Source organism: Mauremys mutica, chromosome 20, assembly GCF_020497125.1.
Source record: "Mauremys mutica isolate MM-2020 ecotype Southern chromosome 20, ASM2049712v1, whole genome shotgun sequence".
In the NCBI taxonomy this organism is placed as follows: domain Eukaryota; kingdom Metazoa; phylum Chordata; order Testudines; family Geoemydidae; genus Mauremys; species Mauremys mutica.
Window position 1 is genome coordinate 10,759,976 of NC_059091.1, and position 65,754 is coordinate 10,825,729.

Sequence of the window (65,754 nt, forward strand, 5' to 3'; positions counted from 1 at the left end):
TCTGCCTCCGTCCGTGATGCCCCCCCCCCCGGAGCAAAGGGCTCTGCCCTTTGTAGTCCCTGCTCTGCCCCGCCCATAGCTGGGGACGGGGCGAACGCGCCCTGGCCCCGCCTCCTCCGGCGGGGAGCGTGGCGCGACCCGGGCTGCTCCGCCGCTCCCACTGCCGGGGTCGGAGCGAACGCGCCCTGGCCCCGCCCTTTCGGGCGGCGAGCGCGGCGTCTCCGGGTCCGGCTCGGTAGGGGGCCAGCCCGGCTCCCAACAGATCATTAATAGGTTTAGTTTTTATTATGTGGTGAAACTCTTTTTAAAGAGAAACTACCTTTTTGTGGGTAGGAAACAGAAAAACAATACTAATTGTGATTTATAAAATGTTTATGTTAAAACTTTTACTATATGTTGCATTCTTAACACCTTACAACATGAATTCTTATATTCTTCCTAGCTATTGAACAAAGTTTTGATCAAGATGGGAATGCTAATCGAACATCAGTTGAAGTCAGGATACAAAAAACACAGGTATGATCATCAAGTACGCATGGGGAAATCTGTTGATTTTAACAAAATCAACTAAGCTCCAGAAGACACACAATATTGTGGGGTGGGGAAAGGAAAGGGTTGGACTTTGCTGGAGCCTACATACTATTTTATACTTTGGCGGGGGGGGGGGAGGGAAGGGGAAGGGCAAGTGCATTTTGTTGTAAAATAATGTACTATATACTTTTACTCCTCAAAACTAGCACTCGGTATTGTCCTGGAAGCTTGTGGAGGTCATGACAGAATACAATAAGATCCAGACTCAGTTTCCAGAACGCAGCAAAGGACGGATACAGCGACAGTTAGAAATAAGTAAGTGACCTGAATTTTCTTCTGATATAGGTGGCTGAATTAACTTTTTTAATGGTCTTTGTTTGGTTTTTTTTACATCTTTTTGTTGCTTTGGTTTATACAGAATTGAAATAATACCCCCAGTCTTCTAGTTTTATTTTCCTCTATTCCAGTTTTTACTTTGTACCACCAGACAAGGTTTTTTTCAATAAAATGGCAGTGTAGTCCTGCATACTTCTCTGTAACTGTTCCTTTGGAACTTAACTCTTTAGATGATGAACACAAATAAGCTTCACTTGTTTGTTTTATGTTACAATTTAACCAGCTATTTATATTATGTGTAACTGTCTAATAGCTTCCGATATGGAAGAACTGATCATTCTGCAGATTAAGGTTAGTTTAAACATTGATTTTGTTCTCAGTAGATACTTCTAGACATCATCATTCTTTTACTAAAGTTACCGTCATGGTTTCTGAACATAGTCAAATCAGTGGCAAAAAATCCCATTGACTTCAATGAGCCAGAATTTCACTCACTATAGTATTGCCAGATTATCACCCAGAAAGATTGTTGACCTGTGCTGTTGAATGTTCTTATGCCTCTCCTGCTTCTTAGAATTGTAGCCTGTATTGTACAGCTATACCGAAAGAAGGACAGGAGACACTTGGTATGGTTTTAATCAGGCCACAACTTTATTATTAGATGTAGGGAACAACCGGGCAGATAAGTGTACGTGCAGGAAACTTCATGTTCATTCAATAGCTACCTGGCGGGCTTGTGCCAGCCCTGCTTTTTTTTCCATCCAGGTCCACCAGCCAACCCAATCCTGCGACTTTACTATTCCCCCCACTCTCAAATGAGGATTAAGGTGGCCTATAAGAAAGTGGGGTTGGCTCCTTGCCATACCAGTCATAGGCGCCCCGATTTCTCCCCCCCTCCCCCAATTCCATTCCTTTAACCAACACCTCCCTTTTAAGTCCTTTACCAAGCCATTTATCCAGTCACTGTATACCTTCCCCCTGTAGTACTAGCCCTGGACATCCACCCCCACTTACATGATGAGTTGTGACATAATAGCCTAACACCCTTCCTTCTTCACCATAACAAAGCCCTTCCTGAACCTGCTGTGGGGAAGGTGGGGAAAACCCCCACTCCACCTAGGCCAATCTGGTGGTGAGGGAAAAATTCCTTCCCAGCCCCCCTAGAAAGAAGTGGCTAGTGTGATGCCCACAGGAGGTCCTTCCGAACCTGGTATTTTGCCACCTCAGTGGGAGGAAGGGTGAGTTGTGCTCCGCCTGGTCTGGGGAAAAGAGGCTTCCTCTGCCAGGCTTGCCCCTTTTGAATTCCCCAGCCTTTCTAGTCCCTGAGTGTGTCAGTTTTGCAAAGCTGACTCACTCCCCCTTTTGCAGTAGCTTCTAAGCCTTGTTCCCCTTCCCTCCCTGGCCCATAAAGCACTATTCCCTCTCCCCCAGCAAGCCAGACACTCCCCACTGAAAGAAGGTGGTCATTTGTGTAAAACAGAAGATACTGGATATCCTGTTTGGGGGGGGGGGGTGGAAGGGGCTAAAACTTGGTTTGTCTTCTCTTGAACTTTTTCCACTATTTAACAATTAGTGTAATTCATAAAACCATCCATGAATATCTCTGGAGGAAGTGAAATATCACTATTTTGGTAACACCATTTCACTACTAACTTTCCCTTCCTCACTAGTTAGGTACATCTCTTATAATCTAAGGCAGGGATTTTCAAAGAAGCCTAAGGGAATCAGATTACTGAAAGTCAGTGGGTTGTGGACATCCCCTTAAGCTTCTTTAAAAATCCCAGCATTAAATGATTCACCCACACAGAGTGTGGCTATGTTGGTAGGGATGCTGCCCAAGTCATTGTATATTTGATCTAAAAGAGCATGAATTGGATAAAACAAGCTTCACTGTGTTGTATCCAAACTTATAAATTGAAATGACAGGTTCATGGGAAGTGTAAATCACATCTGAGGTTTTGTTTTGTTCTGGTTTGTTCAACTTTGTTTATCATTGCCTGGCTACAATATCGGTTGCTGTAAGTGCTTTATACAGAATGATTAAACTTGTGGGGGATCACTTCTTTCTGTTACCTTCACCTAAGTTAATGGAGGAGCAAAGTTTTCCACATTAGAAAGTTGTGAAATATGTTTCTAGCTGCTTTTTTCTCTGCATTCTTAACCAGAATCATGTCAAGTTATAACAAAAATCAACAACTTATTCTTCAAAGAAATTACTGAATAAACTTTTTGAGCAGGAATTAACACACACTCTGATATTTTTGGACATCATCTTAATACAGAGGTTCTTGTGGACTTCCTGCCCATCCATTCATGATTTTATAGACCATCACCTCTCTAGTTTTTGATTGTTACATTCCCTATGGCAATTGCTTATATGAAAAAGTAATATTAGGAAATTATTTAATGCATTGGTAGCAGTCTGGCTGTATTTGCCTGACCACCCCACCATTTAGCAGGAAATTAAGTCACTGGCTTTCTGGAGCACATGTATGGTGTAGCTGAACAGTCCTTACAGAGAGGAGCTTAGGAGAGGAGAAGCCAAGCCTTGAAGCATAGCTTGGGCAGGATTTTGTGGAGGTCCTTTTGTGACTAAAGCCAAATCCAGTAATGGGGTCAGGAAGTTTTGATGCACCACAACTTGTTTGGACTCTGGAGTAAGGCGGAAGAAGCCAGCACCATATGACTGGCCAGCTATTAGCAAACCACCAAAGTTTGACAAACCAGTCTGTAAATTTCTGTATCCAGGATTAGATCTTTGTGCTATGTGAAATTCCTGTTACATTCAATCTGGTAATATATAGATCTAAAAACCAAGAGTCTCTTTTGTCTGTTAAGTGCTATTTAGAACTTGAATTTCACTCTCGTTCATGATCTGTTCTTATTACCACTAAGAGCATTTATTACACTTCAACCTGCCTCTGCCACTGAATGATCATAAATGACTACCTCATCCTGCACTGAACCTGTAAAACATCTCCAGATACTATACAGAAATTGAGAATGATTGTCATTTGGTTTTGCTGCAGTATCCTAAATCATTGAAATCTTTTTCTTGTGAGTTTAACAGGCTGCCACCAATGCATTACTTCATTGTAACTTGTTGCTCTCCACTCAGTGTTTCATACTTGTATTCTTTTAAGTAAAATATTTGTTTATTAGTGATGAATGAAGAAATAATTCAAGGATGAACCAGCCAACAAATGACAATCATTTGTGGCCAAAATGTAATATGACTGGTGTAGTAATAGAAATGAAAACAATTGATGGTCTTTAAACTAAATAAATATCCCTTACGTTTCTCCCTGGCTTTTATTTGTATGTTAACTTTTAACATTTAAGATCTCTGGGAAACTTTGTACTTGTATAACCAGAAGAGATAAATATACTCAAATGATGCCAAATTAAAACTAGGCCTTGCTTGAGCACTAGCTAAGCAAGGTCTTCTGGGGGTCCTGTGTCCCGTGCAAGTTCTGCATTTCACAGGATGGTCCTGTATCCCTCTCAGGAATGGTATTCAGTGGGGGAAAGAAAAGATGAACTTCTCAACCCAGTCTTCCTTGCACCAGTGAAACCAGAGAGTGAGGAAACAATTTACTACTAGAAATCCTACCCCAAACCTCTTCTGGCAGTGGTACTGCTAAAGAGGGAAACTCAGGCCTTTGTTTTTGGGGGTGTTTTTCCTTGCCAATCTCCTTCCATTAGCTTGGGGTCCTCCTTGTTATGATGCCAACACTGATTAGGAGGTGTTGCAAAGAGCAGTGGGTCTAGAGGAACAAAACAGAGACTTGTATGTAGAATTAGAAATATATGCAGGAAGCAATATAAATAAACACAAGTTAATACATCTGAGTGGAAGGTCTGCAACCCAACTGTTCAGTGGGAGGAGCTATGTGGAAAGCAGTAAAACCAAAGAGATCTAAAGTGAATCTAGGACAGCAAATCTGATAAGCTCTCTACCATATTAAGGGAAAGAGGGAAGATCTCATGAGGCAGTGGAGAATTAAAACTCTTTGTTGCTGCTCCTTTTGTCGTTGTAGTAACAGAGTCCTTTTGTAACTGAGTTGCTGCTTTCCATTGGCTTCTCCTGCCAAGGTAATGGCACTTGATTAATTTTTTTGGCAGTTTGGCAATATCACGAATTATGGCTACTTTTATTTAAAGTTGTTTAAATTATTGTTTCTGACTAAAGTTAAGTCTTGTGTGCACTAAAGACTTAAATGAAGCCCTTGGGTTTAAGATTTGGGGCACCCTATTGTTTGTTGCCCCACCCTGACCTAGGGCTGGGGCTTACTGACTATTGTTGCTCAGCTCCTGGGACAAGGACCTGAGCCCTGAACTATTATCGTAGCTCAGCTCCTGATACAAGGACCTGAGCCCTGAACTATTATTGCTGCTCAGCCCCTGCTGTAAGGACCTGAGCCTAGAACTGCTGTGTTGCTGCCCCGCCCTGACTAAGGGCCTGGGCTTCCTGACTTTGTTAGTGCTCAGCTCCTGCTGCAAGGACCTGAGCCCCCCCTGGACTCTTGTGTGTTGCCCCTCCCTGACTAAGGGCCTGGGCTTCCTGACTTTGGGCTTGGCTACACTTACAAATTTGCAGCGCTGCAGCAGGGTGTGAAAACACACCCTCTGCAGCGCTGCAAATTGCGGCGCTACAAAGCGCCAGTGTAGTCAGAGCCCCAGCGCTGGGAGCCGCGCTCCCAGCGCTGTCCGTTATTCCCCACAGGGATGTGGAGTACGGACAGCGCTGGGAGAGTTTTCTCCCAGCGCTGGTGCTTTGACTACACTTAGCGCTTCAAAGCGCTGCCGCGGCAGCGCTTTGAAGTGTAAGTGTAGCCAAAGCCTTTGTTATTACTGCTCAGCTCCTAAGGTAAGGACCTGAGCTCTGAGACTAGTGCTACTGCCCCGCCCCGGGGCAAGGACCGGAGCCCTAAACCTAGCACTAAGTGTTTGGTGCCCCGCCCTGACTGCGGGCCTGGGCTTACAAGTGGCCCTGGGGGTTCAGCTCCTGCTGAGAGGAGCTGAGCTCAGGACTGCTGTGTCACTGACCCGCCCTGATTGAGGGCCGGGGCTTAGCGTATTGACTTTATTGGTGCTCAGCCTGCAGAAAGGATCTGAGCCCCTGGACTCTGGTGTGCTGCCCCGCCCTGAGCTAGGGTTAGGGCTTCTTGACTTTGTGTTTGCTCAGCTCCGGCTGCAAGAACCGGAGCTTAGAACTGGCTTGCTGCCCAGCCCTGACTGAGGGCTGGGGCATTGCAGTGACCGTGTGCCTTTGGTTTAGCGCCTGCCTGATGGGCAGAACCCCGACACCTTCAGAGCCCGAGGACTGATTTGGGGCCATGTAGTGAGGCTCCCGACGGCCCCTGAGAGGGCACGGTCCCCAACACCAGACTATTACATATGCTTTCTTCCTAGCTGGGAAAAACACCACTGATGAAGAACTGGAAGAAATGTTAAAAAGTGGTAATCCTTCTATTTTCACTTGTGATGTATGTATTCACAGCCCACTTTATGGCTATCACATATTCTATTTCTTCTATTCAGGAATACGTCAATCACATACTTATTAGTTATTTCCTATTTTCCTCCTTCAAAGATTATATCGGACTCCCAAATTACTAGACAAGCTCTGAATGAAATTGAGTCATGACACAAAGATATTATGAAACTGGAATCCAATATGCGGGCGCTACATGACATGTTTACGGACATGGCTATGTTTGTTGAGACTCAGGTAACTGAACCAATTCAAATATTGTCTTAGTAATGAAGTGCTTTGCATGTTTTGTAGTTTTCCTGTGAAAACAATACAGGACATTGACATATACTCAAATATCTAGCAATCTTGATAACTGCAACATTTTTAGATACCATTTTTTGTTTAAACACTATAATCATAACCCTGTACAAGTAAAGGCAAACTATTGAAGATTACACATCAAAGATGTTTTTTTTAAAAGGCCAGAAGGCATCATGTAGTCTGAGCTCCATGTCTGATCACATCTGCTAGGGATAATGAATAACTGCCATTGTAATCCATAAGATATACAAAAATGTATCAGATTCTAAAGGATGAGATTTTTGCAGTATATATTTAAGTACAAGTGTAAAACTATTTTTAGTGCTATAGTGTAATTTCCTGATCAGGGCTAGATAGTATTGTGGGTGAATACACTGACCTGAATTCAAATCTATATTTAGATCATAGAGTAAATTTGGCCTAACTAGGCCATAACAGGCAGTTAATATATTGAAAACTAACAGAATTTGTTAGCTATTGCAGAAGACTAACGTGGTGGTGGGTTAAATGTTGGGTGAGAAGTGTATTGGCAGTGATATAGAAAGAAAATTGGCATGCTACATACCCATACTTTGTTCCCATTAACAAATGGAAATTATAACTAAGTCCATAAGTGGGAGGGTGATAGCCAGTGTCCCCACCTCTCAATTTCATAAATGTTATCTTAATAAGGAGATGGGAAGAATAGATCATTTAGGGTTAAAAACAATTAACTCTATTTGCAGTATTTATAAAAATATGAAAAAATGTATTCAGTTGAACTGTATAAACTCTGTTCTTTGGATTCACTGACTTTTTTTTTTTAATATCATGAAATTAAACTGTGTTAGATCCACTGTGAAAGAATTCAGTGGGTAGTATTGTGAATAATCAGCCTATATTTAGCATATCCCTTTTTGGAGGATTTCACATTCTATACATCTGATATGTTGCCTTGATACAAAATGAATAAGTGTGAAAATTACTGGCATATTGTAAACTTGTACAGAAATGAACAAGTTATTTGTGCATCATTTTTAATGCTTTGCTGTTCACTGCTGCTGATTTTCTTCTGATGGACAAAAACATAGGTGACAGATCTACTGTAATATTTTCCAGATCTTGCATTTCATTCCCAAAGTTCTCATCATAACTGAGCTAAAATTCATTATATACTGGCATTTTAAGTAGTTAGTTTGGAGGAATCCACCTCCTGAAAACCTGTGAATAATTTTGAATGAATATTTTGTAGGTACCCTTGCCGTTTCCATATGTTTCTTCAGATACTGCTGAACTCTTTAGTATGCCAGTTGTAGATGAGCTATTAAAGCATACCTTTCACTTAGGAATATGCTTTAAATTATCAGTATTTTGTCCTTACCTGCCCTTACCAATATTTTTTTTTAGGTTAAAATATTTTTCCTATGAGACCTTGCTTCCCATTCCTTTTTTCCATCACATGTGGATGCAAAAATAAAAAGTTCAGCCATTAATACATAATTCTTTTCCATGTTTAAAATCATTTTGATATATTGTTTACTTAGGTTCATTATGCAGGGCTCCAGAAAATTCCAGTAGTGGTGTAAAATTTTTTTCTTAATTTTATTTTAAGGGTGAAATGATCAACAGTATAGAAAAGAATGTGGTGAATGCATCAGATGATATAGAACATGCTAAAGAGAACACAAAAGAGGCAGTTAAATATCAAAGTAAAGCACGAAGGGTAAGGTTTTTTTCTGGATTTTCAATAACTCAATTAATATGGCATAACATAAAGGTAGTTTTTACTGTAGTTAATTTCACATGCTGTAACTTGATGGTTTTTGAGTGCTTGCATAGGTCCATTCTGCTGTGGGTGTGCATGTGTCCCATGCACCAGTGCTGGAGAGTTTTCCCTAGCAATACCCAGGGGCAGCCCCAACCATTCCCAACCTCCTTGTGCATCGAAGAAAGAGGTATAAATGATAGAGCCACCTCTCCCTGAGTTCTTTCTTGCCATCCATGTCAGTGGTCAGAGCATTTGTGTTCTATGGCAAGTTTACAGCTCTGTGTTGCCAATCTGTATGCAGTGTTGGTGAGTGTGGCTGTTCTAACTGGGAGGCAATCTGTTTGCCAATAATGTGACAGCGGGTTTGAGAGAACAGGGTTCTTCAGTCCTTTGCTGCTGAGGACTGCCTTGTCTCTCTATCAGCTCTTCAGGCCTCCTTGGACGTGGCAGATTCTGTAGTGAGAGCTATGGTGATGTTGCTCCTGGTTGCAGTCCTCTGGGATCCCTGTGGAGGTGCAGCAGACAATTGAGGACCGTCCATTCAAGAAATGCCTTTTTCCTACCTAAAACAAAGTATTGCACTCAAGGACTTGGGTGGTTTTGTGGTCCTTGGGTCTCTACAGTTTGGCTGCAAAGCAGACAAAATTACCATCCTCAGTTCCAGCGTAGACAGCAGTATTATCCCTTCCATCAGGCTGACTGCTCTAAGGGAAGGCAAAGAAAGTCACAGAGGAGAAGGCTGTTGCCCTCTGTTTTCCTGGTCTCTTAATCTAGACATCCCCAGGCCTCAAGGCATTGGTTTGACTCTTATGTCAAGGACAGCATACTACCAGACCTGGGCCAAACTGATCCTTCTCCTCCCATATCCATACCCCCAGACAGAATATCCCATTTCCTACATGCTTGGCAGTCAGTCCATCACCTCAGACAAATGTGTGCGCACAAAGCATGATGGAATCAGGATTATACTCTGCATTTTCTTTCTGTCCACACCACCTTACCCTCCAGTCCCTCTTCAGGAACGCCCTCTCGAGTCTGTACTGAGGCAAGAAGTGCAGACTCTGTGTTCTTTGGGAACCATAGAAAAGGTTCCCCTTCAATATTTTCTAATACCCATGGCTAGAGGGTGTCTGAGACCCATTCGGAACCTGAACAAATATATCAAGAACATGAAGTTCTGCATGGCATTTCCTAGATCCAGGAGAGAGAGTATGCTGCCTTCGATTTACAAGATGCCTACTTTCATGTGATGATCCATCCTGGCCACAAGAAGTTCTGAGGTTTGTGGCAGGGGATGATCATTACCAGTTTCACCAAGCTGCCATTTGGTCTATCATTGGCACAGAGGATCTTTATCTAAGTGCATGACAATGGTGGCAGCCTACCTCCACCAGAGAGACATCCATGTTTATGCTTACCTGGAAGGTTGGTTATTTCGGGGTTGCTCTGGACACCAGGTGCAGGCTATGGTGAATCAAACTCTGTTCAATACTCTGGGTCTGAAACTAAGTGAAGAAATGTCCGTGGTATTGCCTCTGCAGAGAATAGAGTTTAGAGGAGTGGTCCTGGACTCTGCTTCTGCCAGGGCATTTCTGCTTCTTTCCAGATTTCAGACTCTACAAGACCTCTGTGTCCCCCTCAAGGATCATCCACAGACCACTGAGAGAAATCGTTTAAGGCTCCTAGGTCACATGACCAAATGTACGTATATTATTCCTAATGCCAGGCTGCATCTCTGAGCACTGTGAGATGGATCTGATCAGTCTATCACCCTCAGAGTTATCTAGACAAGCTAGTATGCATTCTGGACATGATAGCATCATCTCTTAGCTGGTGGATGAGTCAAAACAATGTGGGCTCCCTTGCACTGCTTGACTTTGGTAATGGAAACTTCAGTCATGGGGTGAGAAGCACATCTGGGTGACCTTCAGACTCGGGGTTTGTGGACTATACAGGTTACATATCCTCCTTAAGTTGCAAGCAATGTTCTCTATGCACCAGCATTTCCTGCCTCACGTCAGGGCAAGACTATCCAGGTGCTCACCACCACCACCACAGTGGCATTTTTTGTGAACAAATGGGTGGTACTAGGTCAGACAGCCTGTGCCAAGAGGCAGTCAAGCTGTGGAATTTCTGCATACAGAGCTCCGTCACTCTCAGGGCATGTTGCCTGACGGAGATTCAAAATAGCTTGGCAGGTTGTCTGAGCAGATCCTTCAACATAGACCATAAATGATCTCTCAACCCAGCTGTTCTAGTTTGTGTTCTGCATAGAAGGGTTTCTGTTGGCCAATCAGTTTGCAACCTGGCAAAGCAGAAAATGTCCCTGATTCTGCTTCAGGGTTGGTCAGAGCCCAGAATCAATATCCAACACTTTTCTGTTTTTTCATGGGACAAGGGCCATCTGTATGCATATGATAAGGTCATGGCAGAATGATCCTCATAGCTCCAGTCTGTCTGAGACAGCCACGGTATTCAGACCTACACAACCCATTCACCAATAATCCTGCCCATTACCAATAACCAGAGACCTTGTCACACAGAACCATGGTTTGGTGTTCGATCAAATCCTAGTGCCACACCTCATGGCATGGTTCATCAATGAATGCACAAGATATTTATTGCTCAGTGGCTGTCCAGAATGTTCTCCTTAACATCAGGAAACCTTCCACATGAGCGACTTACCTGAGTAAGTGGCACCAGTTCTCTATCTGGGTGGCCTCCCATAATGCCATCTACACAGAAAATGATTCAATCGATTCTAGACTACCTCTCACTTCTTAAGGAGTCAGATCTAGCACTCACTCCATTAGGGTGCACATGGCAGCCATCTCAGCATTTCATGCTCAAATTGATGGTAAGACTGTGTTTACTCCCTCTATCACAACAGGTTCCTGAAAGGTTTAGATAATTTCTGCCTGTGGAGATGCAGCAGTATCTTGAGATTTGAATTTAGTGTTGTCTACTCTTGTGAACCCTTCTGTTGAACCTTTCACATCATGCTTACTTCTGCACCTTTCACCAGCAGTAGCTTTCTTAATGGCTATTATCTCCATTAGGAGGATGAGGAACAGAATGCATTGGTCACTGATCAGTAATATACAGTTGTCTACAAAGACAAAGTTCAGCTACGTTTCTCTCCAAAGTAGTGTGTGATTTCCACCTGAATCAGTCTACATATACTTGACAGTTTTCTTCCCAAAGCTGCATACTCACAGGGACAAATGAAGACCCACTCTCCTTTCCTAGTGCAGTGAAGTCTACTATTGCACTGTTCCGCTGTGAAGGAACTGAGGGAAGCACTGGGCAGTTCTTCCTTTTATACTTCCCACTTAGGAGCAAGAGCAGCTTGGGCATGGGTGTGGCTGTCCCCAGTAGTACATCTAAATCCTCAGCACCAGAGCGTGGAGGACATACACCCCCGCCCCTTGCTGTAATGGACATATGCCGCGCATCTCGAAGAACAACATTTATGCAACTTTTTTTGTTTTACTTGTATTTCTATACTGTAAGCATGTGAACATACAAGAAATAATGCTTAGCTTTTTTAGAGTTACTATGTATGGGTCAAATGAAATTGGATTTGAAAATTTATATTCAAATTGTCCATGGTCTCTACATCCTTAAAAAGTGAAATCAGTTTCTTTACTAAATTTCCTCTTCCCATCTGTTTTAAACTCCATTTGTTATTACAGGATATAGCTTACCAAATTTGTTCTGAATAGACTTTAATGTGAATTAGAATATTACTTCTGAAGGGTAGAAATTTGTGGAGGGGAAATTCCACCATTCACATGCAGTAAAGATTGACTTTTTTTCTTTAAAGCAAATTATTTCTGAATGCATAAAAACCGTACACCCAAAAGAAGTGTTTAAAATGTGTCACTGGTAAGTAACTTCTATGGCACAAAGTTATTCAGGAGTGAAATATGTTTATAAAGACTTAGAACCTCTCTAATTGAAAGACTTATCTGGACATGTGGTTGTAATAATATATTTAAAATTAATTTGATTTTTCTGCTAACGTAAATCTCCTTCAGCAAAGTGGAAATTCCATTCATACTATATTATTTTCAAGATTCAGTGGCCATAGTTTATCATTGACATGCACTTCTATAAATGTAGGAATCATCATAATTTGATGGGCATCATACATGGTTCAAAGAAATGAAATGGTGTGATGTCATTGGAAAGGTTTATTTTTAAAAGCCGCATTTAATTCACTTGCATTGACACTGAAAATGCTTCAGTGTTTGAATATGCTTCTTCCCTTCAGCCCCCAAGATGAGTCATTATGAAGTCAATAATCTACTAAAACAATTGCTTTTTGACCTCTGAACACTAATGGTTTTGCAATCTAGCATCTGCATTATATTAATATTCTTTTAAAACTGCAATGGAATTTTCTGAGTTATGTAATACAGTGTGTGGGGTGGAGGTGGCAAGGGAGACTACAGCAAGAATTTTCTTTGTTCTTGGCATGTTAAGTAACTTCAGAGCAGGCAAGTCATATGGAAAGACCTGACTGTAGAATTGTACTTAGATTATTTTATAGATAAATAATCTTTGGTTTCAAGAGCAAATTATACACAGTCTGTTTGAGGTGTATATATATTCTCTGTCCCAGTACCCTCTACGTAAACATATAATTTTTTTCTGTATTGGGAACTGTTAATATGTTTAAAATGAAGTAGATATGGGAGCCCAAATGTTTTCTTGTAAATCCTGGCAAAAAAGCTAATAAACTCTAGCCTCACTAGATTAGAGATCCTTTTAAGAAACCAAGTGGCAGTCAAAAATGGTAGTCAGGACCATTTCAGGCTTCAAAAATTAAGGTGGTTCTAAAAAGATTGAATTTCTTTTCTAAAGATCGAGAATAAATCCAGATCCTGTTTAACACTGTGTTCTGAAACTAATCACCTTGCTTTTCTTTGACAGAAAAAGTGGATAATTGTCATTATATCCCTGGTGTTGGTTGCCTTAATTGCTCTAATTGTTGGTCTGTCAGTTGGTATTCGATGATGCTTGGATAACTTCAGCATGCGTGTATCTGCCAATGCGGCAGTAAGTAACTAATAAACTAATTTGCTTCATTGTTGTTGTTTAGTTTTGAGAACTCACTACGCAAACCCCCAGTACCTTTGGCCCACTGCTAGGCCGCAGCCTGGGCTTTCTAGGCCGGAGCTCCCCGGCTCCTCAGCCTTCCCCAGCCCTGCTGCACTCAGGTATCTAGTCTCAAGCCCTAAGCAGCCAGGCCCATCTCTCTCTATTGCCAGAGAGAGACTGTCTGGGCTCCTGGCTTCCCTGCCTTCTTATAAGGCCCTGTTCCTCAGTTTGGGGCGTGGCCCCCAGCTGCAGCCACTTCCCCAATCAGCCCAGCTTTTTAGAGCAGGGCTCTCAAGCCCTGCCAGGCCACTTTTTAAACCCCTTCGGGCAGGAGCAGGGTAGGAGCAGAATCCACCCTGCTACAGTTGCCTTAATTGCTCTAATTGTTGGTCTGTCAGTTGGTATTCGATGATGCTTGGATACAGTGGTTTCCCCAGGAATTGAAATTAGGGGGGGTGTTCGAATTTACAGGGGGGGTGTCAGGACCAATGAGATATGTAAAAGAGATATGAATAAAGTAAATGTTTTGTTAGGATTATGCAAATTTAACATAAGAATAATGCAAGTTACACCAAAACACATAACAGGTCTAGATTTCTAAAAAAAATATACATTTAAAAAAAAAGTATTTAATTTAAATTGACTTTTGAAAAGTAAGCCATCATAGGGTAAGAGGGAAGATCCTCTCATGGATCAGTAACTGGTTAAAAGAAGGGAAACAAAGTGTAGGAATAAATTATCAGTTTTCAGAATGGAGAGAGATAAATAGTGGTATCCTTGAGGGGTCAGTACTGGGACCATCCTATTCAACATATTCATCTGGAAAAATGGGTAAACAGTGAGGTGGCAAAATTTGCAGATGATACAAAATTATTCAAGATAGTTAAGTCCCAGGCAGACTGCGAAGATCTACAAAGGGATCTCACAAAACTGGGTGACTGGGCAACAAAATGGCAAATTAAAGTCAATGCTGATAAATGCAAAGTAATGCACATTGGAAAGCAATCTCAACTATACATACAAAATGATGGCATCTGAATTAGCTGTTAACACTCAAGGAAGAGATCTTGGAGTCATTGTGGATAGATCTCTGAAAACATCCACTCCATGTGCAGCAATAGTCACAAAAGCAAACAATGTTGGGAATCATTAAGAAAGGGATAGATAATAAGACAGAAAATATCATATTGCCTCTATATAAATCCATGGTACGTGCACACCTTGAATAGTGTGTGTAGATCTGGTCACACATCCTAAAATATATATATTGGAATTGGAAAAGGTACAGAGATGGGCAACTAAAATGATGAGGGGTATGAAACAGGAGGAGAGATTAAAGTGACTGGGAATTTTCAGCTTAGAAAAGAGATGACTAATGGGGATATGATAGAGGTCGACAAAATCTTGACTGGTGTGAAGAAAGTGAATAAGGAAATTTTATTTAATCCTTCACATAACACAAGAACTAGCAGTCACCCAATGAAATTAATAGGCAGCAGATTTTAAAAAAACAAAAGGAAGTATTTCTTCACACAATATAAAGTCAACCCAGGGAACTCTTTGCCAGGGGATGCTGTGAAGACCAAAACTATAACAGGATTTTAAAAAGAACTAGATAAATTCCTGGAGAACAGGTCCATCTGTGGCTATTAGCCAGGATGAGAGGGATGCAACGCCATGCTCTGAGTGTCCCTAGCCTGTTTTCCAGAAGCTGGGAATGGGCAACAGGGGATGGATCACTTGATGATTCCCTGTTCTATTAATTCCCTCTGAAGCACCTGGCCTTGACCACTGTTGTAAGACAGGGTACTGGGCTATATGGACCATGGGTCTGACCCAGTATGACCATTCTTATGTAAAAATTAATTATAATAAAAATGTTTAGTACAGAAACTCCCCAACATAATGACCTCTCAAGATAGCAACAATGTGAGATAACAACCTTGGCAAATACTGCATTTTAAAAATCTTGGCCTACTGGGAAACATATTTATATAAGTTTCCATTCCCAGTCACAAATCTAGCATTCTGGAGCAAAGTGACTAAAATATAGTCCAACAAACAAATGTTTATTTAACATGCCCCTCACTTTTCCCTCCACCGCACTCCACTCACCGGTGTTGTCCTTGGTCAGTGGAGACTCAGAGTTCAGAGGTGCTTTCACGTGAGTACACCTTCCAGGTGGGGGACAAAAAGGCACAGTTTGCTCTGGCCACGGCTGTTCGTTGTGCCATGGTTCACTTTACCACTCTGTTGCCAATGGCCCTGCACAGTCACCTTCTGCTGTCACCTACCACTGTGACCTCTGCGAGTTGGTCTCTTGAGGTTCCACCAGCTCTCAGTGATTTCAGCTGAGCTCTCAGTGTGGGAACCTTGCTGCTAGTGCAGTCTGGGCTGTCTCTTACACAAAAACACTGTACCCACAGGAACACTGTCCCCACAACAGGACTAAGCAGATTGTCAGTGATTTCAGCTGCAGTGGTCACTTAACAGAACAAAAGACTATCTATAGAGCCTAATCAGCTCTGTCTTTAAACAGTGGAGAGGGACAGGTCCCCACCCTCTCTCTTGATGCCTTAAAATCATCACAGACTAAGTACAGTTCTACTGCCCTTTACTCATACAATAAGAACAACATTTCATCCCCCCTTCCCCCCACATTCAAGTGGTTTGTAACCCAACCCCAGCCAAAATCTATCACTTGGACACACAGCTCTGTTTGCTGGATACCTAGGTAGATTAGGTGTGAATGTAAATATAATCTGGCCCTGAAGCCTTAGCCCCCAGCTCATCACTAGCTGTCAGGGAGAACTCATTTAGACTTTGCTTACAAATCATCATTTGAAATTATTAGGTTGGCCAACATCAACTAAATGAATGTACTGACATCATACAAAACAGCTGTATAAGGAAGCAAGGAAGCTAGTCTATGTTCATACTTTTCAAATATATTATACTTTTTCAGATACACATATTTTATCAGCAAAGAATCCTGTGGCACCTTATAGACTAACAGACGTTTTGCAGCATGAGCTTTCGTGGGTGAATACCCACTTCTTCGGATGCAAGTAGTGGAAATTTCCAGGGGCAGGTATATATATGCAAGCAAGAAGCAAGCTAGAGATAACAAGGTTAGTTCAATCAGGGAGGATGAGGCTGTGAATGGCTTGCCAACTACAGAACCAGTTTCTCCTCCCTTGGTTTTCACACCTCTACTGGTAGAACAGGGCCTCATCCTCCCTGATTGAACTAACCTCGTTATCTCTAGCTTGCTTCTTGCTTGCATATATATACCTGCCCCTGGAAATTTCCACTACTTTCATCCGAAGAAGTGGGTATTCACCCACGAAAGCTCATGCTGCAAAACGTCTGTTAGTCTATAAGGTGCCACAGGATTCTTTGCTGCTTTTACAGATCCAGATTAACACGGCTACCTCTCTGATACTTGACATATTTTACCATACACTGTATAAGCTTTTAAAGTGTGTATTAATGTTTCAGTTTAAATTCAGATTTCCAAACAGTCACTAAATTGGTATGTAACTAGCTCACAAAACTTGGGGGGGTGTTGGGAAAATTCAGGGGGGGTGTACACCCCCCCTGGGGGGGGTGTAGGGAAATCACTGCTTGGATAACTGCAGCATGCGTGTATCTGCCAATGCGGCAGTAAGTAACTAATAAACTAATTTGCTTCATTGTTGTTGTTTAGTTTTGAGAACTCACTACGCAAACAAGCTATCTTGTACAAACGTTTAACGCATATACAGTGTAATACTAATGACCAGGCATGGGGGAAGGACATGACCAAGTAGTGAATATTGTCAGTCTCTAGTTGCTGTAAAAGCCCTTATGTTCAAAAATAATTCAAAAGATATCTACGAAAACTGAGATTTAGTGGTAATTTTATGTAATTTTACAGAGTTCAACCTCATTATGTAAGAGGTTGACAGTGGGACAGATCCTCAGCTGGTGTAAATTGTCACAAGCCTGTTAACTTTTACATGGAAAATGCACACCAGCTGAGGATCTGCCCAAGGTGAGAAATCATTTTCACTTGGAGTTTAACTTTTATCACATAGTGTGTTTACAATTATAAAGAGCTTTCAAGACACCCATATTACATATGCCAGTCTGAAGCCAGAGTGTGTTTTGCAACACAAGTGCATTAAGATTTCCCAGTTAGAAACCAGACTTTTTAAATCGTACGCTTTCTAATCAGCTCTTTTATGAGATGGCAATATTTAGAAGTGGGAATCTGCACAAGATACTAACTCTAAAATAACAATGCAAATTTGTGTTTTTGAGACTTCTCAGCCTTTTTCTATATTAGCGGAACAAGTTATTGTCATCTACGTAGCAACATTTTCTTCAGTCACAATCTACGCTGATGATCTGCAAGGATGAAAAGGTCAATGATTCAGAACTTGAAAGGGAAACTCTGTTGTACTTATGATCTTAGATACTCTGTATACTAAAAGGATGGTCATACTGGGTCAGAACAATAGTCCATCTAGCCGGGTATCCTGTCTTCAGACAGTGACCATTGCCAGATGCTTCAGAGAGAATGAACAGAACAGGGCAATTGAGTGATCCATCCTCTGCTTTTGGCAGTTGGAGGTTGATACACCCATAGTGCGGGGCTGTGTCCCTGACCATCTTGGCTTATAGCCATTGACCAGCCTATCCTTCATGGATTTACCTATTCTTTTGTGAACCCAGTTACACTTTTGGCCTTCACAACAGCCAATGGCTACTTCTGTATCTTTAAAACCTGGAAATATTGACATAATTAGAAGCAGCATTCTCTTTCATACAGCTCATCAGGAATAGTTATTCCTGATACTGCCCAATTCTCAGTTCTGCATTCCCACTTCATCACATCTCTCCCCCCTTCGAAACCAAATTGAGCAGGGTCACTTCAGCCAGTGACTTGGGGAAGTTTGAACCTACCTACATTCCCATGGATGCCCCATCATCCCTCCCCCTTCCTGGGGGAGAATTACACCGGGCCCTTCCAGTTTCACGCCCCCCTTTAAGTTGGGTGTGCTCGAGGGCACTCGTAGTCTGCAGGTGGGAAGGCTTATGCAGCCTGTGTCCTTTCCACCCCTCCCCCCAATACTCCTGGGGTTCAAACTGGGATGGGGTCTTTTCCCAGTGGTCCAGTCTGGAGGACTGAGATTCAGGTTCTCTTGGTTAAGAGCCCCCCTTTTGACTTGGCCACTCTCTGGAAAGGTTCCTCTGTGCTGGGCAAGGGTCCTAAAGCCGTTTTCCCCTTGTCTCAGGCCTTCCTCACCCTCTGGCAGGGGTCACAGGATCGGCAGTACTGTCGGACAGTAGTAAAGACCCCAGGCCAGTAAAAGCTCCATAGCAGCCTCTGCTGGGTACGTCAGACTCCCTGGTGCCCTGAGAGGGGAATGTCATGGGCCTGGCACAGCAGCTGGCAGCGATACTGCCGGGGTACCACCAGCTGCCTCCTGATTTCCCATGACTCCATTTCTCCTGGGGAAGCCCATTCTCGGTACAGGAACCCCTGCTCCCACAGGAACCTTTTCCAGCAACCTCCCCCCATGGTCTGTACCACACTGAGGTCAGCCAAGTCCGTTATCTTCCGCAAGGAGGGATTTTTCTGCAACTCGGCCTGGAACTCAGCCATTCCGACAGGGATGGAGACCTGCTCTCTCTCACCGTCTGGCTCTGAAGTCACAGCCTCCTTGAGCTGTGTCTCTGGGTATTCCCTCCCCATCAGAGTAGGGTCCTGCTCCCCGAGGTCTGGGCACAGTGTCCCTTGCAGGCTCGGGCTATGGCTCACGACCAGGGCACGCTAGGGGTTGCTTGGCCAGTTCTCCATGTCCCCCCCCCATTAACACCTCAGTGGGTAAATGGTGGTGCACCCCCACTTCTTTGGGGCCCTCCTTGTCCCCTCATTTCAAGTGTACCTTTGCCATGGGCACCTTGAATGGGGTCCCACACACCCCTGTCAGGGTCAGATAGGTGTTGGGCATCACCTGATCTGGAGCTACCACCTCGGACTGGGCCAGCGTCACCTCAGCGCCCGTGTCCCAGTATCCATAGACTTTCCTCCCATCCAGGGTCGCCCAGAGGGCCTGGGGCAAAGCAATTTCAGGGGCCCCTTCAATAAAAAAAAGTTGCAATACTGTAGAATACTATATTCTCATGGGGCCTCCTGCAGGGCCTGGGGCAAATTGCCCCACTTGCCCCCGCCCCCACCCGCTCTGGGTGGCCCTGGAAATGGGTGACATGGGATAGATCACTTGACGATTACCTGTTCTGTTCATTTCCTCTGAAGCGCCTGGTATTGGCCCCTGTCAGAAGACAGGATACTGGGCTAGATGGACCATTGTTCTGACCCAGTATGACCATTCTTGTGTTCTGATTGCTCATAATCTTAATCAGTTACTACTGTGCCAACTAAGTGCATGTCATTTAAATTGACCCGCAGAACAGTTATTACAGGCAATAATGCATGAGGACAAAAGCCCTTTGATCCTGGCATTAGTTTGCAGGGTGAGTAGAAGAAAACCTCTGCTTGCTTGCAAAGTGAGCACATTTACTATGGCGGCTCAGAGAGATGATGGACATGGGCCCCGTGATGGAGTCTCTTTTCAGAGTCAAAAGCACTTTGAAGACAATAGTTCTTGCAGTTTGGTTCATCTGATGCAAATTAGTTGCTTTCTGCTGGCTCTGCTCCTGTAGCTTTGTTTAAAGTTGCTATGGAAAATGTAAAGTTCCCAGACTGCTGTTTGCTGGCTTATTACAACCCCTTCCATGCAGGCTGTGCATGGAGCATCTTCCCCATGTCTCCCTCAGATGCACTGTGACAAAATTCCTCCTCTACCTTGCGCTTATTGGCGGATTTGCTCGCCTTACAGATTTACCCTGTGGATCAGGAAACAGCCCAGCCCAGTCCAGGTCAATTCCTCCTGTGTTTGATCAGGAGTTGGGAGGTTTGGGGGGAACCCGGGCCCGCCCTCTACTCCGGGTTCCAGCCCAGGGCCCTGTGGACTGCAGCTATCTAGAGTGCCTCCTGGGACAGTTGTACAACAGCTACAACTCCCTGGGCTACTTCCCCATGGCCTCCTCCCAACACCTTCTTTATCCTCACCACAGGACCTTCCTCCTGATGTCTGATAACGCTTGTACTTCTCAGTCCTCCAGCAGTGTGCCTGCTCCCTCTCGGCTTCTTGTACACCTCTTGCTCCCAGTTCCTCGCACGCACTTCCTCTCCTCTGGTTCCCCAGCTCCCCCTTTAGCCTGACTGGAGTGAGCCCTTTTATAGCATCAGAGGGGCCTTAATTAAAGTCAAGTGCTTAACAGCCTCACCTGACTCTTAGCAGGTTAATTGGAGCCAGGTGTTCTCATTAGCCTGGAGCAGCCCCTGCTCTGGTCACTCAGGGAACAGAAAACTGCTTATCCAGGGGCCAGTATATCTCCCTTCGACTACTCTGCTGTTCCCAACTGGCCTGGGTCTATCTCAGCATCTAAATACCGACATTCCATCTTCAGTCTTGTCAAGGTTCCTTCCCCACGCTGGACTTTAGAGTACAGATATGAGGACCTGCATATGAACCTCTAAACTGAATTACTAGCTTAGATCTGGTTTTGCTGCCACCACTCCCAAGTACTAACTCCCTTCCCTGGATAGTCTTGAGAGACTTCTTCACCAAGTTCCTGGTGAACACCGATCCAACCTCTTGGATCTTAACACAAGGAGAATTTAAAATTTTTTATTGTTTTGTTTTTGAGTGCAGTTATGCAAGAACCCCCCCCCCCACTACATTTGTAAGTTGCACTTTCATGATAAAGAGATTGCAGTATAGTACCTCTAAGAGGTGAATTGAAAAATACTATTTTTTCCAATCGTTTTTACAGTGCAAATATTTGTAATAAAAAATAGAGCGCTGTTTGCTTTGTATTATGTTGTAATTGATATATTTGAAAGTGTAGGAAAACATCCAAAATATTTAATACATTTCAATTGGTATTCTATTGTTTAACAGTGCACTTAATTACAATTAATTGTTTTGAGTTAATTGCGGGAGTTAACCGCAATAAACCAAGAGCCCTAATTTAAAGAAGTGTTGAAAAATTAAGGCAGGTGCAGAAGAGGGCTACAGAAATGGTTCAAGGGGTGGAGAATGCCTCCAATGCCCTCCAGTGAGACCCAGGGGGCTCAGGCTGTTCAGCTTCTAAACACGACTGAGAGGTCTCGGAGAACCTCCCTTGGGAGAAACAGTGGGATCTAAAAGGCTCTTCAGTCTAGATGAGAAAGTTAGAGCAAGAAGCTGTAGCTGAAGGTGAAAGCGGACAGAAACATTCAAATTAGAAACCGGGCACATTTTTCCATGGTGGTGATGGTTAACCCTTGGAATAAACTCCTAGGGGAAGGGGATGGATTCTCCTTCCCTTGGGCTGGCTCTTCAAATCCAGGCTGGAGCCCTTTTGGAAGATGCTTTAGTCAAACAGGTTACTAGGCTTGATATGGGGGTAACGGTGAAATTCCTGACCTGTGATAACTGGGTCAGGCTATAAGGCGCCACTAGATCTTACGAGGCGTAAGAACGGCCATACTGGGTCAGACTAATGGTCCATCTGTCAGTGGCCAATGTCAAGTGTCCCAGAGGGAATGAACAGAACCGGTAATCATCAAGTGATCAATCTCTTGTCGCTCATTCCCAGCTTCTGGCAATGAAAGGCTAGGGATGCCATCCCTGCCCATCCTGGCTAATAGTTGTTGGAGAATCTACCCTCCATGAACTTATCTAGTTCTTTTGATCCCCATTATAGTCTTGGTCTTCACAACATCCTCTGGCAAGGAGTTCCACAGGTTGACTGTTGTGTGAAGAAAGACTTCCTTTTGTTTGTTTTAAAACTGCTGCCTAGTAATTTCACTTGGTGACCCTTAGTTTTTGTGTTGTGAAAATGAGTAAACAACACTTCCTTATTCCCTATCTCCTCACTAGTCATGATTTGATAGAGGTCTATCATATCCCCCCTGCGTTGTCTCTTTTCCAAGCTGAAGAGTCCCAGTCTTATGAAAATCACTCCTCAAAGGCAATGAAGGGTGCATTCCATCCAAGCCATCTCTGCTGGGAAGGAAGAGTAGATGGGAAATGCACTTTTCAGAAGTGCACTGGGGCACTTGTCAGGCCATCAACATGCTCTCTTCTGGAAGCAGAGAACACACCACCACAGTTTACACAAAGGGAGATTTTATTTCTCAATCTGCAGTAAGAACATGTCTAAAACAGCCATTGGGGAATCTACAAGTTTAAAAATATTGACCAAATTTAAAAGCTTCAACTCTCTTCCAGGCTGCTCCTTCCCATAGCAAGAGCCTCACAGAGAGCCTGGAGAGAGAGAGAGAGAGAGAGAGAGTCAGGAATGATGACAATGCAAGCGGGGGAAGGTACTACATTTATAAACAGCAGGTCCTGCGCTAATGTCACATGCCATCATTGAGGCCTGGTCTACACGGGGGGGGGGGGGGGGTGATGTAAGATACGTCGACCTTCAGCTACGGGAATAGCGTAGCTGAAGTCGACGTATCTTATTTCGACTTCCCTCCCGTCCTCACGGCACAGGATCAACAGCTGCAGCTCTCTCATCGACTCCGCTTCCACCTCTTGCCCTGGTGGAGTTCCAGAGTCGACGGGAGCACGTTCGGGGAAATCGATATATCGCGTCTAGACGAGACACAATATATCGATCCCCGATAAATTGATCGCTACCTGCAGATCCAGCGGGTAGTCTGGACATACCCTGAGTTATGCCAAGGTGACAGAAGCTGAAGACCATGTTTCCAGAGTCAGAAGCCAAGGCATTGAATCGAAGGGTTGAGCCACCAATACAGTTAAAATGATGCACCCTCGTGTTGAGGCAGTTATGCTGGTATAGGAGTGCTAGTCCTGGGATAGCGATTCCTATAGGAGAAGCGGAATAAACTCTACTGGTATAAAGATGCAGAACTGCATCCATGCTAGGGGTGGTACTGGGGACTACAGTGCTAACAAGTCACACCCCTCACTGACCTAACTGCCCCAGTACAAGATCTGTACACAGACCAGGCCTTAGGGTCACATGTTACTTATACAATTTGGTGTGCGCTATATAGCCCCCGTCCCCCGAGAGCTTCTGACTCAAAAGCAACATCAGCCTGTTTCTAGCTGTGGAGGAAAGTCCTCTAGGACACCGAGCTTTGAGGAAGTGACACTAGTTCAGTAACATTCACTTTGGGCAGGGAGCAGCTTTGCTGGCATCCTCCACCCTCCTTTGCTTCCTCATTCCATGGGATTGTTGGCTCCCAGCTACAGGACATGTTCTGCTCATGAAAGCAGTGTGCCTTGAGCAAGTACCTTAGTAACTAGAAATAAAGGGGTTTCTTCCCTTCAGAGACCAGACAGCAAATGTCCTAGAGATGAGTACAAGACACGAGTACAGTAAGACCCAGGGCTGACCCAGTGCAGCTGGGCTCTTGTGATAACTTGATGTTTCGGAAGCTGGTCACCACCCTTCCCCACCTCCCAGACAGAACAGTTTAGTGCCCCCACCCCGTACCATTTCTCCAGGAGAGACCCTTCGGAGTCCACGCTGCTGTGGTGCTCATGGCCTGCATTGGCTGGTTTCTATCCCGGCCTGTCTCACCAACACTGATCAATGAGATGAAAACGGAGAGGAGTTAGTACACATACACCAGGGTGAGCAGCCAGCATGGCCCGTGTCAGGCTGCCAGATAGTCCATAGGACATGCCTGCATCTCAGGACCTGCCTCCATAAGCCCCACCCCACATGCAGCTAGATGAGACTTGTCAGCATGTCCCCACCTTAGTCCAGGTTACCCAGCTCTGAAAGCAGCTCTAAATAGGACCCCCATGGCATCCCCTGGGATCTGCCACTGTCATGTGCTTGATGGGCCTTAGGGATTCTATGCTGTTCCATGCCAGCGAGCACTGGATTGTTCCCCACAACACCCCTGGTAACATGTAAGTCTTGTCCCCAGGGCAGGGGCAATGCCTTGGTTGTAAGCTGCCATGGGCCTTCCCAGGGCAGCTCACACGTGAGCTTGGACCTTCAGCCCAGGTGAACGATGGCCCCCTCCCACCTTGGCAAACAGCAGCTGTTCAGGCACCTGCATGGATTTTACTCCTGGCCAGGAGGGTTTGTGCAGAATGTGCCCACAGTGGCTGGACCACGAGCTCTCTGGGGCATGAACAGTCTGGCTTGTTTGCCCACCCCCTAGCACAGCGGGGTCCTGCTCCCCATTTGAGGTCCCCAGGTGCTACCACCACTCAGACCCTGCTTAGAAAGCACATTTGCATTAACTGGGTTAACTTGGCATTTCCTGCTGCCATGGGGTACCAGCCATGTGTTAAACAGGAGAAGGAGTGAGACATGTTACACTCACAAACAAGGATTTCAGAGTGAAGCAGCCAACAGCTGACTGCTCCTGCATAGCCAGTCTTGCCTTGGAACTGAGCCTGCGTTCCCTTAGGGAACGTTTCACTTCCAGTAAGACACCCCTCCCCCCCGCCGCATCTCTGGTGTTCAGCTGTTTGTCCCCCAAAGCTACCATGTGGCTGCGTACCCATGCAATCTGCAGCCCTTAGTTAGGCTGTACAGGTGTAATGTGAGCAGAAGCAGGCCCATTACAGCCCTGGGCACTGCAGGGGTGTGTCTAGGGAAGTTCCGTTAGATTTCTGGCCGCCCAACTAGAACAGCAGCATCCAAGAGTGACTATTGCAGGAGTGCACAGAACTGTTGGAGGGGCAAGAGCCCAGCTGGCCAGATGGTGAGGCCAGCCCCAAGTCTTAAACACAAACCAGCCTAAGAGTCAGGCCCCAAAACCCCATGACATCTTAGGAGTTGGTTTAGTTTTGCCTGCTGGTTACAGAGCACATAGGCTCACACAGTCCATGTTTTCAACCTTTCCTCTCAGCCAGGGGAGGGCACATCTAGACACGTGTTTGAAATCATTCTTAGCTTCCCAGCTGCTGGGGCTTTACAAAAAAAGCCACCAAGGATCATGAGACTTGCAATAAGTTACCAGTGCCATAGCTCTTGACACTAGCACGGCTACCCCTCTGATAGTAGAGCTGGGACATTCACACCAGTGGGGGACCCGGCCTAATCTGTGGCCCTCTTTTCCCAAAGGGGTGCAAAGTGGCTGCTAGAAGAGGAGAGTTAGCTCTTATCTTTGACTTGTGCTTAAGGTGCGATTTGCCTTGAAGCCAAGAACAAAAGGAGAAGTGGCAGCAGGCTCATCTGCATCTGAGGAGGAAAAGCCTAGTGTGAGTGCACAATGAAAGGCTTCTGGACAGGTTTGAACACACCACCACTCTACACTCTCAGATCACATGAACAGGAGACCATTGGCCCTGCTCTCTCCCCAGCCTGCTTACTTGGAACAGATCCTGTTCCAGAGTTCTCCTGAGCTGTGCTTTAGAAGGAAGATGCAACTCCATGCTCTGGGTGTCCTAATCCTCTTAACTGCTAGAAGCTGGGAGTGGACCACTTGGAAGTTGACCTGTTCTGTGCACTCCCTCTGAAGCAGCTGGTGCTGGCCACTGTCAGAAGACCAGATACTGGACTAGACTGACCATTGGTCTGACCCAGTATGGCCATTCTTATGGGTGCCCACTATGCTAGACCTGATCCTGCTGCCCTCCTGAGTTATAAGGGGCATGGGCATGCAGAGGAATCACAATGCCAGGGGTGCTAGCTGGTCTGTTGGAAAAGGTTCTCTCTTGGGATTTGGGAGCGTTGCCAACACCTGTACGGTACATGCTCAGGCCCTCGGTAACAACCCAGAGAGGTTTTATTACCTGCACAACAGTTAAGCTTGCTATTGACAGGCGGGGGCCTGGCACAGAGGGTTGGAGCAGGATATAGACTTGTTTGCAAGAGACTTTTCCTGACCACAATGCTGACAACTCATGAGATGTTTGCAGTGTTGGTGTAGCAGTGCCTGTCCCAGGATATGAGAGAGACAGGGTAGGGGAGGCCATATCTTTTATTGGATCAAAGCCAGTTGGCGAGAGACACAAGGTTTGGAACAATGAAGAGCTCATTTCAGGGCTGGGAAAGGTACTCAGAGCATCACAGTTAAACACAAGGTGGAACAAATTGTTTAGAATATGTGCTAACTACTGATAGGAAGGGACCATTCAAGGTGAAGTGACTTGTTAACCCCCCCGCCTCCACTTCCCCAGCAGCTGCTTTTCCCCTATGATTGGAGGGGAGGGGGAGGAGAGTGTTAGTGGGTTACAGATTGTTGTAACAAGCCATAAATAGAGGGACCATTAAGAGGCTCTTGTCATGGGTCTACCCTCACTTGAAACTGGGGGGTTTCAAAGTGAGGACCCGCATGCCACCATGTCAAAGGTCTCACCCCCACTTGGAACTGTTGGGCTCCAATGTGGGGACCTGACTTGGTTTCCCTCTAAACTAAAATCCTAGTTTAGATCTAGTAAGCTGCCACCACTCAATCAGGAAATGTGGATTGAGACACAGTCCTTCCCCAAAATCCTAGGGGATTCCAAGAGCCCCAAATCCATGGAGTTCTTACACCCAGGAGAAACAAACCATTCCCCCTGCTTCCTCCCCCCTCCCTTTTCCTAGGAGAGAGATACCTGATTCAAACTGCTTGAATCAAACCCAGGAGGAACTGTCTCTTCCCCCCTCACCTTCCCCTGAATTTCCACAGAAGAAGGAATTAACCAAGTCCAAAGAAAAGAAAAGAATTTATTAAGAGAACAAAAAGAAAATACAGAATCTCTATGAGCCCAAGCTGGACACTCATAGGGTATAACCTTATCAATCTCTGGAGAGAATCCCCTCTCCCCCTTTCTTTCTCAGTGAAAGCAAAGTAACAGCAAACAGGAATAAAGAATTTTCTTTAGCAAACACACAATTGCAAATATAGAAATCAAATCATAAGACTAATTTGCCTTTCTAATTAATACTCACTATTAATTAGTAGAAACTACTCCAGGAGAACTTGGAGACATGACTGGTCTCTTTTAGATTCAAAAGAGTTCTGAGACAAACAAAGAAAACACAGACAAAAGCTTCCCTCCACAGAGATTTGAAAAAATCTTATCTCTGATTGGTCCTTCGGTCAGGTGGTCATCAGGTACTGTATGTTAACCCTTTCCAGGGAAAAGAGACCTTAACCCTTAACTATCTGTTTATGACAGCTCTCAAAAGGTGAGTGGATCCCTATTATAGGGCCCAAAAGGAAAGCTCCATGGTTTTAAGACATTTCTCATTTGTGTGGAATAATAAAGTTCAGGGTTGGCTCTAGGATCTCACTGCTCATTGCTGTAGCTCAGCTAACACTGCTGCAGAGCACTCTGTGTGTCTGTGCCTGTGTGGTGAAAACCTGGCCCCCTGTAAACACACTCAGGGTCAACCTATGATGCAGCTCTTATAAAATGCAGCCAATTAACACCACAGTGACCATGGGTGTAAAGCTGTGGCCTCTTTTTGAGGGTCTGCTATTGCCCAAGATCTAAGTCAAGCTGAGGCAGTGTTTGGGTGATGATGTGCTAACTTATGAACCGCTTGATGCCTGCACAGTATTTGTCATGGCTTTGCCACACATAATGTTGTTCTGTTGTTGATCTTAATTTGTTCTGTGGCATTACATAGTTCGTGGTGTTACTTGTCACATGCACAAACACTCTTCCTATCACTGGTCCATCCGTAGTGGACCTATATGTGGATGCCTTGCCCTGATGTTAACAGCTGCAATGGACAAGCATTACTACAATTACCTGTGCTCCTACACGATGCTGCATTTTTGAAAGGCCCGATTTTATGGAGCCTGGTGTAGACACTGAGGGGTGCATAACACCACCACAGAGACAGGCAAACTCTCTGTGCTGACCAAGCCCTTAGTTTCTTGCAGAGTGGCCTCCTGTTAATGTACTAAAAATTAAGTAGGCCTCAACTGTGTGCTGCTGTATACTTTCCATCTTGTGCAATTATACAAGTCCCCAGTTTACACAATGATATGGAACAGGGGCTTAGTTACATCAGACCCTGAATCAGGGAGAAAGTTCCTTAAATATGTAGCCTTATATTAGTTATATGCTGGTACCTGGTCAAAGGGGGCTTTTTTGCTTGCTTTATTATTCTCTTGTCTGTTTGTTGTGCTGTTAATATGTGTTAATTAATGGCAGTTAAGGACCATCTTGTTCTGTGTTTGTACAGGTCCTAGCACAATGGGAATCTGGTCTGTGACTGGGACTATGAGGCAGTACTGCAATACAAATAATCACATGCTGATCTACAGAAATACTTTTGTACCCTGGCCATCCCCATTGGTTTAAGAGATTAGTTACTGAAAATGGAAGTATGTGAACTTGACATCTGCAGTTTAACTCAGTCCCATTGTCTCCTGCACTGAGTGTTCTTTCTGCTCAGTACACGCTGTCTGAATGCACAGGAGAACCGTGCTGGATGGTGACAAAGGTAAGTGGTGTTTCTTCTCCTTCTCTCTTTTTTCTTTACAGATCAGGCTGCAAGTAAGACCTGTGACCCATGACCATCCCTGGCTGCCACTCAGATGGACAGCCCTGAGGCTGTGTCTAGGGCACCTTTTATACGTGTCATAAACAGATAGTTAAGGGTTAAGGTCTGTTTTACCTGTAAAGGGTTAACATGTAGTACCTGGTGACCACCTGACCAGAGGACCAATCAGAGATAAGATTTTTTCAAATCTCTGTGGAGGGAAGCCTTTGTCTGTGTGAGAACTCTTTTGAATCTAGAAGAGGACAGTCATGTCTCCAAGTTCTCCTGGAGTAGTTTCTACTAATTAATAGTGAGTATTAATTAGAAAGGCGAATTAGCCTTATGATTTGATTTCTATATTTGCAATTGTGTGTTTGCTAAAGGAAATGCTTTATTCCTGTTTGCTGATATTGCTTTTACTGAGAAAAGGGGGAGAGGGGATTCTCTCCAGAGATTGAGAAGGTTATACCCTATGAGTGTCCAGCTTGGGCTCATAGAGATTCTGTACTTTCTTTTTGTTCTCTTAATAAATTCTTTTCTATTAAGGACTTGTTGGTCTTTCCTTGGGTGGATTCTCAGGGAAAGGGGAGGGGGAGGTATCCCTCTGTAGTTGGATCCCGGTATCTCTCCTAGGAAAAGGGAGGGGGGAGGAAGCAGGGGGAATGGTTTGTTTCTCCTGGGTGTAAGAACTCCATGGATTTGGGGCTCTTGGAATCCCCTAGGATTTTGGGGAAGGACTGTGTCTCAATTCACATTTCCTAATTGAGTGGTGGCAGCGAGAAGGAACCCTACCCTAAGGGTTAGGGTGGTGGCAGAATACCTGCGGGTCCCCATCTTTGAACCCACAAGCTCAAAGTGGGGGTGAGATCCCATAGGACATGGTGGCAGAATACATGCGGGTCCCCATCTTTGAACCCACAAGCTCAAAGTGGGGGTGAGATCCCATGACATGGTGGCAGCTTACTAGATCTAAACTAGGATTTTAGTTTAGAGGGAAACCAAGTCAGGTCCCCACATTGGAGCCGAACAGCTCCAAGTGGGGGTAAAACCTTTGACATGGTGGCATGCGGGTCCTCACCTTGAAACAAGTGAGGGTAGACATGACATGGTGGCAGCGGAGTTTCGAACCCATTGTTACAAGGAGTTTTTTTCAGCTGGGCTACGCTGAAGGAAGCTATTCTCTTCTTCTAGAGCAGGAAAGCAACCTGAGAGAAGAGGTAGTTTACAAGTATTCCTTTTTCTAACTGGTATTGTTAGAAGCAGTTTCAGCAGTTTGGCTGAAGGGAATTAAGTTTCCAGCAGGCTTTGTTGGAAGCAGATTTTCTTCTTGTTGCTTGGACAGGCAGCTTGAGGAAAAGGCAGTTGGAAGCAGTTTTTCTTCTGTTTGCTTGGACAGGCAGCTGGAGGAAAAGGCAAGTTTCAAGCAGTTTTCAGGGTTAGGAGGAGTTTTTTTCTCTGCTGGATATGCTGAGGAAAAACTCTTCCCTAGAGGTGTGTCCTTCCTTTGTGATATCAGGTATCACTCAGGATTCCTAAGGTGGGGGGAAGTGCTCGACAAAGTACATTCCCATCCAGTGGGGAAAACAGGTTTGGGGGGGGGAGACAGAAACCCTCCAGCCAGATTTTTTTTCCCTGTGTCTTTTGAAATCCTCTGGAGCCAGGGAATACAAATCCCTGAGAGGATTTACTAGACTTTTCTCGCAGGTACTAAGTAGCACCAGCTTCTTCTTTTTTTTCTTTTTTCTTTGTCTGCTTGAAAACAGCTAGGAAAGAGGTGCAAGTTTTTCTAGGAGGCTTGTTAGAAAGGACCCCCACTGTGAGGTACTTAGCAAGTGCTAGAAACAGGACAAACCAGTTTTTTTTGGTCTTCTCAGTATATCAGCAAACAGCAGCTACACAAATGCAAATACAAAGTTTTTGTTTCTTTTCTATTCAGTCTCTCGGGAATAGAAAGGGTTAGGAATTGGGGAAACCAATTCACTGACTGCAGAGGGGTGTGGCCAGCACCAAAAAGCAACACCAGCAAGTCACACATAAAATTCACTGACTGCAGAGGGGTGTGGCCAGCACCAGAAGGCACTGTTCCCCATCCCAAGACATTTCCCACCTACATGGCAGGTGAGGACACTGAGGGCTTCTTCAAAAAGGTTAAAAGGACCTGCCATGGGTACAGCATCCCTGAAGACCAGTACAAGGACTGGTCAGGAAAGTGGACTTTTGCTGTCTATGACAATTATTCCATCCCCATGCTATTGGGGGAAAACTTGGCCAACCATGTAAAGCTGGCCAAGAGTGGGGGAGTGGTCACCCGCGGCCAGGCCAAACAAGCAGGCACTCCCATCCCTGTTCCTGAGCCATCTACCAGGACCCTGTCTGTGTTACCAGAGACCCAGACAGAGGTGGTGAAACCGGATCTCATGCCAACAACTACAGCAGCCATAGTACATCCAGTCCCAGGACCGGAACTGGAAAAGCAACCAGCGGCAGAACCAGCACCAGCACTGACGCCAGCGCTTGCAACTCCACCGCCAGGGGGTGCCAACGGGCCTAAACTGGCAGAAGCAGCAGACAACTCTACCCAACAGGCTCAGCCAGAGCCTAAAATATCACCTTGTGCACCAGCGGAGAGTGGTTCACAGTCAACGGAAACAACCTCATCACCTACATCGCTCCCAGAGGAACTGGTGTCTCCCGCCTCAAGGGAACAGTTCCAGACAGAGCAGGAAGCGATGACAGCCTTAAGAAAGCTTGGGCGGCGGCACGAAGCAACCCACCGCCTCTCAGCTCTTCTACCCAATTCCAGTTTGTTGTAAAACAAGGACTTTTATATAAGGACATTCTTTCTGGTGGACACCAGGAAGGCCAGCATCCTCAAAGACAGTTGGTAGTTCCAACTAAGTACCGGTACAAGCTCTTAAGCTTGGGCCCTGACATCCCAGTGGGCATTCTGGGGTCAACAAGGCAAAGACAGGTTGGTAAAGTCCTTCCACTGGGAGGATGGGCAAGGACGTCGTCAAGTATGTACGGGCAAATGCATAAAAAGTGTTGTTCAATGTCAAATATCTTGTTGTTTACATACTTAGTAGTATATGTAATAGTGCATGTGTTTTGTTTATCTGTTTATTTTACAGTTCTAGGAGGAAATCACCACCAGTAGTTCCCACTGTTGGCGATTTGGGGGGCATGTCATAAACAGATAGTTAAGGGTTAAGGTCTGTTTTACCTGTAAAGGGTTAACATGTAGTACCTGGTGACCACCTGACCAGAGGACCAATCAGAGATAAGATTTTTTCAAATCTCTGTGGAGGGAAGCCTTTGTCTGTGTGAGAACTCTTTTGAATCTAGAAGAGGACAGTCATGTCTCCAAGTTCTCCTGGAGTAGTTTCTACTAATTAATAGTGAGTATTAATTAGAAAGGCGAATTAGCCTTATGATTTGATTTCTATATTTGCAATTGTGTGTTTGCTAAAGGAAATGCTTTATTCCTGTTTGCTGATATTGCTTTTACTGAGAAAAGGGGGAGAGGGGATTCTCTCCAGAGATTGAGAAGGTTATACCCTATGAGTGTCCAGCTTGGGCTCATAGAGATTCTGTATTTTCTTGTTTTTCTTTTAATAAATTCTTTCTATAAAGATTTGATTAAATCCCTTCTACTGTGGATCGGGGAAGGGGCCGAGACACTCTCTCTCAGTGATTCACAGAGTTGAATCAGTGTATATCTCTCCAGGGTGGCTGGGAGAGAGAGGGAGGGGGGGGGAAGTGGGCTGCTTCCCTGTGTGTGTGAGATTCAAGGAGTTGAATCACGGTATCTCTGTCTCCAGAGCAGGCTGGAGAGAGGGGGGAGGGGGAAGGTTCCTCCTCTGTGAATTGATCTGTGTTCCCAGGGAGTGTCTTTGAAGGGAGACAAGGGGGAAACAGGGGTGTCCCGGCCCACGAAATTGACCGGGTGGTGGCAGCAAAAGGGGAGACCTACCCTAGGATTTTAGGGTGGGGGAATACATGCGGGTCCTCACTTTGAAACCGCCCAGTTTCAAGTGAGGGTAGACTCATGACAATACGCTTGCCCAGGAAACCCCTTAGAAAACAAGGAAGCGCCCCTGCTTGGAAAACCCCTTAGAAAAGGCAGGAAGCCCCTGCTTGGGAAACCCCTTAGGAAAACTGGTTCTGACTGGAACTTGTTTACAACTTCCAGGAGAACTGTTCAGTGTAAGGGCAGAGGGGCCCAGTGCTATGAACTAATGTCTGCAGCCCTTAGTTAAGCAGAATAAAAGTCAGGAGGAATTTACCTGAATGAGGATTGAAGGGTCTGTCCTGCATCCATGCACCCCTTGGTATCCTCAAAACTTGCTCTGGCTGCAGTTGGCATTTTGTTGTGTCAGAACACAGCCTGAGCCCAGAGAGAGAGCTGCAGTATGTGGCTTTGTGAAGAAAAAGGCGAGTGAGCCACAGTAGTAATAAATCTCTGAGGGCTGGTCTTGTGTTGGGGGTGGCATGCACTGGACAATGTCTACTGGCGTGATCATGAAATGCCATATTTCATCAGAGAAGCTATTAAATTAAATCCCAAATCTAACCTCACTGGGGCAAGATGTTGATTGATGTTACAGATAGAGATTGGCTACTGCACATCACAGAAGGGCTAATAACTATTTTGTGGTGCCCAGATGGACGTTTTAGAGTGTTGTTTACAATGAAGGGTCTCAATCTTTTGAAGCCCCCGCCCTCAACATGCTATAGAAACTCCATGACCCAGGGAGGGAGGGCCCTCCAGGATTCAGATGTGTGTGTGGGGGGGCCCCTCTGGGCTTCAGCCACAGGCAGGATTCTGCCCTATGGGGCTGGGAGTGGGGGGGCTCAGGAGCTCCACGGAATGTGGGGGGCTCAAGATGTGCCCCGCAGAGCAGGGGGATTGGGGTCCAGTGGGCCGTGGGCCCACAGTTAAGAGTGGCTGATTTACAACACAGCACTACAATAATGAGAGAGCGATTACTCCAAAGAGAGAGACAGTTTGTTTGAACATGGGTGTAACTAGTTGCAATTTACATATAAAACAATGTAGATTACAACAGTGCTCCAGTAACTACACTGGCATGGGAGGCAGCTATACTGCCATCACCAGCCATATACCTGCGGTGATTCCCTTAGACAGGAGGAATTCTCTAACATCAAGCTGCAGCTGGTTTAAGTTCACTGAGTGCTACTTAGATGGTGCAAAATGAACTTGGAGGGCCAGACAATACAGCCCTCTGAGCTCACAAGCCACAACTCTGAGTAGCTGTCTATTAACATTTATTAAAGAGACAAGGTGGGTGAGATCATCACTTTTATTGGACCAACTTAGAAGTGGGAAGTTGGAAGCAACTTGAAAGTTAGTCAAATTTAAAAAATTACCTTACGCACCTTATCTTTCTAATCTCCTGGGACCAACTTGGTTATGATAACACTGCATATTAACATGTATGTCCTGCACTTTCCTTGCATGTAGGATGGTGAATTATACCAACAAACTGAGGCATGAGGAAGTGGACCAAGTAGTAGAGATGACTGTAAATGTCTGAAGTGATATCATACTACTACATATTGTGACAATGGACAATGGCAATGCTAATACCATGATTACATTTGCTTCTAAAAGCTGCCTGGTTTCTTTGGTGGTGCTTCCTTAAAGAGTATTTCCAAAAGACATTTTGAAGTGCTAAGGAAAGTAAACAACATGAATTTCAGTGCTGCCTATCGTCTCATATCAAGTCAGGCTACTCCTCTTATTGATGTACAGTATCTGGCCCCTATCCTTCCTATCTGGTGACTATTACAAGCCAGGGTAAGCTGAGCTGCCTTAAGGCTGCTCTACTTTGTGGCAGCCCAGGGGATGGGGAGAATATAAAGGTGGTGTACAGATACTTTTCTCCTTTCCTGTCACGTCCTGCACAGAGTGCAGCTGAGCAGAAACTCAGTCTCCAATCTGTGCTATAAGGCCTTATTCTGCCCTCAGATACACATGTTAAACTTCCATTGAATGCAATGGGAATAGCATGGCTGTAACTAAGGGCAGAATTTAGGCTTTAAAAGGAATTACTACTCAAAAGATTTCAGGATTGGGGCCATAGTGTAAATCTCCCCTGTAAGGAAGATACCAGTCTCTTCATAAAATTGATTACTTTAATAGGAATCATTTAAATTTGTTAAGAAAAATCTGGGAACTCACACAGAAACAGTGTTTAATATTTAGAAATATATGTGTGCAGGACAGATGTGAAAGAAATATTCACAATGTTGAAATTGGATGGCCCAAATCCTTACTTCCTTGTATGTCCCCTTTGAGCCACTGCATTGGCTCAGAGGGCAAAAAGGGAACTAAATGTTGCTTTAAAGCTGCAGCTGAAGATTCCCCTGTAAATACTAGGAGGCATCCTGGGGCAGGCTAAGGACCAGGAGGGGGCATGGCAAAGGCATCAGCTAAAACCTTTATGTACTTTGCCAGAGCCTGGAGACTTTTTCCCCATTTGATGGTCTTGTGGTGAGCTGGGTCATGTATATGGACCTGGAGAAGAAAGAGGAGGTGTCATTCATTTGGATGAAGAGGAATTTTGGACAATGGATTATGTCTGGAAAGGCAGGTGTTCTGTTTCACTGATCAGCTCTCTCCCCAAAGTGCAGGGAAGCAACAAGCATTAGCTTCAGACTCTTGCGGCAACTTTATTCACAGTGAATTTCATTGCATATGTCCCGCTTGCTGATGCCACCATGGCAATAGGTAACACATGAATACAAGCCAAGTTTGATTTAAAAAAAAAAATTGCCTCAGGTTAGGCTGTTGTGTTCATATCTAGGTCCCCAAATAAATGGCTTGACTTGTACTAGCACTGAGTGCTAAGAAATTCCCAATAGGTACTCATTTTTAAAAACAATATTGAACAAAGTCCACTGGGAATGTGAAGCAGTTTTGCTATATAGAAAGAGTAGCAAGCTCCAGCAAACAGGCTGCTTTCAATTATCTTTGCACTATACCCATTATTGGAGCATGACTTTAGTCTAAGTCTAACTTTTCTATGTTGCAGCTGTGCGGGTATTGTATTTCCACTAACCCCACCTCCCAGGCACCTGGGAGATGCAAGGGGCTAATCATCTGTATTGTAAAGTTTGAGCTGAGTTTTTGGGGGAGAAAAACCCAGAGCTGGCGTTGCTGGGCAAAGTAATGTAAAACCTGCCATCGCTCATTTCTCTCTCTCTTCCTCTCTCTCTCTGAAGGAGGAATCATTTTCATTCGCCTCTAAATGTCACAGAGTTGAGAAGCTTTGACCCAGCTGTTAAACTTATTGGCCCACCCCGACCATTTCACCAGTAGCTGCTTTTTTCTCCCTTTTCCTTTCTCTGCTAGAACTTTTCAATCCTAAATTCTCACAGAGGTGGTGAAGGACTCCATTTTTCCTCTCTGTTTCCATGATTTCTAAAACATGCATTCTTGGAACAAAATGGCCTCTTCCATGTTGTGCTGGGACTTCTGGGGGTGATGCTGCATTTTGATGTGTAGAGGGCGATGGGGGAGCTCTTAGAGGGGTCACACGACCCTCTTCTGTATGGGTCATCTCGCCCAGAGCTCCCTTCCCCCCCGATTGGTCAAATCCACTCTTGGGAAGGTCCTCAGTCGCTGAAGCCCATCCTGATTGGCAGAGGGCTATGGAGGCATTCTTAGAGGAGTCATGTGACCCTCTTTTGGCCTGATCACTCCACCCCGGAACACCCCCAGATTGGTCAGATCTCCTCTCAGGGTGGTCCTATGGGTGTGTGTGTGTGTGTGTGTGTCATCCTGATTGGCAGAGGGCGGTCGGAGGAGTTCTTAGAGGGGTCACATGACACCCTTTACTTCTGTGTCCGTCTTGACCCTGAAAATAGTATCCCTGGGTCAGAGATGTCAGGTTGGAACTGGCCAACTCACTGGGTAGAATGTGCATCTAGGGCTGCATTTGGTGAAGAGAACCCCCACTTGCTGCAGTGCAGTGGGAATCCACATGAAGTTTCCTTAGGATCATTTTCCTAGCCAACAAAGGAGGAATTGTGAGCTGTGTCAGGTCAGCTAGTCAAGTGGGAAGGAGCTGGTACAGTCCAGAAAGTGAATCAGTCCTGTCTGGGAAATCAGACCCATGTTGATAAACAGTGTGATTGGAGGTTTTTCCCTGGGAGACTGAGTATTCAGTTAATCTCTTTCCTGCTTAGCCAGCATGAACGCAGAGCTATAAATAGAAATGCAAAGGAGTGAAGTGATCTACCTGCGAAATACATGGATTCCAGTGATAGCCCTGGTTGGGGAGAGCTCTTTCTGGGGCCAGTGATACCATCTTCTAGAGTCTGTGCTGGCTGGAGGGGATTATGGATAACAAGGACCACTGCCATTGTCCAGACAGGTGCTCAGACACCATGATGATACATGCAGTGTAAACCCCAGACAGGCAGATTAAATAGACAGAAATTGTGGCTCACATGCTGCCAACCACTCATTCTTTGCCCTTGCAGAGTGTGTTCCTCAGTTATCAGCATCCTTTCAGCCTAAGGTTGTCTAATGTTTGCCTAGATTAAGAAAGAAGTTGAGGTCCCATGCTAATACTAACCTTGTTTCCCAATCTAGACAAACCTAAAACTAGAACAGGTGTAGTTGACAGATTCCAATAAGTGTATGTCATGGGGTATTGTGGTGATAGCAACCGAGCCTGGGAAAAGCTTGTAAATACCCTAGGCAGACCAGCAGGTTCAGAATATGCATAGGCCCCAGCAAACCCTGTCTCTCTCCATTGCTCCCTGCAGTGAACACAGCCAGTCAGAGTCCTGTGGCAGGTTTCTTCTCCAGCCCTTCAGGGAGGGCGCAGTGCTCTCAGAGAGTATTTGCAGTGACACAGGCAGTCTTTCCAAAACAAGGTAACAATTTATTAGTTTATTGGCCTAAAGAATCTGAAAGTCTTTAGGTTAACAAAGAAAAGCCAAGGTTAAGATAGAGTTCAGCCTGGCCAGCCCTAGGCCTCGGCTCCCTAGTCCTAAGTGTGAGTCTCTCTCCAAAGGCCAACTCTTAACCCCCCCACCTTCCACCTTTCCTCTTCGTTCTCTAGCTGGAGCCTTTGTTCCGAGTACCTGTAGGAAGGTGGGGGAAAACTCCTTGTTGTTGGTTGCTAGATGGGAACATCCCACCCACTGTGGTTCCCATTGTCTTTCCAGATGCTCCATTGATACGGGGCGGTTTCAGCCAATGCTTAACTACCTCTACCACCCCAGACAGATGTGTGACACAACGCCGCACGTCCCCTCCTGCCTCAAGAGCACATTTTTAATCCTTTATGTTCCATGCATAGCAATTCAAAGCACAGAGGGAAAATGAGGCATGCGTAAGAATCATAAACATATTACCAAAATTCCCACTTTGTCATATTTACAACCTCAGGGAGGCAAACCGAGACCGTGAGGGGAGAGCCCACACCTCACTGGGCTGATACAGGGGATGGATTCAGTCCTTCTCTTGTTTTTTGCCTTCAGACAGTTCATTGTTTGGCCAATTTAGCCCAGGTGCTTCTTTCTGGAAAAACCTAGAGATATTTTACTTTTCCTTGTATTAAGCTTATTTTTCACTCTGGGCCAGAAACTGCATGCAACTCCAAGGGGGGAGATTATCACAGCTCCTCCAAGAAGCAAAAATAGGGGGGGCATTTAAGGTGAATCACTCAGTTTGTCAACACCTCCAAAGAGGTGCCACCCCGGGGGCGGTTGTATATACTGGCTTGAACTGGGTTTCCCAGAAACCAACAGACAAAGAAAAAGGTTTTTATATAAAAAAGCTGGGTTTAAACTGACTCAGGGCTGTCTTCTGCCCAGGAGGGGCCTCAACCCTTGCGGAAAGTTTGGAAAGACTTTGGCCTATTAGGGCTCCATAAGACTAATTGGTGATTTCTGGTGTGTTTCGAGTGTTTAAATCTGTTTGTTGTTTTTATTATGGTTTCTCTGTAATGCTTTTATCTTAAAAATAAATGTGCTTGTTTAGAAGGAGCTTTGTGATAATGTGTAACTGCTGGCAGTACACAGTTCCTAGCCCTTGGAGAGAAAGCAAAGCACGGGCCGTTAGGCAGACTGGCTTGCTGGGAATATCACAGTGTAGGGTAGGAAGCTGTGCAGCCCTAAATTCCCTGGTGAAAAGGAAGTTGGATAAGGGTCCCTGCCAAGAGGCAAGTGACTGCAGGAGAGCTGAAACCTGACTGAGCATTCCTGGAGTGTACCACAAAGGGAGCAGACAGAAACAGGTGCAGTTACCCTGAAAGTGTGACAACCATGCACCTGGGGATGGGTTAGATAGGAGCTGGAAAAAACTCTTGTCCTATGATGCAGTGGTTGTGGTGTCTCACTGTTCCATGTATACATCCTTCCTGGGCATAACTGGTCTTCCTGGGGATCCTTTGGCAAGACATATCTAACCCTTAGATTTTGGCTAATGTTGGCTTTTTGTATTCATCCCATTTTGTTGTCTGAGTTTCACTACACAAAAGAACAGTTCATCTGAAAAGTAATCTTGTTCTTCAGAGACAAAACCAAGCAGGTGCAGAACTAGCAATATAAGGCTGAGTTGCTGCTTTCACAGGCTAGGCAAGGTGGGGTGAGCAATTTAGCCACAAGCTCACCACGCAGGCTGCACCTTGGTTGGAAGCTCCTTTCTTCACAGATGAATACCTTGATCACCTCAGCAGCCCTGGGTGGTCTCTCAAGAACTACACACCTGACTCTGGGATGTTGAGTGCTATCAGCTGCTGAAACCACAGCTTGAACCAAGAAAGCCTTTGCTCTCACTCACTAACTCAAGATCAATTTGTATCTAATAAAAAGAAAAATGAACCAGACTGTTCTCAGTCTTTCTCTTTAAAATTAATGTGTAGCTCAGTAGGCAGGAAGTTATAGGCATGACTGTGACAACCAATTCACTGGCCAGACTCAGCATTTAACTGTGACACTGACAGACTCCAGTCATCAGTGGATGGGATTGAACCTGGGACCTCTGGAGCTAAATGCATGAACAAAAAGTGACATAGCACTTGGCTGAGGCTGTACCACACTCATTAATCTCTAAGTCAGGGGTTCTCAAACTGGGGGTTGAGACTCCTCAGAGGGTCATAAGGTTATTATGTGGGGGGTCATGAGCTGTCAGCCTCCACCCCAAACCCCCTTTGTCTCCAGGATTTATAATGGTATTAAATATATAAAAAGGTGTTTTTAATTTATTAGAGGGGTCACACTGAGAGGCTCACACTTAGAGGTCACAGGGAAGGGATTGACAGCATGCTTGTTAACCACCGGAGCTACTTGCTGCAGCAGAGCTGGCTGCAGCCCCTGTCTGATCTGTGCTATTCTCAGGAGCTGGGCGGCGTTGGGGAGCTCAGAGTCCTGCTCCGTTCATACCCTGCTGCTCTTACTCCTGTGAGTCCCCCCAGGGATATTCCTGAGGCTCTTGCCTGTCACAGGTGTAAGCACTATCCCCATGTTACCCGGGGGAAACTGAGGCATGGAGCAGCGTGCCAGGAGTAGGAGGCAGAGGCAGGAATAGGAGCCAGGAGTCCTGACTGCCCAGCCCCCTTCATCAGAATCCAGACAGCGTGCCCACCGCAGGGCCAGGAGTGCTGACTCAAACCCCTCTGCTCTGGGCAAGGTGGGGTGACCCGATGGTTAAGCCAGGCCCCCCATCTGCAGTCGGGGATCCCTCCAGCAGAGCCTAACTGGCAAAGGTGTGAGCAGAGTCCGGGGGTGGGGGAATAGCAACCCACCCAGGCTGGGTAGGTCTGGAGAGCAATGATGGCTTCAGCTCTGGGTTCATGTCACTGCTCTGCCACAGACTCCCTGTGTGACCTTGGGTGAGTCACCCAGCCTCTCTGGGCCTCCATCCCCCTCTGCAATGGGGTGACAGCGCTGCCCAGCCCCACGTGCATGGTTTGGGGGGAGGCAGGATGAAGCAATGATAGTGCTACAGTGGTGGGGGCCAGATACTCGTCCAAGAGAGGCGCTTCCCCATCAGCCTCAACTAGGGTGACCAGAGAGCAAGTGTGAAAAATCAGGACGGGGGTGGGGGGTAATAGGAGCCTACATATGAAAAAGACCCCAAAATCAGGACTGTCCCTATAAAATCGGGACATCTGGTCACCCTAACCTCAACCCATTTACCCAGAGACTGTGGAGACCTGCCAGCGAGTGGGTGGTGACTGGTCCGAGGTTCTGCTCCCAAGTGTGGCTGAAAATCGGGCCATGTACTGAGGTGGGACAGTTGGGGAAGCGTCAGGGGCTGTATGTCTCCGCTCCCCCCTCCCCAGACTGTCTGTGCTACCCAGCGAAGAGCAGATGCAGCCCCTTGCCGAGGTGCTCCTGGGTGGGCTTGGGTTCCACTGGGGCTGCTGGAGCTGGTTTCAGAGCCGCCTGCCATGGGAGCGCAGGGCTGGTCTCCTAGCGCCACCTGCTGCGCCAAGAGGGCAGTGCATGCTGATCAGGCAGGGAGCAGGGGCTGGGCCAGCGCCCATGATGTGGGTCTGAGATGCTGACCATTTGAGTGGTCTCTGTCCAGCTGGATGCTGGGGGCCACCCAGGCTGGGAGTGGGGAGCTAGAGCCTCACATGGGGTCCCAGCTCAGATGCAAGGTGGGGCATCAGGATAACGTCCCATTGTCCCCCTCTGGGACCTTGTATCAAAGAGTCTCTGGGCCTGGTGTTGGTTAACAATAGACTAGCCAGGGCCTTCTGGTGTAGTTCTCCCGGCCCCCACACAGCATATGGGGCAGGGAGCAGTCGGGGGGCTGCCTTGCAAGGGACATGCTCCCGTTGGTGGAGAGGCACGAGCAGAGAGCATGCTTGGGGGAGGGGGGCATTGCTATTTACACGAGGGGCAGGTGGCCTGTCCCTGCAGGGGGCGTTGCAACGCAGCTGGGTGGGGAGCTCTCCCTGCCGGTCAGGTCAGGACCCCAGGGTACGTCCCAGCTAGCTTGGGGGGTGTCTCTTGGCTTCCCCCTGGGGTTGGGGGCTGGGCCGCAGAGAGGGCGAGTGGTGAAGTTTCAGGCCACCAGGGCCCATTGGATTGTGCCGTGTGAGCCAGGCCAGGACCCCTCTGCTGGAGCAGGGGGTGACGGGTCTCTCTCTCCTTTGCCCAGGGCCCCGACAAAGCCCGCTCTCAGCTGCTGATCGTAGACCGGAGCTTCGACCTGGTGTCTCCACTGCTGCACGAGCTCACCTACCATCCCCCTCAGTGTCCCACCCATCCCTCGGACACTCCCCTCCATGCCCCACCCAGAGCCGGGACTGCCCCTGGACACACCACTCCATGCCCCTCCCAATGCCAGGACCTCCCCCCTCGGACACACCTTTTCCCACCCAGTGCAGGGACACCCCCACGCAACACACCCCTCTCCTGCTCACTGCCAGGACTCCCCCTCTCCCTCCCCCTCAGTGCTGAGGCCCGTCCCCCTGACATGCTCCTTTTTGAGTGCTGAGACCCCCTGGCCCCAGCCCCTCTCCCCAGAGGACCCCTGAGCGCTCCCTTCCAGAGCCACTGTCTGCATCTCCTCTCGGGGATCCCCCTGGACACTGTCTTCCCCCGATCCCAGGATCTCCCCATGCGCCTCACAGACCCCTTGAGGGAGTCCCTCACCAACCTCCTGCTGGGCCTGCTGCTGCCCCCAGACCCACCCAGCAAGGCGCCAGGAGCCCCCAGAGGTGCACTGAACTCTCTGCCTTGGGATAACTTGGGAAGAGCCCCCCACACTCCCCCCGCCCCATCTGAGGCTCTCGAGGCAAAAAACCCTGGTGCTGTGGGGCGGGGGGCTCTATCACCTGTAGTATAGGACAGGACACCCCCTACCTCCAAGGCAGTGCCTGGCTCCAGTCTGACCCCTCTCCCTGCTGCAGGAAGGTGACGGAGCTGCTGGGCACCTTCTCTGAGAGCAAGAGGCTGACCACGGACAAGGTGCGGCGGGGGCTGTGGGGGGAGCGATTGGGAAGTCCAGGATGGGGGAACCCATCCCAGTGCCACTGATGGGGAGGGGAGGCTGCGCTGCTGCCCCAGGAGGCCTTGGCGGAGGTGGGGCTGTCCCATTGCTCCCAGGGTTTGCCTGTAAAGGGCTAAGAAGTGTATGTGCAGCCCCCTGCCCCCAGCCAAAGCTCTGGAACTCCCCAGGGTGTGGGAGGGCAGAGGCCCATGGGGCGGGGTCAGACAGCAGGATCTGGGCTGTGCAGGAAGAGCTGCAGGGAGCCAGCGCTGGCATCTCCCCGGCCTGCTGCCGCTTTACACCTCAGGGGCGCTTGGGTTGCAGGGCTCCTGTCTTACTCCAGCTGGCCTGGGAAAAGCAGGTCTAACCCAAGCCGCAGCTACGTGTGGCCTGAGTGACCCGCCCTGGCCCTGGTACACGTGGCTGGGCTGCTGTGGCCGGCCCCAGGCGAGGCCTCTGCCCTGCAGGAGGCTCCGTGTGCTGGGAGGGGCTGGGGTCTCACCACCGCCTCCCTCCAGGCCAACATCAAGGACCTGTCCCAGATGCTGAAGAAGATGCCCCAATACCAGAAAGAGCTGAACAACGTAACGGGGCTGGGGCTGTTAGTGGACGGGGGGCAGGGCATTCAGTGGGGCTGATGGGGGGGGCCAGGTGCTCTGTGGGGCTGGTGAGGGACAGTAGGGACTCTCTGGGGGGCAGGGCACTCTGGGGCACTCCGCTTTACTGCAGGGCCACCCAGAGGATTCAAGGGGCCTGGAGTCTTTGGCGGCAGGTCCCAGGGCAGAAGGACCCTCCGCCGCGGGTCTTCAGGGTATTTCGGTGGTGGGTCCCAGAGCGGAAGGACCCCCCGCCGCCGAAGACCCAGAGCAGAAGAAGCACCGAGGGCCCGGGCCCCATGAGAGTTTTCCCGGGCTCGGGCCCCGTGAGAGTTTTCCAGGGCCCCCAGAGCGAATGAAGGACCCCACTCCAGGGGCCCCAAAAAACTCTCATGGGGGCCCCTGCGGGGCCCAGTGCGTGGGGCAAATTGCCCCACTTGCCCCCCCTCTCCCAGGCGGCCCTGCTTTACTGCCTGATGAGAGCTGCTGACCTGTCCCGTCGGGCAGAGCCATTTTCCCCCCAGGTGCTGTGTGGCACCATGGGCAGCATCCTGCCATCAGTGCCCAGAGCTGCCCCGTTAGCCCCAGCAATGGCAGCCCTGGGGTAATGCCCACGCCTTGCTGCTGCAGCTCTCGTGAGAGGGCCTTGGTGGGCTTCCAAACCAGCCCGATGGAGTCACTCCTGGTGCCACTGGGCCATGTGCCAACGGAAAGCTCCTGGCCACTGGCACAGGTACCCCGACACCAGCTGGTCTCCAAGCCCCCAGCCTCGTGGTGGCTAACAGAGAAACCGTGGGCTGCTTTGGAAGCTGCTTCCTCCTCCTGATCCTCCCCTCCAGCTGCCCCGCTCCACCCCAGAGGTGGCTGCACATCAGTGCTGGGCAAAACAATCCCTATATACTCGCCTTATACAGCCAGTTGGGGCTGCCCCTCTGGCCGAGGGGCCCTCCTTGGGGGTTGGGGGGTGCAGGTGCTCTGGACCAGCCGGTGATGCGGTAAACTCCCCCATGCCCTGGTCTCTCCCCGCAGTACTCCACACACCTGAACCTGGCTGAGCACTGCATGCGGCACTTCAAAGGATTGGTGGAGAAGCTGTGCAGCATGCAGCAGGTGGGTCTGTGGGCAGAGCCTGGCTGGGGGGCAGAGTCTGGCTCATGACTCAGCCCAGAGAGAGGGGTCTCAGACCCACAGGCTCGCTGGAGCCAGGGCCAGCCCCACCATGCAGCACCAGGGGTGCAGAAGGGGGACATGGGGCTCGGGTTACTCCCTGGGGGCCCGTTGCTCACCCCAGGGGGAGCTGACCCCAGGGAGGAGGGGGCCCTGGCACAGGGGGTAGGCGAGCTGTGGGTCGTGGGGCCATCGCGTCTCCCATCCTGCTGCGGGGGCGGGTGGAAGCGAAGCGGCCTGAGCTGGGCCTCGTGTGTGCGGCCCCCTCGCCCCCCAGGACCTGGCCATGGGGACAGACGTGGACGGGGAGATGATCAAGGACCCCATGAAGATCATCGTGCCCGTCCTGCTGGACCCCAGCGTGCCGGCCTATGACAAGATCCGTATCATCCTGCTCTACATCTTTCTGAAGATCGGTAACGCCACAGGCCTGCAGGGGGCAGCACTGGGGGGCCTGCTGCTGCAGGGGGCGCCCCTGGAGGCGGTGCCTTGGCCTGTGGGGCTGGGGGGAATAGCACTGCTCAGACTGGCACACCCCCAGCCATGCAGGGCGCCTCCCGGCCAGCCGCTTCCCGGGGCCTGCGTCCAGCCTGGCTCTCCCCTCTGTCCACTTCTCGGTGCCTGCGAGCCAGCCAGTGCGGCCTTTGCTCCCTGCTGCTGCCTTCCCAGCAGTGTCCACCCTCCACGCTCCCCCCCAGCCCGTTCTCTGCAGGGAGGGGAAATGGAGACACACCCCCGGAGCAGCCCCCCGGCCTGTTCTCTGCAGGGAGGGGAAATGGAATGAGGGACCCTCCGTGGAATTGCTGCCGAATAGCTGGGCCTGCCGCCCCTCTCCGGAGTGGCCGCCTCAAGCACCTGCTTCCTAAGCTGGTACCAGGAGCTGGCCTTGATGGAGACACACCCCCGGAGCAGCCCCCTGGCCCGTTCTCTGCAGGGAGGGGAAATGGAGACACACCCCCGGAGTGGCCCCCCAGCCCGTTCTCTGCAGGGAGGGGAAATGGAGACACACCCCCGGAGCAGCCCCCCAGCCTGTTCTCTGCAGGGAGGGGGGACATCCCTCCCTTCCTGCAGGCTGTTCAGACACCATGTTCTGCCTCTGAGCCCCCTGCGACCAGTTCCCTGCCCACCCCTTGTGTCCTCCCTGGACCAGCTCCCTGCTTCTTGCTGCATCCAGCCCCTTCCCCCAGCTCACCAGGGCCTGGGGAACCTCCCTGCCCCTGACATTGGCACAGTCCCTCGTCCCCCATCGGTTCCTGCCCCATGCTGGCTCGGTGGGGCAGGGCCCTGCTCCGGGGCCCTTCCTGTAACCCTGCTCAGGCACTGCCCCTGCGCCCATTGCCCAGGCCAGGTGCCCTCATGCAGCTCCTCTGGCTGCCCCGTTTCCCGGCCAGGGGGCGCTGTGGAGTTGCCAGGCCTCCCCCTCTGCACTAAGCAGCAGTAAATGGTTTGGGGGGGTCGCCCTCCCTCCAGCTCAAGGCCTCACAGCCTTAAAGAGCCATGCCTCGGCTCTGACACTGCACCTGACTGGCCGCAGAAGGGGAAGCCCAGATTAGGGGGAGGGGGGCTCCCACTGCACTGCTGGGGGGAGCTAGAGAGACCCCTGCCCCCAGCGCCCGAGAGAACCTGCAGAGGGAGGAGCAGCAGGAACCTGAATTTGATCATTAACTGCATGGGGTCCAGTGGGTTAGAGCGGATGGTGCTGGGAGCCAGGACTCCTGGGTTCTACCCCCAGCTCTGGGAGGGCAGTGGGGTCCAGTGGGCTAGAGCGGGTGGTGGGAGCCAGGACTCCTGGGTTTACCCCCAGCTCTGAGAGGGATGCCCCTTCTCCTCGAGAGCCCGCCCTCGTGCTGCCCCTTACCCCCAGTCCCCACCCTCATGCTGCCTCTTCCCTGCAAGACCCCTTCTCCACCCCGCTAGCCCTTTTGAGGGCTTCCTGCTGCTGGTGAGGATGTGGATTCAGGTAAAAGACAGCTAGTGCAGTGGTCTCCAAAGTGGGGAGCGCAAGAGGATCCTTGGGGTGCGCGGCAGGAGGCGCGCGTCGGGTGGGAGTCCTCACAGCAAGATCAGGGCCCCCTTGTGCCAGGCGCTGCATAGCTCCTAGGAGAAGACAGTTCCTGCCACAAAGCATTTACAATTGAGCTAGTTGAAATGTTTGGGCTGAAATGTTTTTTCAAGAGAAAAATGCAGATTCGGTGACCCCAAAACCTTTCTCTCGAACATGCTGCTTCTCGACGGCTGTTCGTGTAAGAAAAATAAATCAGAAAACGTTGCAAGGTTCCACCGTTTTGTTGCGTTATTTCCTTCCATTTTATTTTCTTTAAATATAAAAACAAAACCCCTACTTGTAATCTAAGCAAAACATTCTGTTCAAGCCAAAATAATCCCCCCCCCCCGCAACTTTTCCCTTTGCTGAGAATTTCGAAAAGGTTCTGCAATTTTGGGGGGGTTGAGTTTTTCAGAAGTGTCAGCCAACCAAAAAAACCGCCATTATCGGCCCAGCTCTCATTCCCAGCCGAAATAGCCAAGACAAAAGGCAGGGTTATGAGCCTTGGTTTGTGCAGGGGAAACTGAGGCACAGAGCGACAGGCAGGTCTCAGGCCAGGGCTTTTATCACGAGCCCACCCTTCCTGATGGGCTTCATTGTCCCAACGCTTGCTAAAGGAAAGGTTCAGCTTTGCTTTTCTTCACCCACATCCTTTGCTTCCCCCAGCCATTTGCCATTAGCAAGAAGCACGAAAGGCGCCGGCCGCTGGCAAGATGCCCATTTTTAATTAGCCTTCCCCTAATGACAAATCACCTCGTTCGTTTAACCCCACTCCTGCCCCTTAGCAATAAGTGCAAAGAACTCATTAGCTAGGCACATGGCAGACGCAGCCGTTTCCCCAGGGGCCATTAACATCACCGCAAAACTGCAGGCGCTTTGGTAGATTTTCCGCCGATCGCCCCCAGACCCCACCCCGCAAAAAGAAGATTTGGAAGCAGTTTGTTGGGTGAAACTGACAAGCGAGAGGAAAGAGGGAATTAAAAGGCATGAGGGTCTGTATTTCGCCTCCCTACATTCTCCTGCTTTTTTGGGGTGCGGGCGGGAAAAGACAGCTGGGAAAAGGAACACGGGCGCTATTTGTGCGGTCGCCACCACCCACAAAGGAGGCAAAACGATTTCCACTGACCATTGACACTGACAGCCGGGCAACGTAAGAAACATGCTGCTTGAGAATTTACTAGACTTTGAGTGAAGGGTAAATTTTTGACGCGTGGTGTTGCCAGCTTGTGTGTTGATGGCTCTCAAGCTTTCTTTGTTGAATCCCAACGTCGAGTGTCATGGTCCGCTCCCCTCCCCGTCTCTGATCCCCCCCATATTTTCCCACAACTGGGAAAATTTAAATACATAGAAAAAAATGCTTTAAAACCCATAATTTTGTGCAATGGTGAATGGGTAAATTGGTTCCAAACAATCAAAAATGTGCTTAAAATAAACATCCCTCGTATCCATCGAACTGATAGAAAAATCAAAGTTGAATTGTGCCAAAGCTAAACTTGGGATTCCTTCAGGTCCCGCAGAGGAGCTGCCTGGCGCTCCAAAGCTTGTCTCCTTCACCAGCAGCGCTTGGGCCAATAAAAGCCATTGCCTCCCCCCTTGTCTCTCATACCCTGAGCCAGAGACGCCTCCACCACCACCTAACTATATCATCTGGCCCGTGGAGGGGGCCCGAGACCCGCCTGCGTAGAAATCAGTCAGTCATCAGACCCTTCCGTTGGGATTTTCAAAGGCATTATTAGTCTTTATTAGGCATATTATGGTAGCGCTCAGAAGCCTGGTCATGGCCCAGTGTGCCAGGCCCTGTACAAACACAGAACAAAAAGCCCATCCCCGCCCCAGTCATACCTAAATCCCACTTTGGTCAGGTTTCAATTTCTTTAGGCCTATTTTTTGGGGTGGATGCCACCTTCCAATGTTCACATGCTACATCAGTTATAACACCCCCCCCCCACACACACACCCTGTTACAGAGATCTGACCACAGGGATTTTAAAGATCAGTGCCAGCGTATCTATCTTTGGCTCAAGACAGGGGTAACTGGATGAAGTTTCATGGCCTCTGATTCACAGCAGGTCAGAGGAGATGAGTGAATGATCCCTTCTGGCCTTGAACTCTGCGCATCTCTCTCTCTCAAATAACTCTGGGAAGGGTGTAGGGGGAAGGCATAGGTCTGGCTAAGAAGAAAAGAGCGTGAGGTTAAACAAGACATTTACCACGGGGCTACAGCTTAGCTGGGAGCGTGGCAGCTACACATGACTGATCAAGAGTTTGGCTTTTGCTAAAGGCACTTTTGTTTCTTTTTTTGTAAAAGTAAGACACTGGCCTCTCCTCTGTTTTTAAAGATTGCACATCCCCTGGAAATCTGAGTGATGCAACACCCCCCCCCCCCGTGGCCAAAACACTGCACGGCTGGGGCACGAAGCGCGTAAGTGTCGCATTGTGAGCTGAGGGATGGTGCACCGTAGGGTGACCGGATGTCCCGATTCTATAGGGACAGTCCCCAGATTTGGGGCTTTGTCTTATATAGGTGTCTATTATCCCCCACGCCGATCCCGAGTTTTCACCCTTGCTGTCTGGTCCCCCCAGCGCACCAGTCTCTGCAGCCGCATCCTGAGCACTTGCTTCACAGAGAGCCGTGAGATCGGACTCCAGGAGAGCCCAGTTGTCGCACAGAAGCTTGCTCCAGCGAGGAGAAGCTAATCGATAGCCACAGAGGGGCTGAAATGACTGGGACATCAAGGAGCGTTTCACGTCACCCTGGAATGTGTCTGACTCCTTTTTAAAGGAGCCGAGTCCCAGTACAGTAAGGGGCAGCTGCCACACAAGAGTCCAGATTCCAGAGGCTGATTCTCAGTTAAGGCCTTTTTAAGGCTGAACAAAGTGGGCAGAGACAGCCCAACCTGAGAATCCTGCCTCCCCCGCTCCCACACACACTGTGAAGGGGCAGGGCCGACCCCAGCCAATGGGAAGCTGGTAGAAGGGCACTGAACCTAGTGTGTGTGGGGGGTGTGAGAGGAACACATTGCATTATGGGTACTCCATGCTTCAGCAGGGGCTCTTGGGAAACAGAGCATGAATTAGAGCAGCCCAGTGGCTGCTCTAGCTGACACCAGGTACTAGGCACGACCCCAGAAGTAGGGGAACAACCGAGTCTCATGCCCTGCTCCAGGTCCAAGCATAGCCATCCCCTGATGGGGAATCTAGTGATTTTCCTCCCTCGGGGGTTATCCAAGGCCCATCTACCAGCTACAGCTTTCTGGAAGGTGCCCCATTGGGTGCCTGCACGGCACCTCCCAAAAATAACAGCACTGGAGTCTGTGGGCCTGACGGGGATATTTAATGCAGGCTGGGGGCAGAGGGCTCACAAAGGGAGTCAGATGTCCTCAAAACCCAGGGAATGGCAAGAGGATCTGGGCCCCAGGCCCTGCGAAGCTTGGTTCTAGGGCAGCTCTGCCTCAACTGCCCCACAGCGCACCAGCCCCTCACAGTGTAGGACACCGAACCAAATAGTGATGGATCCCGAAGCCTCAAGCCTGGGGCAAGCTCTCGCGTTGCCTGCATTAGATTAGGGTCTCAGTCACTGCCAAGCCGGGCTCCGGCCTGGAACCAACACCCCAAGATGGAGGCAAGTCTCTCTACCCATTGGCCCTTCCTGCCTCACTGGTCCAACTCCCCAGTGCCCTGCATCACTAGTGCAACCCCTCCCCCCATGCACCATTAGTGCAAATCAGATTAGAATTGATTTTAACCCCTCACATCCTCGTGTAAATAAATCACCGTACAAGGCTCAGTGCAACGGGAAATCAGGCCCGGGATCTTTGGCCCAACTCTCGGGTGCTTTGTGTTATTTTCACTGAAACCCCGCCATGGGAGCCTTCGACACTAGTGCAAACAAATGCACCAGGGTGGGGGAGCGCACTAGGCGCCCCTGGCCATTTACAGGGTGTGCGACTCTATGGGAAAGTCAGGTGGGGTTGAGTTGCTTTGGAAATGCTGCTGTGGTGCCTCATGGGAGTTGTAGTTCAGTGGCCTCAAGCTTCCATTCTCCCCTATGAGCCGGGTTCCTTAGTTGGACTACATCTCCCATGCTGCACCATGGCCAGGGACTCCCATGATGCAAACCGCCCTCCTAGCAGAGAGAATGTGGTGCATCATGGGAGATGTAGTCTGACCAAGGCCTCCGTTCTACAGAAGAGAACAGGAGCACAAGGCAGCTGGACTACAACATCCAGGAGGCATTTCAGAATAAGTCGCTCCGCTTTTTGGTCAAAGATGGTCAGGACACGAATTTTCACTGGGAAAAGCGTGAAATGTTCAGTGGAAAATTGAGATGAAACTGGATCTTCCCCCTCCCCCAACACCTGTTTTCCAGCATGAGGATCCTGCAGCAAGCCCTGTGCAGGAAACCTCCCCACATCTCCCCCGACACCCCTCTCCGTCCTCTTACAAACACAGAGCAGTTGTCACAGATCTACGTGGGGGTTCGATGCCCCAGCCTTCTGCAAAGCTGTACCTAGGGCTTGGTTAATAGACGCACGCCCAAGAGACTGTGCAGCTACTGAGGCATCAGACCCCCGTTGGATCCGTAGCATCCACGTCAGCGCCATCAAAGTCAACAGAAGTCAGGCCAATTTGCGTCAGCGGTGGGGGGCCTGGGCCTGCCCCACCACCTCTGAGGTCCGGTGGATGGGCTCACGTTCCTCATCCCTCTGCTGGCTGTGGTTGCCGGGATGGAAGAACCCTGGCTTGGGAATAAGGAAAGGGAAAACGCATTGTTGTCATAGGCAAATAGAGAAACAGTGGGACACCAGCCCAAGAGATCTGCCTCTCCCCATAACCTCCCATCCTAATTATCTATGACATCAATGTGATCGCTGGGGCGGTGGGTGAGGGGGGCGGAAAAAGAGGAGCGGAGGTGGGTGGAGTCTGTTATCTAGCAGGAGCAGCTGTTGGACTGTGGGGGTGGAGTCTCGGTCAGGGCCCCGTTCTTGCTGTTGCCGACGAGGGTGGTGTTGGTGTCCAGGCTCTCATTCATCTTCTCGCAGATAATGTCCACCAGGCGCTCAAAGACCTGCTTGACGTTGATGTTGTCCTTGGCGCTGGCTTCGAAGAATTCAAACCCTGCGGGGAGGGGAGGGAAGGAAGGGGGAGAAAGGAGGGAAAGAGAAAGAACAGAAGGAGAAGAAAAATCGCGTGTTGGTGACTGAAATTACACACAACGCACAGTCAATCTGTGGAACTCCTTGCCAGAGGATGTTGTGAAGGCCAATGCTATAACGGGGTTCAAAAAAGAACCAGAGAAGTTCATGGAGGATAGGTCCATCGATGGCTATTAGCCAGGATGGGCAGGGATGGTGTCCCTAGCCTGTTTGCCAGAAGCTGGGAATGGGCAACAGGGGATGAATCACTTGTTCATTCCTTCTGAGGCACCTGGCATCAGAAGACAGGATGGGCTAGATGGACCCTTGGTCTGACCCAATATGGCCATTCTTACGGTGGATCCAGGAAGAGGATTTGAACCCTTAGCCTTTGGCATGAAACCCCCAATCCCTTAACACCTGAACTAACGGAGCAATAACCCGATCCCCCTCTATAACTACCTACAGGTCTCTGGCCTATGTGATGCAAGATGTCAGACTAGCTGATCACAATGGTCCCTTCTGGCCTTGGAATCTAGGACTATAGAGGCCAGCAGCAGTAGGACTTTTATCTGTTGACGTTGGCCACTAGGGGGCGAGGTGACACAAAAAACAAGAGTTAAGGGCGGCGAGATGATTGGGAGAGGCCCCTTCTGTTCATGGAGAAGTTTGTGATTGCAAATAAAACGTTAGCCAAGTGCCTGAGCCCTCAGGCCTAAATTAGGTGCCTACCGACTGCTGATTTTCATGGGAATTTGGTTCTGCCAAATTGTTGCAGTTGGAGGGGAAGAAAACCCAAACCAAAAAACAACATCCCCCCCCCCAAAAAAAACAAAAAAAAAACCAAAAGAATTTTTTAAAAAATAACACATTTAAGTTTTTTTCCTCTCAAAATTTCCTTCAATTGTGTTCTTTAAAATTAAACAAAAGAAGTTAAAAATGCTCCAGTTCAAAACTTCTGCCTCAAGTCGAAACAAAACAGTTTTCAACTTGCTGAATGTTTTGAATTGTTTGAATTGCTGGGGTTTTTGGAATTGTCGACAAACAGAAAAATCCGTTCCAGGTTCTCCAGCCGCTGCGGGGCTGGAGTGGAGGGCACCTACCTAGCTCATCTGCCAGCCGCTTGCCATCCTCTGTGGCCACCACTCGGTCATCTTCTAGGTCACACTTGTTCCCCACCAGGATCACCTGGGCGTTATCCCACGAGTATGTCTTGATCTGGGTTGCCCTACGGAGCGGGGGTGGGAATTGAACTCGGGCCTTGCTTACAAGCCGTGCGCACCCAGCTGTCAATCACCTTCACCCCACCCCACTCTGACTCCTCCTTCCCTTATAAAAGAACAGGGTTACAAATCCAATGTGTCTTTTATCGCTGGGGACCCCGCACCACCCCGTCTTAAAGCAACATGAGCCCCACACCAGCCAGGAATTTGCACAACATATAGGCTCTTCCATGGGAGGGACTGAACGCATCCTTCCCCCACCAACTCACATTGTTTACTATCCTTTTGAGGTCAGGACTCCTGGGTTCTATCCCCAGCTCTGGGAGGGCTTTGGGGTCTAGTGGTTCGAGCTGTGGGGCTGGGAGTGAGGAGTCCAAGGTTCTATCTATGCCCAGGCTTAGGAGGGGAGAGGGGCCTAGTGGGTAGAGAGGAGGGGGTGGAAAAGATAACTACTTTGGGTGTCTCTGCTACCTTGTGCCTCAGTTTCCCCTTCTGTGAAAGAGGGATCAAAATAATAATAACTACCAAACCCTGTTTGTAAAGCACTCGGAGATCTTTAGAGGGAAAGTGCATCCGTCAGTGTTCAGCAGCGTTAAACACAGTCCCAGGAAGAAATGGCACCCAGTGGGCTTTGTGTGAGTGAAAGCAGCCGTCCGAGGGCTCCCCTCCCAGAAGAGAACCTCGGAGTCCTGACTCCCAAGCCCCCTGCTCTAACCACTAGACCCCACCCTCCTTCCAGAGCAAGGGAGAGGACCCAGGAGTCCTGGCTTCCACTATATCCCTGGGCTAAATCCCTTCCCCGTTCAGCCTGGCCCGAGGCAGCTCAGGGGCTCCGAGCTGCAGCATCGGCCCCGGACAGCCTGAATCCTCCTCCTTAAACCCGGTGACTCTGTCAATCTGACCCATGGGTGGCCCCAGCAGATTTGTGCCTCTCCCTGCGGGAGGCTGCAGCTGGGCACGGGGGGTGATGACAAACAGACCCCAGAGAGGGGTGAAGCCAGGAATAAGGAGCAGTGAAAAAGTCGGGGGGGGGGGAAGAGCCCCATCTCCGAGGTCGACCCCGCCTCGGTTTTCCCCATAGTTCAGTGCAGTGACCTGCCTCTTCCATCCCCAACACTGCCCCGCCCGCCATAAAAGATCTTAAAAATCCAATGAGTCTTTACGGATGGGCCCCCTCCCAACGACGCCGTGTCTTTAAGGAACATGAGCGCTGCAACCTTATCAGGAGTTTCCAACGGAGGCAGGGCCCTCCCCAGGGCAGGAGGGATTGAGGGGGCCATATTCCCTCCCCCACTCACGCCCTCAGGCGGACGGGCTCAGGCTCTCGGCAGACTCAGGCAGGGTCGCTGCAACAGACAACTCCGTGCTCTTTTGAGCTATCAACTCAGGCTCTCGGCAGACTCAGGCAGACGTCCGTTTTGCTCGGCTCAAGCTTTTCTTCACCACCAGCACCAGTCAGAGAGCTCATTTTCCCCCACGGAGATCTTGACCTCAATCCCTGTGACCCTCAGGGAGCCAGGGGCCCTAAACAGGGGCCCCCCAGTGCCTGTATCGTCACTCAGCCCTGGACACGACTGGCTCTCATGGTACAACGCAAGGGAACAGGGGGTCTCTTACCAGTCCTGCACGGCGTTGAAGGAATCCTGGTTGGCGATGTCGTACATCAACAGAAAGCCCATGGCTCCTCGGTAATAAGCCGTCGTGATCGTCCGGTATCTCTCCTGCCCTGCGGTGTCCTTTAAACAATCCCGTCCCCACAACATGCACAAATAAGAGCTGCTTCTTTGCAAGATCCCCAGCAGCACAGGGGAAGATTTCAACCCGGAGGTAGTGCTGTGGGAGGCTTGAGGGTTAATGCTCCCCTTCACTTCCTGCCAGAGACTCCCGCCCCCCCCGGGCCTCAGTTTCCCCATCTGTAAAACAAGGGATAACCCTTTCTTTGGACTGCAAGCTCCCTGGGGCAGGGCCCATCTCTCCCCAGGTGTCCGCAGGGCTGCTTCAGTTAGGGGCCGTGAAGTGGTGCATTGTGGGAGGGTGAGAAATGTCAGCTGCTCGCTATCTGCTTGGCCTTGTATGGCTCTTATCTACTCTCAGGAGCAGGCAGAGACCAGAGATGGGCCTGTTACTGTGGAGACCAGAGAGCGCACAGAGGGCCGTGACAGACAGATCTTTTCATTAAAAGGCCTGGAAGTGTCAGGCTGGTACCAGGAACTGGGGCTCGTTTCCATGACAGCTCAGATGCACGTAAGACGCACTGTTTGCGTGTAATTAAAAAAAAAAATCTATTACTAAGGGGGCGGAATGGAAATTTGAACGGGCTGCTGTTAAAAATAAAACACCGGCGAGCCGGAGGATCCCCTTTCTGCCGTGTGGAGAGAGAGCGAAGCGTGGGCGGCTTGCCTGGATGGGGTGGGCAAGGAGGGGACTTGTGGAGGGGTGCGGGATAGGGAAGAGACCGGGTGGGATCCTAGTCAGCCCGCTGCGGAAGGCAGGACTACAGGGATGCTGGATGGGTTGGAGGGAGATTGGCAGCAAGAGTTCTCATTGGTAGATTGCTTGCGCAATCACTGCTGTTTAAATACCCTGGTGTCTCCATCCCAGGGACGGCTCCAGGCACCAGCCTACCAAGCACGTGCTTGGGGCGGCACCTTGGGAGGGGGCGGCACTCCGGGTTTGTTTTTGTTTTTGTTTGGGCAGGCGGCGCTCCACCAGGATCGCTCATTCCACCCCACCCCACCAAAATCACCACGCCCAGCAAAAGCAACGCTCGGCTGGTATAACCGCGTCTCCGGTAGGGGTTCTGCTGGGTCGGCCAGACCTCACCCGTCTACACGGCACTGACTAGCAGAGTCTGCCGGCGGCGGGTGTCTGGAATGGAGAGTCGGCCTTACAGCTGATGCAATGAGTTCCGCAGGCTAAAACCTGCAATGTCCTGCCTAGATGATGGGATCAACACTAGGCCTTAAACTAATCTCCGTTAAATTAGTCGAATTTAGAGGATCAGCACCCTGGGGCAGGGACCATCTGTTTGTTCTGTGTTCGTGCAGCGCCCAGCACAATGGGGTTCTGGGCCATGGCTGGGGGGGCCCTAGGTGCTACTGTAATACACCTAATAATGTACAGCACCCAGCGCAATGGAGTTCTGGGCCATGGCTGGGGGGGCCTAAGTGCTACCGTAATACACCTAATAATGTACAGCGCCCAGCACAATGGAGTTACGGGCCACACGACTGGGGCTCCTAGGTTCTATCGTAATACACCTAACAAATAATCTACAACACCTACCATAATTGCATCCCAGTCCATGGCTGGGGCTACTAGGGGCTACCGTAATACACCTCATAAATAATGTATCGTGCTTGGCCCTATGGGGTCTTGGGCTATGGCTGGACTCTTAGGCACTACCATAATACACCTAATAATGTACAGCAGCCAGCGCAATGGAGTCCTGGGCTATCACTGGGGCTGCTAGGTGCTATCATAATACACCTATTTATTGACCTCCCTCTTTTTCGGAGGGTCAGGCAGAGACACTTCCACGAATCCTTTTGGGAGGTGGCAGGAAGGCATCTGTCCATCCTCATTTCAATGAGCCCCTCTCCATTCAGCTGTGTCCCCTTAAAGCAAAGCACAGGCGTAAATACTTATTTATGAGGCGGATTGTGGTAGCGCCTCAGCGTCGCGGCCCAGGAACCCACGCATCAGGTGCTGTACATCCGCAGAACAAACAGATGGACCCTGCCCCAAAGAGCTTCAGATCTAATTAAGCAGGGGAGTGACTCTAGCGAAGCCAAGCCAAAGGGTTAACCACCTGCTACCGTAATGTCGCTCCTACACGTGCCCCTGATCTAAATCACCCATCCCTCCTAGTGGTCAGGTCAGTGCCCAGAGAGGGCCTCCATTCGTCAACACTGCTCCTCCGGGTCTCTCCCGCCTATCACAGTGGGGCAAGAGGTTACAGTGGAAAAAAAACCACACTGGGCCAAATTCCCGGCTGGAGTCTGTGGAGTTACGGCCTGCAAAGATTCAAGCCACAGCACGTGCAGAGACCGCTCAGCCTTATAGAAATCCCCAGAGCAAGGCTGCCTGGCCAGATGGAGCCCTTCTCCAAAAGTGGCATCTTGTGGCAGTGAGTTCCACAGGCTAACTGCATTGACAGAGGGTAAATGAGGAGGCAGACATTGTTCAGAGGTGGCATTAGGAGGCTGGTGAAGTTCCCACCATGGAAAAAAACCAGTGGCAATGAGTTCCACAGGCTAAAACAGAATTTAAAAAGGGGGACAGATTGGGTCTCTCGGTCCCCAGGCTGGTGGGGGAGACCCCAGAGGATTCGGGGGCAGGGGGGAAATAATCTTCGGGTGGAGAGTTTGCGTGATGGTGCCCAGCGGCATTTACCGGAGTCAAGGTAACGCCAGCTGCTGCCCGAGCCAAAGCACACGCAGGCCGGTGCCATTACCATGGTGACTGCCAGAGGCCTTCAGGAGCAAAGAGACTCTGACCCCCCTCCCTCCCCGCGAAAGCCAGTGACAGCTGCAGCTGCCGCGTGGGGAGGGGAGGCATGTTTACCCTCAGCACCGGGGGATCCGGCTGCACTTAGGGACTTCGCCGCAGCTGCCGGCCATGGAGATAACAGGAAAAGAACGTGCTGATCCGGGCCCGCCAGCCGGGACCGTGGGTCAGGGCGGCCACTGGGGCCTCAGCTTGACGTGGGCCCGACCCCCACTCGGCCACAGAGCCAGTGGAGCCAACGGGCCAGATCCCCGGCCGGTGTAAAGTGACCTGGTGCCAAGAGAGCAAAGCTGAATCACACCAGCTGGGGGCCGGGGCCACGTTTCATTCAAGAAATAAAGAGAGTCTTAAAAAGTGTCACTCTCCACAGAATGGGTCACAAGGCCTTTCCCCTCCAGGGGGCGCTGGTTCTAGGCTGGGCCCAGGGGGAATGGGGGGGACTGGCTGGCTCAGGGGTGTGTGGAATGGGGCACAGGGCCTTTTCCCTTCCAGGGGGTGCTGGCTCTGATCTAACTCTGGGCAGGGGACTGGCTGGCTCCGGGTCGAGAGGTGGGGCCTCTTCCCTGTAGGGCCGCAGCACTGGGCAGAACGTCTTCCTCCAACAGAAGAGGAAATGAAGTTTTAAAAAGGAAGTGTTGCAGCACTCCAGTGATTACGGTAACAGCCCCCTCCCTCTGGAGGGGTAGTGTGCCTATTTCACGCCCATTTGCTGCACACAAGTGCTGGGAGCCACCAAGTTCTGATCCACTCCCCATGTGGGGAGCTGGCCCAACACCCCACCACGCAGGGCAGAGCCTCTCCAACTGCCAAGCCTCCAAACCGCCACCCCCTGGGCAGTGGGGGCTCAGGACTGGGGGCTGGCTGCAGGGGGGCTGTACAGACCAGGGTGCTGGGGAAAGTTGCGCGCCCCACGTGGGGCCAGAAGTCCCAGGAATCTGGGACCGAAAGACCGGCACCTGGCGAGGATTGAAAGGAAAAGGGCCGTCAACCCTCATGCTTCAGGGCACAGGCCGATCCACAGCTCAGGGTCAGGAGGAATTCACCTGCGGTATAGTATTGCCCTGCTAGGGGCAGCAGGGAGGGTTGGACGCCTCCCTCTCTCTCTCTCTCTCCCCTCCCAGTGTCTGGTGCCGACACCAGAGCATACAGGGTGCTGGATCTCTTCTGGCCCGAGGCCCCTGATCGATAAGCGCAGGGCCGCCTGGACCATGGCTAATCCTCATCAGCTACTATCAGTATTACGGTAACATTGGGCGTCCCAGCCATGACCCAGGACCCCATTGCGCTAGATGCTGTACAAAACACAGCACAAAGAGACAGTCCCGCCCCCAAGAGATAAACTGTCCCGCTGGGATCCCCCGGGGCCTCCCTCCCTCCCCGCCAGGGTCCCGCTTCCCTCCCCTCCCCGGCGCTCACCCAGATCTGCAGCTTGACCCGCTTCTCGTTCCTATAGACCGTCTTGACCTTGAAGTCGATGCCCACAGTGCTGACGAAGGCCGAGGTGAAGGAGTCGTCGGCGTAGCGGAACAGGAAGGACGTCTTCCCCACGCTGCTGTTCCCGATGATCAGCAGCTTGAACATGTAATCAAAGTTCTGGTCGGCGGCATCTTTCTGGGCCTGCCGGGTGTCGTTGGCGGAGGCCATCTAGGGGGGCAGAGAGGGGGCATCAGCAAGGCAGAGGGGTGGGCAGTGGGGGTCTAGTGGTTGGGGCAGGCTGGGAGCCAGGGTTCCTGGGTTCTCTCCTGGCTCTGGAAGGGGAGTGGAGTCTAGTGGTTAGTGTTGGGAGGGGGAACTGGGAGCCAGGACTCCTGGGTTCTATCTCCAGTTCTGGGAGGGCAGTGGGGTCTAGTGGTTAGAGTTGGGGGGGGCTGGGACCCAGGACTCCTGGGTCTCATTCCCAGCTTTGCCAAGGACTTTACTCTGTGACTTTGAACAAGCCATTCTGCCTTGCTTTCCAGCCAGCCACAAGGCTAAGAAAAGCCCCGCGATCATTCCTCTCCCAGGCCAGCTAGGACATGCAGCATTTGTGAGGTTTCCAAAAGAGAGGATGTGACCCCGATTATGGGTGTTTGAGGGGATCCCAACTCCTTCTCCTTTGGAAAGCCCTTTCTGGGAGCAGCCAATCCCCGGTGATCGGAAGAGATTCCAGCCCAGAAGAGTCATTTACCACCAGTAACACACAGATCATCACTGGATCTTTGGAGGAGTAGATTGTCAAGCCCTTGGGGGCGGGGCAAGTCTCTCTGTTCTGGGGTTGTACAGCACCGAGTGCAACCGGGTCCTGGCCTGTGACCAGGGCTCCTAGGCGCTACCGTAATACACCTAATAAATAACGACTCCCAGGTTCTAGTCCCAGCTCAGACCTGCTGAGTGACCTTGGGCAAGTCACCTCCCAGCTCTGTGCCTCAGTTTCCCCTCACACCCATTGTCTCATATGTCAAGTGCTCTCGCGATGCAAATAGGAGCCCCAGCCATGGCCCAGGACCCCCGCTGTACATTGTTTATTAGGTGTATTACAGTAGCACCCAAGGGCCCCAGTGTCTCAGGTCCTGCACAAAGACATAAGAGGCTAATTAGCTCATTCAGGGATTGTATTTGTGTGGCAACCAGCACAACAGGACCCTGAGCTTGCTTGGCGGCTTCTAAGCCCTACTGTAGAAGGATGCGAATGCAGCTCTCCCAAGCTAGCACCCTAACCACTGAGCCATCCTGCCTCCTATTGCAGCGACCTTGTCCGAGCTCTGGCATAGCCCAGGCCGGAGAATTTCACCCAGCTGCTCGAGGACTTGCTCAGGTGCCCTTCTCCTCCGGCAGAGACGATCCTCCTGTCCCGGGCGGGGTTACCCTGCACCCTGGGCTGGGCTGGGTCACACCTGACTGGGGCAGGGTGTGCGTAGGAGGCTGCCTAAGTTCAAACACGGCTGTTTGCTAACTGGGAAGTGGCAGGAACTGTGGCTTTTGCTTCTCACCCCTACTTCAAACCAAATCAAAACCAAAACCTGTTTACCTAGAGGGAGAAGGGAAGAAATCCACTCCCGGCGGCAGAGGGGGGTGGGCTCTGATTGAAGAATGGCAGGTGTGGGGTGAAGGTACTGGGCTGCAGGAGATCTGGGTTCGAGTCCTGATTCTGCCACTGGGTGAGACCAGGGGTGAGTTGCTGCTATTTTTCAGAGCTGGCACAAGTGCCAAGGTGGGGGCTGAGTGGGGCCGGTTGAATATTATCCACCCAAGCTGTTTTCTGAGGGGAAATGGAGTTTTTCGACTAAATGAAATTTGTCCAGAAAAGCCTCTGCTTCCTGCAGAAAAACTTGATTTTTCCACCGCAAACCAGAAGGCCTGAAGCCCAAGAGACGTCTGTTGGCAAACGCCATCGCAGTGTCTCAGGGGAGCTGTAGTGCTGGTGCCTCCTGCCTGCCCCAGTTCTACCCCGGGGCCCAGGTCATCACTTGGACTACGTCGCCCATGATGCACCAGGGCCGGCCACTCCCATGATGCTCCACCTCTGCTCACTAGGAGGGTTACCAGGCTGCTTCATGGGAGTTGTAATCCGAGGACGACCAGGCAATGGAGTGAAGTTCCCGGCTCCCACAGCAGACGTGTGTTCAGCCCCCAGCATGCACTGGGGGGGCCCGATCCCAGAGGCAGCCTGCACGGCCCCCGGTGCGTGCTGGGGGCCCAATCCTGGGAGGGGGTCTGTGCAGCCCCCACGCTCAGTTAGGATCTCTAAGTGCTACCGTAATGCGCGTCCCTGCTAAGGATTCTCATTCGGACGCAGCGCTCTGGTGGTGGCCTCACCCGACGCATGGAGGGAAGCAAGATGCCCCGTGCCTGCCACAGCGTGCAGACAGGGTTAAACACTGCCAGGCAGGAGCCAGCAGGACTGGCTTTGTAACAGCTCTTGCCAGGGTTCAGTGACTCACGCGCCCCACCCCCGCGCCAGCTGCTGCTTCGCCAGGGCCTCCAACCCAACCAGCCCGACCAGTTCGGATCCCTGCGGCTCCGGGCCAGTCAAGTGAAGCAACCGCTCCGGTTCCCCGGCTTGTGCTGACAGCCACTGGGCTCTGCCCTCCTAGAGCCGCCGCGTGGTGCCATGGAGAGGACACCAGGCTGAGGCTTTGGGCAGCTGGGCTCTATTCCCAGCTCTGCCACGGACCTGGGGCAAGGCACGTCCCCCTTTCGTGCCTCAGTTTCTCCTCTTGTCCTTCCCTTGTTTAGACAGTGAACTCTTTGGGACAAGGACTGTCTGGCTAAGTGTCTGAGCAGCGCCCAGCACCAGGGGTGCTGATTTTGGTCAGGGTCTGTATCGTGCCCAGCACAATAATTGGCCCTTGAAGCTGGGATCTGACTCTTTTCATTTCATATGAAACGTACAGTCCTCGCTCTCCCGGGACAGAGCGAACTGGCTGAGAATTCGCAAGGGAATTGGTTAACTAATTTAAGAGCTAGAATTAATCCCAAACTGGGTCCTCAGTGACCTTAACCCCTGGATAACGCAGACCCCTCGAGCTTCCCATCCTGGGAGCTTGCGCGCAGGCTGTACCTGAAGCAATTCGGTTGCAATTAAGCAAAGTTGTTAATCGCTGCATGTAATAACTCATCATAACAGGCTCAGCAGGGCCCGTTATGACATCAGAGGTAGCTTAACCAATCCCTGCCCTTCTTCCAACGCTAATTTGCATGCCATGGGTTGGAGGGAGATTAGCGGCAAGAGCTCTCATTGGTAGATTGCTTGCCCAATCACTGCTGTTCAAATACCCTGGCTTCATGCTAGTGGGGCATCATGGGACGGTTGTCTCCATCCTGCTGTGCGTGGAGGCAATGCTGCCGGGGGAAACTGAGGCAGGGGAGCCCTGAGATCATAGAGCCACTGGGACTCATCACCGAGCTCTTTCCATCCGGAGCGATGAAACATCCCACAGTAGCGCTCTCCTCGGGGTTGTGTCGGGGGTGGGAGCTGGCACGGAAGGGTGGAGGGATGCGGGAGGGAGTGGAGGGGTATCGGGTGGATGACAGGGCAGATGGGCACTGGCATGGAGCAGCCAACGGAGGGGCACGCGCTGGATGGGCACTGGCACGCAGCAGTGCAAGGGAGGGACGGCATTGCTTAGGGGCCGGCAGGCAGCAGTGACTGGCCGGGGAGGCACTGCCAGGAGCTGGCATGCAGCCATCCCGCGCCAAGGCATGGGCACGGCCAGGGCAGATGCAAGCCAGGAATCTTGTGCCGACGGCCAGAGCAAACCAGCCTCGGTGCAGGGCCCTGACTCACAGCCTGGGCTCTCTGCCCTGCCGGGTGGAGACTCTGGGGCAAGAACTAACAGGGAGGGGATCGGGGAGGGGGCACTCGGCCCTAGGAAAGCTGCACAGTCCCTCTCTCCACCCCGGCCTGTATCCCCCCCACCCCCTACACACATGCACCCGATCTCACATCAGGCCCTGAAGCCTCTAGGCCAGCCCCCCAGCTGGTGTAGACCAGCGTTGCGCCACCGAAGCCAGCGCAGCTGGGCCCATTTACACCAGCCGGGATCTGGCCCTTTATAAATGTTGATTCTGCAAAGCGAAGGGCTTGTTTATTTATGGCTCCAACAGGGGCCGCTCCCTGCAATTTACAACCAGAGGGAGCCCAGGCAGAGCAAAGACAAACTGCTGGGGCCAGCTGCCCCACTGGCGTAACCTGGCATCAGCCAGGGAACTCCAGGGGAAGGGGCCGATTCCCCTTTAAAGCCCTGCCTGACCGATCCTTGCCCGAAGTACCACCTCTTACGCGTGATCGAGTCACCCACCACGTCCCGGCGGCGCTGACTGGCCTCGGTCCAATGCACCGCTGTGCCGCCCCTTATGCACGGTGCAGATTCTCTGCAACGATCTGCAAGGCCACCCCACGATCCTGCTTCCCGCTCACCTCGCACTATTAGGTGTATTACGGTAACAGCAAGATACCCCCTGCCCCCCAGACAGAGATCGAGGGCCCTATCGGCATGGACTCAGAGTGAGAAGCAGTCCCTGGGAGGGGGCAGGATCCCTGTACAAACAACCCCAACGCACCACCCCAGAGGTGGCTGCATCTCCCTACCAGGTGAGGGACCCCTCTGTCACCGCAGAAGGGGTGGAGGGGAATGGCAGATGTTTATACAGGGATCCTTCATCCGGCGATGAGATGCAGCCACTTCTGGGGTGAGGCACAGGGGCTGCTTCACCCAGAGCCCCTGCCCAAAGGAGTGATTCTAGCAGGGGCTTTTCCCTCCCCCTCTGCACAGCCTAGAGGGGCCAGAACATGACTGGGAGCAGCTTGAAGGAGTTAAAGTGGCAGGGCCCGGGATGCTGGAGGCAACAGAACATGGCAGGGCAGCTCTGAGGTGGGCACAGCGGCTGGGAAACGAAACCCAGGCCAGACAAGCTGAAAACCCCAAAAAACCCAACCAACCAAAACCCGGCCCCCAAACGTGGAGAGCTCGGCTATTCTTGGCTAAGAAACTGCAGGCTACTACTCCCCTGCAGATGCTGCTGTGTCATCTCTTCCACACAGACACCCAGGGGGCAGGGAGTGCAGAGACACAACCCAGACAGGAGGGGGCTGGGGGTGATCACAGCTCGAATTAGCCACCTGCCAGCAGGGGCAGGGTTGTCATGACAGCGGGTAGTAAGAGGTTGTCGGCAGAGCTTAGCCACGCCTAGTTGATGATAGACAAGGATCCCACCTGGTGCTGAAATGCAGCTGCCTCTGGGGTGGGGTGTGGCATCTGTTTATATAGGGATCCCTCACCTAGAGCCATAATGCAGCCGCCTTGGGGTAGGGCACAGTGGCTGTTTATACAGGGATGGCTCACCCTGCACTGAGATGCAGCTGCCTCTGGGGTGGGGCGCGACAGCTGTTTAGACAGGGATCCTACACCCAGGACTGAGTGACTGGGTCTGGGCGTGGGGCACAGCGACTGTTTATCCAGGGTTCCCTCACCGGGAGCTGAGATGCAGCCGCCTCTGGGGTGGAGCACGGCGGCAGTTTTGCGACGCAGAGCAACACCGCACAAGAAGTGAGGATACCATATCCAATCGAAGCGCTGGGGGGGCATTTTAAGGGGGCACCAGCAGCTGGAGTTCACAGTGGGGGGGGATCCCAGCAAGGCCGTGGCTCCTGCCTGCTGAGAGGTGAGCCTGACCGGAGGGGAAGGCTGGAGGGACACGTGACAGAGTCTTCAGGGCAGGAAACATTTTAACTCTGGGGGGGCCTATACAGCCCCCGATGGCTTCTCATCCCGCATCCCTTCAACTTCCTCCCCCAAGGATTTTCAGGAGGCTCCAGGGGCCCCCCACTCTGGGAAGGAGGCACTTGCAAGGCACCTGACATTTGCGGATCAGCCCAGACCAATGCCTGTTGCACCCAGGGGGTGATTATCCCCCATCAGCTCAGCTCCCCGTTGTGGAGACCCGCCAGAGACTAGAACCGGCCCTGGGCCACAAAACCTACAAGAACCTCCCAGCTCGGGGGAGTCCTGGGGGGTTTAGCCTCCGAGACAGACCCTCTTTAGCATCCGTTATGCTGTTGCCACCAAGGAAATACTCAGCCCGTTTTCTAGCCAGACACACGGCACCAGCGAGAGAAGGCCTCAGACATACACTCCCTGCAGCATCTCAGTGACCAGACAGCAAGTGTGAAACATTGGGACGGGGGTGGGGGTAATAGGAGCCTATATGAGAAAAAGGCCCCAAAATCAGGACGTCTGGTCACCCTGTCTCAGGATCCTAGCTCCCTGCATAGCGACCCACGATGCGACCCCGAGCGTAGGCACGACTTGCACCCAGGAAGCAGCAGCTACCTGCCCCTGTGAGCCCTCCACTGCCCCGGAGCCTCTCTGGGGCTACTGGCTCGTTTCTCAGGATCTCGGCTTTCACCCTCGCCAGCTGTGCTGCCCTCACTCAGCGGGCAGCAGGATCGGACCCGGAACCACAGCACCATCCACTGTAGGTGGCGGCTCACGTGGGCGGAATGTAGTTTGTGGGCGGGGCATGGAAGGGCCCCTCCCTCCACTCTGACACGGGTGGAAGTG

The 65,754-nt window shown here is 50.0% G+C and overlaps 1 protein-coding gene, 1 long non-coding RNA gene and 1 pseudogene across 3 annotated transcripts; 1 reads left to right on the forward strand and 2 right to left on the reverse strand.

The window, feature by feature from the left end:
• The first annotated feature begins 423 nt into the window (after positions 1 to 423).
• Positions 424 to 13,436, forward strand: LOC123353770 (annotated as a pseudogene).
• Positions 13,437 to 22,733: 9,297 nt separating this feature from the next.
• Positions 22,734 to 27,560, reverse strand: LOC123353398. Its single transcript, XR_006574492.1, has 3 exons — positions 27,504 to 27,560; positions 24,096 to 24,187; positions 22,734 to 22,888 (listed from the first exon to the last, which is right to left on the reverse strand). It is a non-coding gene; the product is annotated as an uncharacterized LOC123353398 (long non-coding RNA).
• A 20,996-nt stretch (positions 27,561 to 48,556) lies between these two features.
• On the reverse strand, positions 48,557 to 62,259 carry LOC123353392 (ras-related protein Rab-3D-like). Of its 2 annotated transcripts, none has more exons than XM_044994423.1 (5): positions 62,253 to 62,259; positions 59,129 to 59,356; positions 54,821 to 54,939; positions 53,084 to 53,208; positions 48,557 to 51,963 (listed from the first exon to the last, which is right to left on the reverse strand). In XM_044994423.1, the coding sequence occupies exons 2-5, from the start codon at positions 59,354 to 59,356 to the stop codon at positions 51,776 to 51,778; spliced, it is 660 nt and encodes a 219-aa protein (XP_044850358.1). In that variant the 5' UTR covers positions 62,253 to 62,259; the 3' UTR covers positions 48,557 to 51,775. The 2 variants fall into 2 exon arrangements, with proteins under 2 accessions (XP_044850358.1, XP_044850357.1); XM_044994422.1 differs by lacking the exon at positions 62,253 to 62,259 and adding an exon at positions 60,720 to 60,906.
• Between the last annotated feature and the right edge of the window lie 3,495 nt (positions 62,260 to 65,754).

Excerpts from the sequence above, each read along its gene's own strand:
- LOC123353392 (XM_044994423.1), bottom strand. The coding sequence starts at position 59,356 with ATGGCCTCCGCCAACGACACCCGGCAGGCCCAGAAAGATGCCGCCGAC. Across the intron at positions 54,940-59,128 it reads GGGTCAAGCTGCAGATCTGG|GACACCGCAGGGCAGGAGAG; the intron begins GTGAGCGCCGGG and ends GATTGTTTAAAG. Across the intron at positions 53,209-54,820 it reads TTCAACGCCGTGCAGGACTG|GGCAACCCAGATCAAGACAT; the intron begins GTAAGAGACCCC and ends CCCGCTCCGTAG.